This window comes from Salvelinus alpinus, chromosome 1 (genome assembly GCF_045679555.1).
Source record: "Salvelinus alpinus chromosome 1, SLU_Salpinus.1, whole genome shotgun sequence".
Classification (NCBI taxonomy): Eukaryota; Metazoa; Chordata; class Actinopteri; order Salmoniformes; family Salmonidae; genus Salvelinus; species Salvelinus alpinus.
In genome coordinates, this window is record NC_092086.1 from 34,203,464 (window position 1) to 34,275,552 (window position 72,089).

At 40.6% G+C, this 72,089-nt stretch overlaps 1 protein-coding gene and 1 pseudogene across 2 annotated transcripts; both read right to left on the minus strand.

Annotated features, from left to right (window-relative positions):
* Positions 1 to 3,183: 3,183 nt before the first annotated feature.
* On the minus strand, positions 3,184 to 39,294 carry LOC139574138 (adhesion G protein-coupled receptor E5-like). 2 transcript variants are annotated; one of them, XM_071398347.1, is made up of 20 exons: positions 38,831 to 39,294; positions 32,610 to 32,687; positions 30,687 to 30,869; positions 27,893 to 27,940; positions 22,767 to 22,919; positions 22,395 to 22,616; positions 21,949 to 22,077; positions 21,729 to 21,772; positions 21,485 to 21,589; positions 20,687 to 20,840; positions 20,268 to 20,387; positions 19,919 to 20,109; positions 19,535 to 19,699; positions 18,856 to 19,050; positions 18,275 to 18,492; positions 18,073 to 18,139; positions 17,883 to 17,974; positions 17,548 to 17,716; positions 16,962 to 17,063; positions 3,184 to 8,269 (listed from the first exon to the last, which is right to left on the minus strand). In XM_071398347.1, the coding sequence occupies exons 1-20, from the start codon at positions 38,859 to 38,861 to the stop codon at positions 8,228 to 8,230; spliced, it is 2,508 nt and encodes an 835-aa protein (XP_071254448.1). In that variant the 5' UTR covers positions 38,862 to 39,294; the 3' UTR covers positions 3,184 to 8,227. The 2 variants fall into 2 exon arrangements, with proteins under 2 accessions (XP_071254448.1, XP_071254457.1); XM_071398356.1 differs by lacking the exon at positions 27,893 to 27,940 and having other exon boundaries at positions 38,831 to 39,293.
* Positions 39,295 to 65,343: 26,049 nt separating this feature from the next.
* LOC139559733 (4-galactosyl-N-acetylglucosaminide 3-alpha-L-fucosyltransferase 9-like) lies at positions 65,344 to 66,214 on the minus strand (annotated as a pseudogene).
* Positions 66,215 to 72,089: the final 5,875 nt, after the last annotated feature.

Sequence of the window (72,089 nt, forward strand, 5' to 3'; positions counted from 1 at the left end):
AAACCGCCATAAAAAAGCCAGACTACCGTTTGCAACTGCACATGGGGACAAACATTGTACTTTTTGGAGAAATATCCTCTGGTCTGATGAAACAAAAATTGAACTGTTTGGCCATAATGACCATCGTTATGTTTGGAGGAAAAAGGAGGGGGCTTGCAAGCTGAAGATCACCATCTAAACCGTGAAGAACGGTGGTGGCAGCATCATGATGTGGGGGTGCTTTGCTGCAGGAGGGACTGGTGCACTTCACAAAATAGATGGCATCATGAGGTAGGAAAATTATGTGAATATATTGAAGCAACATCTCAAGACATCAGTCAGGAAGTTAAAGCTTGGTGGCAAATGGGTCTTCCAAATGGACAATGACCCCAAGCATACTTCGAATGTTTTGGCCAAATGGCTTAAGGACAACAAAGTCAAGGTATTGGAGTGGCCATCACAAAGCCCTGACCCCAATCCCATAGAAAATTTGTGGGCAGAACTGAAAAAGCGTGAGATACACCAGCTCTGTCAGGAGGAATGGGCCGAAATTAACCCAACTTATTGTGGGAAGCTTGTGGAAGGCTACCTGAAACATTTGACCCAAGTTAAACAATTTAATGGCAATCTACCAAATACTAACTGAGTGTATGTAAACTTCTGACCCACTGGGAATGTGATGTAAGAAATAAAAGCTGAAATAAATCAGTGATAACAGTGATAACACGTTGTTTTATAAATAGAAAATATCTGACATTGTATTCCAATTTGAACTTTGTTGTTATTTAAATGGTTGAAACCACATTTATAACAGATTTTGATGACAACTACACCAAAAATCAAACACTGTTTTTCAATTGTAATTTTGTTGTGCTTTTAGATGGTTTTTAGATGGTTAATAACACATTGGGAATTCCACACACTTCTGGCTGTCTTTTTGAGTGGGTGAATAAAGGTTGAAATCTCATAGATCAACATTTCAACCAAATATTACACACATTTCCACGTTGAAATTATGAAGGTATGCCCAGTGGGGTGATTGTGTTCCATCTGAGCAGATGAAGAAAATTAACAGCAGAGAGAGGGAAGTAAGTGCTTCTTTATTCCTATCCATCTTCTGCTCTGTATGGGACCCCTGGCCAGGTGAATAGCACTAACACAAAGGGCAGTTGGAGTTGGAGAGAGGGATAGAGGAGGATTGGAGAGAAGGGTAAATATAGGGAGAAGAGAAGAGAGAAAGTTGGGGTTGCAGGCTGTGATAGTGACCTTCATTCAATGATTTATATATACACTCTAGATGACTGGCAGGGGGCGCTGTTTTGAGCCTACAAGCCTCCATCTTGGCACTCCCCCACCATTGTTACAAATATTTTGTAAGCTAAAGAAATGTATTTATTTAAGTCTTGTTTTTGCCATGTTTATTATATTAATGCATAATTTTAAATTATATTTTGTGAGCTAAACATAAACATTTAAAATTGTAAAATATGTTAATGCATTTTCCTTAAAGTATCCTTTTTAGAAAGTACTGTACTTACTGTCCCCACTACAACAACACAAATACTTAAAATATTTTCCTGCAGTCAATGACCAAAAGCGCCCTCTAGTGTCCTTGTGGGTGGAAAGTTATTCATATTTTTCATGATTTAATAATGAATAAACATTATTTTTTTAAATCCCGCCTGAAAATCTGGTGTTTCTATGTCATTGTTTTAACATTTTGGCTACGAATAAATCAACTTCTAAATTAGCAAATATTCTGCGCAGAACATATGCACGCACATTCAGTTTCTACAGCCTTTGACCTTTACAACAATGTACAACATGTTCTATTCGGTTGAAGTATTACGACATAACAGACATAGCATGTATGCGTATCCCTCCCTATGCAGTGATTTAGCGTGTGTTGTATCTATCTTTTTGTATCTATCTGGTAAACAATTGGATAGGTCTTTGTCATTCAACAGCGTCATATTCTGTCTATCCTTATAGTATTTCAGTCACATATACATGGCCTGTATTGCCCATCCCCCACCAAAATGATTTGACCCTGACAGTTGCTGTTCAGCATGGAGGCTTGTTTTGGTGGAAGACGCATTCAAGCAAGGGATGGCCTCATTCTGCTGGGTAGACACTTGTAAGTAGCACCATTGGATATGTTTATTGATTATTGGTGTTATTGGTGTTATTGTTATAGCTACAATGTGTAGTTATTGCTATAAATGTTAGTTACATAGTGCATTCAGGATTCATAGAACGCCATTGTAGCCGGTAACATAAGACACATTATAATGCGAACACAAAGTTCAGATTGAAATATATTATATAACAAAATGCGTCTGACATGTAAATATGGAATTCTGTCAGCTCTGTTTATGACATTTATTTTGGTCACAGAAAATGTATAACTTTATCGCCGGAGAAAATTGAACTAGAGATGCTAGTCTGCCAAGAGACTCAACTAGCAATTCCATCACTTCCTGTAAATTGCGCTTGCGCAATGAAGATTCAGGCAGAAGTCACTGGAAGTAATCTTATTTTGAGTAAAAGTTGAGTATCATGTTTTTCTATTTAGTCTAGCTCGCACAAGTCGGAGAATCTTCTATCGACTACTTTCCATTCCCTGTCCACTGTCATAAAAAACAAAAAACATGTTTATTTCGGCCTGTTCAATGTGAATTGTTCAATAGCATAAGCAGTTTGAAGCATATTTGATTGGAAACAAGTTGCTGTGATAATGTTAGGCCTATCTGTCTTAGGGCTGGTTAAGGCTACCACACATTTTGGGGCTTTTTCTTCCGCTGGTCCTGGGGCCCTTGTTAAGGTCAACGGCATCATGAACTCTACAAGTACCAGGACATTTAAGTCAATAACCTAGTTGCCTCTGCCAGCAGGCTGAAACTTGGCAGCAAGTTGATCTTCCAGCAAGACGATGACCCCAAGCACACATCAACATCTACAAAGAAATGGTTAATTGGCCACAAAATCAACATTTTGCAATGGCCATCTCAGTCTCCGGACTTGAACCACAATGAACACCTGTGTTTTGAATTGAAGAGGGCAGTCCATAAGTGCAGACCGAAGGACATCAAGGATCTGGAAAGATTCTGTATGGAAGAATGGTCTAAGATCCCTCCCAATGTGTTCTCCAATCTCATAAAACATTATAGAAAAAGGCTAAGTGTCAATATCCTCGCAAGGGGATTTAAAAAAATGTATTTCACCTTTATTTAACCAGGTAGGCCAGTTGAGAACCAGTTCTCATTTACAACTGTGGCCTGGCCAAGATAAAGCAAAGCAGTGTGACACAAACAACAAAGAGTTACACATAGGATAAACAAACATACAGTCAATAACACAATAGAAAAATCAATATACAGTGTGTGCAAATGTAGTAAGATTAGGGAGGTAAGGCAATATATAGGCCGTAGTGGCGAAATAATTACAATTTAGCATTAACACTGGAGTGATAGATGTGCAGAAGATGAATGTGCAAGTAGAGATACTGGGGTGCAAAGGAGCAAAAATAAATAACAATATGGGGATGAGGTAGTTGGGTTGGCTATTTACAGATGGGCTGTGTGCAGGTGCAATGATCGGTAAGCTGCTCTGACAGCTGGTGCATAACGTTAGTGAGGGAGAAATAAGACTCCAGCTTCAGTGATTTTTGCAATTTGTTCCAGTCATTTGAAGCAGAGAACTGGAAGGAAAGGTGGCGAAAGGAGGAGTTGGCTTTGGGGATGACCAGTGAAATATACCTGCTGGAGCGCGTGCTACGGGCGGTGCTGCTATGGTGTCCAGTGAGCTGAGATAAGGCGGGGCTTTACCTAGCAAAGACTTATAGATGATCTGGAGCCAGTGGGTTTGGCGACGAATATGAAGTGAGGGCCAGCCAACGAGAGCATACAGGTCGCAGTTGTGGGTAGTATATGGGGCTTTGGTGACAAAACAGATGGCACTGTGATAGACTACATCCAATTTGCTGAGTAGAGTGTTGGAGGCTATTTTGTAAATGACATCGCCTATGTCAAGGATCGGTAGGATAGTCAATTTTACGAGGGTATGTTTGGCAGTATGAGTGAAAGATGCTTTGTTGCAAAATAGGAAGCCCATTCTAGATTTAATTAGTCTAGAGGTTTGTTAACACAGTGTCCAAAGAAGGGCCAGAAGTATACAGAATGGTGTTGTCTGCGTAGAGGTGGATCAGAGAATCACCAGCAGCAAGAGCGACATCATTGATATATACAGAGAAAAGAGTCGGCCCAAGAATTGAACCCTGTGGCACCCCCATAGAGACTGCCAGAGGTCCGGACAACAGACCCTCCGATTTGACACACTGAACTCTAGTAGTTGGTGAACCAGGCGAGGCAGTCATTTGAGAAACCAAGGCTGTTGAGTCTGCCGATAAGAATGCAGTGATTGACAGAGTCAAAATCCTTGGCCAGGTTGATGAAGACGGCTGCACAGTATTGTCTTTTATCGATGATATTGTTTAGGACCTTGAGTGTGGCTGAAGGGGAACCTATGACCCGCTCGGAAACCAGATTGCATAGCGGAGAAGGTACGGTGGGATTCGAAATGGTCGGTGATCTGTTTGTTAACTTGGCTTTCGAAGACTTTAGAAAGGCAGGGTAGAATAGATATAGGTCTGTAACAGTTTGGGTCTAGAGTGTCTCCCCCTTTGAAGAGGGGGATGACTGTGGCAGCTTTCCAATCTTTAGGGATCTCAGACGATGCGAAAGAGAGGTTGAACAGACTGGTAATAGGGGTTGCAGCAATTGCGGCAGATACTTTTAGAAAGAGAGGGTCCAGATTGTCTAGCCCAGCTGATTTGTAGGTGTACAGATTTTGCAGCTCTTTCAGAACATCAGCTATCTGGATTTGGGTGAAGGAGAAATGGGGGAGGCTTTTGCAAGTTGCTGTGGGGGGTGCAGAGCTGTTGACTGGGGTAGGGTTAGCCAGGTGGAAAGCAAGGCCAGCCTTGGAAAAATGCTTATTGAAATTCTCGATTATCGTGGATTTATTGGTGGTGAGAGTGTTACCTAGCCTCAGTGCAGTGGACAGCTGGGAGGAGGTGCTCTTATTCTCCATGGACTTTACAGTATCCCAGAACTTTTTGGAGTTTGTGCTACAGAATGCAAATTTGTGTTTAAAAAAGCTAGCCTTTGCTTTCCTAACTGCATGTTAACTTCTTGCAACTATAGGGGGTGCTGTTCCGCATTAGCATATTTGGGTCTCCAAATTAAACTGCCTCGTGCTAAATTCTTGATCGTACAATATGCATATTATTGTTATTATTGGATAGAAAACACCTTCTAGTTTCTATAGAAGTTGGAATTTTGTCTCTGAGTGGTACAGAACAATTTCTACAGCACTTTTCATGACAGGGTTCAGATTTCAGAAATTTTTACCTCTGATCTGGAGTCTGTTTTTAAGGCGACAGTGAATGCTATGAAGAAACCGACACTGCCTACGTCTTCCTCTGGGTGTCTGTACGTCATCACGTTTTGAATGAAATCGATGGGACATTCACAGCCATTATAAAAGACTAAAATGTATAGAGACCGCCCTTTCTCGTCGTGCGCCTGAAGCGTGAAGGCCATCGGACTTGCCTCGTTCCAAATCGTTTTTTAGAGAGTGATATTTCTCCGGTCATGTTTTCAGTCGTTATAGTTGTTAAAAACATCATAATGTAGTTAATTTGAACCGTTTTATAGCAATTTATATCCGTTTAGTGCGATTTTGAGGAATTTCTTTGTCGTGCCCTTTTTAGCTTTGGAAACGTTTCGGGGTGTCGGTCGTTGGTGGTGGACATTTCGAAGGACAGAGGACATCTATCGACCAAAAGACGTTTATAACATAGAAAGGATACATTGCCCAAGAATATGATGGAAGAACAGCTCAAAGTAAGCAATATTTAATATGATAAACCGTGTTTCTGTCGAAATATTTTAAACGCATATTTCGCCATTTTGTTTGGTATAGCTTCACCTGGCGAACCCTGTATTGAAAAGTAAGGATAATTTTAAAAATGTAAATCAGCGGTTGCATTAAGAACTAATTTGTCTTTCGATTCCTGTCTACCCTGTATTTTTTAGTCAAGTATATGATTAGCTTTCAATTAAACTAGATCACTCTGATAGATGACGTCAGACATATTGAGGCTTGATTTCCTAGTATTTTTATTGTGTAACCACGGTTTTGTATGGCTAAATATGCACCTTTTCGAACAAACTGTATATGTATGTTGTAAAATGATGTTACAGGAGTGTCATCGGAAGAATTCTGAGAAGGTTAGTGAAAACATTAATATCTTTTGGCGGTGATTACGTTATAGCGCTCTTTGGCTGGAATCGATGCTCTGGTAACGTTTGCACATGTAGTATGCTAACTTATCGATTTATTGTGTTTTCGCTGAAAAACGCTTAGAAAATCTGAAATATGGTCTGAAATCACAAGAACTGGGTCTTTCCATTGCTATGCTTTGTCTATTTTTATGAAATGTTTTATGATGAGTAAATTGGTCATACACGTTGCTCTATCTAGTAATTCTAGTGGATTTGTGATGGTCGGTGCAATTGTAAACTGTGATTTCTACCTGAAATATGCACTTTTTTCTAACAAAAACTATCCTATACCATGAATATGTTATCAGACTGTCATCTGATGGTTTTTTTTATAGGTTATTGGCTATCAATATCTTAGTTGAGCCGAATTGGTGATAGCACCTGAAGGAGTAAGAAACTGATGGAGTTAGAATAGTGGTGTATTTTGCTAACGTGTTTAGCTAATAGATTTACATATTTTGTCTTCCCTGTAAAACATTTTAAAAATCTGAAATGGTGGCTTTATTCACAAGATCTGTATCTTTCATCTGGTGTCTTGGACTTGTGATTTAATGATATTTAGATGCTACTATCTACTTGTGAAGCTATGCTAGCTATGCTAATCAGTGTGTGGGGGGTGGGGGGTGCTCCCGGATCCGGGGTTAGTAGCCGTGAAAGGTTAATATTGGTTCCTAACTTCCCTGAAAAGTTGCATATCACAGGGGCTATTTGATGCTAATGCAGTACACCACAGGATGTTTTTGTGCTGGTTAAGGGCAGTCAAGTCTGGAGTGAACCAAGGGCTATATCTGTTCTTAGTTACATTTTTTGAATGGGGCATGCTCATTTAAGATGGTGAGGAAAGCACTTTTAAAGAATAACCAGGCATCCTCTACTGACGGAATGAGGAAGGTGCACAAAGTATTTAACAATTATTTCTTTAACATATTTTTCTCTGAGCAATTTTATTTTTATAAAACAATATAATTTTATTTTTAGCATACATTATAGCTCATTATTTGTATTGTTTATTTTATGCAGTCTGCTTTATTCATCTTTATCAAGGGTTCCAATAATTTTGGAGGTGACTGTTTATAAGCAATTATAATAAATCAAGGTACTTCAAGGCGAACATTTCTAATTTCTTGTTTTCATACCGTGTGACTCTGACTCGCAAACCCATTGAGGCCCTAAATAACCGGCTGAAATTGCCTTTGTCAGTTTGCATCTTCTGAGATGAGAGACAATCTGATGGAGACTATCCCCACCCATTCAGAGTTTGACGTCTGTACTAAAACAAACAGTTCTGAACCAATCAGAAACCTTTTCAAAACAATTCCACCTCAGATTCAGGTAGACTACACATGCAGTTGCCTTAATCTAAAACGGAGACAGAAAAACATTTCTTAGATATAAAGTATCTTGAACCACATTTAGTTAAACCATGCAGGACTAGTTCACTCTTCTACAGTAGGAGGGGGGTTTCTCATCAGCATTATATAATCCAAAGAATATCAAGGTTGGAAAAAGACACATGAAACTGTGAATAGGAAAATCAGTGTAAAACAATAAATAACTTTGTTATCGTTACTCTTTGGAGTTTTAGCTTAGAATAATATCCAGGCCAGCCCAACGAAAAAGTACAGTAATATTTACAGAATCTTTAAAAAATGTGCACAATACTGCTTAAAGCGAAATATAATTGTCACAAAAAAACGTACATCAACCATCCCATCAATCTATCCTGGTCCTTTTGTGCTCTTTTGGCAAGACAGCACAAACAGATCTCGGACCAGGCAAGCATTAACTTATGCATGTCATTAAACCAGGGTGATTATGGTTTTATAAAACTCCCAGGTGTTGCTAGGAGGTCACAAGGTCAGGCATCATGGGGTCATGTCCAGCAACCAGCGTCCAGCCCCCTAGATCTGAGACTCTCCCGTCTTCTGGGTGCTCTTGGATGTCTGAGGGACACAGACAGAGAGAGGGCAAAGACAGACAACAACATCAATCAGTTGCTTTTTGATCCTGTCATCACAGTCCTTCATTATTAATGCACAAGTGGCTCTGCACTCTTTCACCCGCCAGACAAAATGCTTCACTTAAAACTTCTTCTTAATAGGGGGCGCTGTTTTCACTTTGCACAAATTAAACGGCCTCGTACTCTGTTCTAGATCATACAATATGCATATTATTATTACTATTGGATAGAAAACACTCTGAAGTTTCTAAAACTGTTTGAATTATATCTGTGAGTAAAACAGAACTCATTTGGCAGCAAACTTCCAAAAAGGAAGTGAAAATTCTGAGAATGGGGCTCTGTGTCAGGGCCTGCCTATTCAACTGGCTTATATTTATGGATCTGTATGCACTTCATACACCTTCCACTAGATGTCAACAGGCAGTAGAATGTTGAATGGGGTGTCTAGCTTGATGTGAGACCGAATGAGAGCTTTTGGAGTGACAGGTCCGCTCTTTTGTCAGTATTCAACTGCGCACCAGGGAACCTCACATTGTCTTCAGAAATGCGTTACGTATACACGACGAAATGCTCTGATTTTATTGGATACATATGAGAAAAACATCATAAAGTAGGATTTTCAACCGAGTTTGACCAGTTTATTCGGCGTTTATTGGGAATTTTGGAATTTTTCGTTCCATGCGCAAGATTTCTTGGGCATGTGCCCTCCACATGGCTAGCCAAAGTTGCTAATTCGACAGAAGAAATGGACATTCTTAAACAAAACAACGATTTATTCTGGAACTAGGACTCCTTGCACAACATTCTGATGGAAGATCATCAAAAGTAAGAGAATATTTATGATGTTATTTCGTATTTTTGTGGTTTGTTTTGGCTCCAACAAGGCGGAGAATTGGTGAGCGCTGTCTCACAATATTGCATGCTGTATGTTGTACTAAAGTATTTTTTTTTAAAAATCTAACACAGCGGTTGCATTAAGAACCAGTGTATCTTTCATTTGCTGCACAACATGTCATTTTTAGTAAAGTTTATGATGAGTTTTTTGGTTAGATTACGTGACTGTCCAAAATTTCTCCGGACAATTTGGTGCATCATGGCTACGTATTCACAATGTAAAACCAGGATTTGTAGCTCTAAATATGCACATTTTCGAACAAAACATAAATGTATTGTATAACATGATGTTATAAGACTGTCATCTGATGAAGTTGTTCAAAGGTTAGTGATTAATTTTATCTCTATTTGTGGGTTTTGTGAAAGCTATCTTTATGGTGAATAAATGGCGTTGTGTGTTTGGCTATTGTGGTGAGCTAATATAAATATATATTGTGTTTTCGCTGTAAAACACTTAAAAAATCGGAAATATTGGCTGGATTCACAAGATGTTTATCTTTCATTTGCTGTGCAACATGTATTTTTCATAAATGTTTTATGATGAGTATTTTTGTATTTCACGTTGCTCTCTGTAATTATTCTGGCTGTTTTGGTGCTATTTGTGATGGTGGCTGCAATGTAAAACTACGATTTGTAGCTCTAAATATGCACATTTTCGAACAAAACATAAATGTATTATGTAACATGATGTTATAAGACTCATCTGATGAAGTTGTTCAAGGTTAGTGATTAATTTTATCTCTATTTGTGGGTTTTGTGAAAGCTACCTTTGCGGTGGAAACATGGTGAAAACATGGTGTTGTGTGTTTGGCTATTGTGGTGAGCTAATATAAATATATATTGTGTTTTCGCTGTAAAACATTTTAAAAATCGGAAATGATGGCTGGATTCACAAAATGTTTATCTTTCATTTGCTGTATTGGACTTGTGATTTCATGAAATTATATTATATGATATCCCTGTCGCGTTAGGCTAGGCTATGCTAGTCAGCTTTTTTGATGAGGAGGATCCCGGATCCGGGATGGTGACTCGTTAGAGGTTAACCCACCTCATTATCTTTAGGGAACTTCAGCTCTGGCCCAGAATCACACATTTGCCTATTTTATGGAAATCATCAAAAATGACAGTTCTTTTCCTCCTTTGTTGTGCTTTGAAAGGTTTTTAAAATTGACTTTGAGCAATCTCACTTGAAGGAAATGACTAGACTGATCACACCTCTGCTCAGGCCTGAACATGATGTCCCAAACCACGGTCAGTAATGATTAACGATTAAATTAATGGACTGATTAATTAAAGATGTCTCTGGATGGGGAAAGAAGTGAGAATTTTACAATGCGCTGTAAAACAAATGTTCCAAATTGGCCGTTAACCTGATAAGAGTGTGCCCTCTGAGAAATTGAGATTGAAGTACCCTGCAGTTTGAATGAATGCACATTTGACTTGTATCTAAATATTCTATATGCTTATATCCTTTGTATAATACAGTAAATGTAATATTTTATGCAAAACTTTAACTTGCAGATCAGCCTTAATAATATTACAGATTCTGTGTTCTATCAAGCAATTTGTTTTCTAATTTCTAATCCCCCTATTATTATTATTATTATTATATATTTTTTTTCAGCACTATCAATCCTCCCCTGATTGGAGAAAACTAACAGCCAACAATACTTATTCTACTGCTACTCACATGTATCTTCCCTCACATATACAGTACACTCTAATCTTAATTCCAACCCTCCGATGTCTACAGACTAACCCATCTTTCCTAGTACACTACCATTTTACTATTTCCTTTTGCAATACATCCTTCTATTTTACTGTGATGTCTTACGAGGGTCTTGAACCTCTCTATTTGTACCATTTCTACCAAGATTACCCTAAAAATAAATACTTTACCGAAGAGTGTATTCATATTTCCCATTGATTGATCATCTGAACAGAGATATGACTTACAGTGGCTTGCGAAAGTATTCACCCCCTGGCATTATTCCTATTTTGTTGCCTTACAACCTGGAATTAAAATTGATTTGTTGGGGGTTTGTATCATTTGATTTACAAAACGTGCCTAGCACTTTGATGATGCAAAATATTTTTTATTGTGAAACAAACAAGAGATAAGACAAAAAAAACGGAAAACTTGAGAGTGCATAACTATTCACCCCCCCTTCCCCCCCCCAAGTCAATACTTTGTATCGCCCCCTTTTGCAGCAATTACAGCTGCAAGTCTCTTGGGGTATGTCTCTATAAGCTTGGCACATCTAGCAACTGGGATTTTTGCCCATTCTTCAAGGCAAAACTGCTCCAGATCATGTGACAGATCATGTGACACTTAGATTGCACACAGGTGGACTTTATTTAACTAATTATGTGACTTCTGAAAGTGGTTGCACCAGATCTTATTTAGGGGCTTCATAGCAAAGGGGGTGAATACATATACACGCACCACTTTTCCGTTTAAAAAAAAATACATTTTATTTCATTTCACCTTACCAATTTGGACTATTTTGTGTATGTCCATTACATGAAATCCAAAATAAAATCAATATAAATTACAGGTTGTAATGCAACAAAATAGGAAAAATGCCAAGGGGGATGAATACTTTTGCAAGGCACTGTAACAACCACTCCTGGACCTGACTCCAAAACCGAGCCACTGAAGGACAGTACCAAAAGAGATCATCTGTTTATTGTTTCCCCATGACAGAGTCTGCACAGGGCTGACTGTTCATTGTGCCATATATTGAGGATTTAGTTTGTGGCAAGAATTTTATATAGTAGTTTACATTGAAAAGATCGGATTGATGCGTCCATTTTTTGTTTTGTATATCAGTTCATCAACCTGGTTCAATGGTATTGGGACATCAAAAACCTGTTCCAACTATCTTTCATTTTATGCTGTATAGTTGTCAAACCTCTCAACCCTATACTGAAACTGGTACATTTTATGATTTATACCTGTCATTTTAAGCCATTCATGGTTTTTCATTGGAGGCAGACAAACCAATTAATTTGTTTCTGTTTTGAGTAATTGTCTCTTCCATTTTTGTGGCAGAGCTGCAATGAGTTGGTTATACTTCTGTATTTATCTCCATACACATTTGTTAATTTCTTGTGTGACATAATTTTACTGTCCTTATTTACATTGTCATTCACAAACATGATACCTTCCTTCTACATTTCTTCCCCCCAAAAATCAGTACATTGGAGTTTAGACATTATTTGCTGTAATATTTGTTCTGCCTCTTCTGGAGGATGACATTTGAATTTTGACCAGCTCTGTATGGCTTCATTTTAAAAGAAGAATACTTTAAACAGGGCTATGTTATCAATCCACCGGCAATGGTTTGTTTTAATCAGTATAAAAGCAAAAAGCTCACTTTTGAAATTGGATGTGCCTCTTAGTATCCATCTGGAAAACCAGTTTGGATTTAGATATCATTTTGGTATAATACAGGCTTTAAGAGAGAGGTTTAATGCCTTAATATCCAAACTCATGTTCGTTATATAAATATAACTTTATAATAATATAAATATTTTTTCCTCGCATGACTTGAAAAAGGATTCTCCTGAAGCCGGTAGAGCCATTAGTAAATATATAAACAGATATCAATAGAGAATGAATCAGGGTAACTTTCCCGTAGATGGACAGGTGTTTCCCTCTCTATGATTTAAGGATCCTATCTATTTTGTTTTCTATCGAAGTTAATAGTTCCAAGATCGTTCAACTTTTCTGGTATATGTACACCAAGTACAAACTTCACCGTCCACCCATTTAATCGGGAGGCCACACAGCAAAGTTAAAGTTTAGAGACCCAATCCATAATATAATACACTGATCATTGGTGGGTTTCGCCCAGAGAAACTATCCAGGTCCTCAATAAGGCCCTTGAAGGTTGAAGATCGAGGACTCAAGACAATCTTGAACCATCGGCGTACATTGATACTTTTCTCTCTAATTCATAAATGTTTTGCCCCTTAAAGCTGCAATATGTAACTTTTTGGGTGACCAAATTCACAAAAAGGTGAGTTATAGATCTGTCATTCTCATTGAAAGCAAGTCTAAGAAGCAGTAGATCTGTTCTGTGAGCTATTTCTATGCTTCCCATTCTTAAGTTGAGTTTTTACGTCTTTTAATTTCAGTTTTGTACACCAGCTGAAAATACAATATTTTTGGTTATGGAACATATATCACAGTGGTTTAGATGGTTCAAGGATGCCCTACACTATATGTGCTTGTTTTGTCACATACTAACATTTGAATTTTAGCAACCAGGAAATGGGGGAGCGATTTCTGCAGTGCAGCTTTAATGTTATCACTAGATCAGATGTTTACAGCAAACAGTTCAATGGCTATAACAAATAAGTCTCGTGACAGAGAGCACATTGTTTAACTCCTCTTGACTATTCAACATTCTCAGAGAAGGAACTGTTATTTATTCTTTTGCATGAAGAATCGTTGTACATTACTTTTACCCATCTTATGAGAGATTCTGCAACAAACAAAAAAATCCAGGCACTTACACAGATTCTAGACAGGATAAAGGGCTTTCTCAAAATCTGCTATAAAGATTAGACCTGGTTTCCCTGCATTCCCGTAGTTTTCAATTATTTCTAGTAGTTGTGTAATGTTGTCTCCAATATATATTCCTTTTAAGAATCCCGTCTGATCGTGATGAATAATGTCTGGTAGGACATTTTTAATTCAAAACATATTTTTTTATATATTTTTTAAAGATACTGGGTCTTTGTACTGCCTTCCTGGCTCCTGCTTCAGTAAGAGAGTGATCATTTACTCTTTGTGTGTCCGACAGGTGGAAATTAATATACGATTAATTAAAACATAATAGTAATGGATCTTTCAGTAGTTCATAAAAAGTTGAATATACAGTGGGGAGAACAAGTATTTGATACACTGACAATTTTGCAGGTTTTCCTACTTACAAAGCATGTAGAGGTCTGTAATTTTTATCATAGGTACACTTCAACTGTGAGAGAAGGAATCTAAAACAAAAATCCAGAAAATCACATTGTATGATTTTTAAGTAATTAATTTGCATTTTATTGCATGACATAAGTATTTGATACATCAGAAAAGCAGAACTGAATATTTGGTACAGAAACCTTAGTTTGCAATTACAGAGATCATACGTTTCCTGTAGTTCTTGACCAGGTTTGCACACACTGCAGCAGGGATTTTGGCCTACTCCTCCATACAGACCTTCTCCAGATCCTTCAGGTTTCGGGGCTGTCGCTGGGCAATACGGACTTTCGGCTCCCTCCAAAGATTTTCTATTGGGTTCAGGTCTGGAGACTGGCTAGGCCACTCCAGGACCTTGAGATGCTTCTTACGGAGCCACTCCTTAGTTGCCCTGGCTGTGTGTTTCGGGTCGTTGTCATGCTGGAAGACCCAGCCACGACCCATTTTCAATGCTCTTACTGAGGGAAGGAGGTTGTTGGTCAAGATCTCGCAATACAAGGCCCCATCCATCCTCCCCTCAATACGGTGCAGTCGTCCTGTCCCCTTTGCAGAAAAGCATCCCCAAAGAATGATGTTTCCACCTCCATGCTTCACGGTTGGGATGGTGTTCTTGGGGTTGTACTCATCCTTCTATTCCTCCAAACACGGCGAGTGGAGTTTAGAGCAAAAAGCTCTATTTTTGTCTCATCAGACCACATGACCTTCTCCCATTCCTCCTCTGGATCATCCAGATGGTCATTGGCAAACTTCAGACGGGCCTGGACATGCGCTGGCTTGAGCAGGGGGACCTTGCGTGCGCTGCAGGATTTTAATCCATGACGGCGTAGTGTGTTACTAATGGTTTTCTTTGAGACTGTGGTCCCAGCTCTCTTCAGGTCATTGACCAGCTCCTGCCGTGTAGTTCTGGGCTGATCCCTCACATTCCTCATGATCATTGATGCCCCACGAGGTGAGATCTTGCATGGAGCCCCAGACCGAGGGTGATTGACCGTCATCTTGAACTTCTTCCATTTTCTAATAATTGTGCCAACAGTTGTTGCCTTCTCACCAAGCTGCTTGGCTATTGTCCTGTAGCCCATCCCAGCCTTGTACAGGTCTACAATTTATCCCTGATGTCCTTACACAGCTCTCTGGTCTTGGCCATTGTGGAGAGGTTGGAGTCTGTTTGATTGAGTGTGTGGACAGGTGTCTTTTATACAGGTAACGAGTTCAAACAGGTGCAGTTAATACAGGTAATGAGTGGAGAACAGGAGGGCTTCTTAAAGAAAAACTAACAGGTCTGTGAGAGCCGGAATTCTTACTGGTTGGTAGGTGATCAAATACTTATGTCATGCAATAAAATGCAAATTAATTACTTAAAAATCATACAATGTGATTTTCTGGATTTTTGTTTTAGATTCCGTCTCTCACAGTTGAAGTGTACCTATGATAAAAATGACAGACCTCTACATGCTTTGTAAGTAGGAAAACCTGCAAAATCGGCAGTGTATCAAATACTTGTTCTCCCCACTGTATCTCTATTGGAATGCCATCAAGGTCAGAGGTTTTTCCCGTCTGAAAGGAGTCAAGTGCCAACCATAGATTGTCCTGTGTAATTAGGCCTTCACAATATTTTTTTGGTGTCTAAAATAGTTTAACATGATTTTTGGGGGAGAAATATATCACAAAACTCCTTGTCAAATGAGGTTTGAGGAACTTGACAAGAGCTTGTTTAAAATATGTTTATCCTTTGGTGAGATAAGAATTTATCCATCTTTGTAACTTTTTCCCTTAGGTTATTTTTGGTTGTGTTTCTATATTGAAGGTTTAGGAAAAACTTCTCCATCCAATTTGCTCTTTTTTTTTTAGATAAGTTAAACACGATTCATCAACACCATTGATGTCTAATGTTAGATTTTCTGTTGTAAGCCTTTTCTCTGTTGACCAATTTTTGAGGGATGAAGATTCAATTGATTGGCCTCCCATATGATAAGTGGATCAGTTGAACCTGTATTGTGTAAGAAAAGTATGTTATGTCCTTAGTTTTTGTTAAGAAAGTTCTGTCAGTCAATAAACCCAGGTAAAATTGTAAATATCCCTGTCCTCGTGGAAAGTCTGTCATAGTTATATGGAGGGATATAAGTTGATGATATGATCGCATTCGATCCTCAATCAATACATTTTTCACTTTTGGCACCATAGAAAAGGATACCAGAAAATAATCAATCCGACTAGCTTGATTAAGCCTCCTCCATGTATATCTTACGAGATCCGGGTTTCTGAGCCAATGTCAGTCAATTCCAACGTGTCCATAATATTCATAATCTCTATGAGCGCCAGAGGGTGATAGTTAGTAGTATGATTTCCTTTACGGTCTACTGACTTACTTAAAACTGTAATAGTGTTATTTGCATCTAATTAGCTTATTATAAATATTTTCAAAGAAGTTTGGATGGTCATTATTCGGTCCATATAAATGTATGAGCCATGTATCACCAAGTAGTATAATCAAAGCAATCCATCTTCCTTGAGGATCTACTTGAACGTATTGCACCTCAAGATCTAGAATTTCTTAGTACTTGACAGAAATAGATTTTACCATCCCATTCTTTTTCCAAGGGAAGTTCGTCAGAATATATTTAATGACTTTCCTGTAAACAATAAATATGGTATAACTTTTACTCGCAGAACTTTGCCTCGCAGAACTTTATCTCGTGTTCGGTGTCACTCAAACTCAACAGTGTTGGGGGCATAAGTACATCATATTGAAGGCCTTTCTGCTCTTTTAGATGTTGGCTACTCAATTAGTAAGAGTTAATACCTGTGATTTGCTGTTGCTTGACTGGTTGGAGGAAAACTCTGAGTACTTCTTCTTCTGTAGTGCACAGACGCTGTCCAGGATCTTGCCATACTCCTCTCTCACCTACAAGGTGCAAAAGAGAGCACTGCATTATGATGCATTTACATGACACTGTTAGCTCCTAAAAAATACTATATAGAATGAGCATAATGGTGCATTTACATGACACTACAACATTCTATGGCAGCCATGTTAGGGGCAGCTCCCCATTAACATTACATGGGGAATATTTAAACAATGCTGAATCCCTCCTCCTTGGCTTTTGTGAGGCCCAAAGGCCCTACTTGGTCCTTGACATTTGGTTTGGCCCGCCAGAAGCTTCCAGAATGAAGCTGTGTTATCAATCCACCGGCAATGGTTTGTTTTAATCAGTATAAAAGCAAAAAGCTATGTATTGATGAACAATGTTAAGGTTTTTTGGTCCGCGGCCCACTACTGAGATTACATTTCATCCCACCAAGCCCAACAGTTTGGACTCATCTGTACGATGGCCATATTAGAACTGCTTCAAGGCCCCTGGTTGACAGAGTCTTGAGTCGTGACGTACCTGTTTAGAGAGCAGGCAGTGCATGAGGAACACTAGGACCCCCTGCAGACTGTTGAGGATGGTGAACAGGTACGACATGACCAGTGTGCTTTCCTCAAACTGGAAACAGCCAAAGATCCACATGGTGCCCAGGACACACAGCTGAGCAACTGCAGTTATGGTGAATGCCCTGCAGGAGGCGACAAATACACATACAGTTATATCGTGAGCATGGGTCACAACATGTCATCTTACAGTAAGGCCTGTTTTTTCCCACATGTTCTGGCCAGGAAAAACAGTGGTCCTTTGTTATGGGCTATAACACAGCCTGTGTGAGAACGTCCGTTCCGGCTCACTTGATTTTGCGGAGTTTGTCAAGGTCAGGGTTCAGGCTGGAGAACTTCTGGGCCAACTTCCACATTGTGATGAGAAAGAAAAACACGTTCACCTAGGAGGGGAGAGGGAGATAAGTAGAACTCTAACATGACACAAAACATTGTAAGTAGGAGTGATGAAACTATTGCACCTTTCATCTGTGATACGCACCATGATGATGATACAGACAGGGCCAAAGAAGCTCCAGATGAATCCATCCTCAAGGTTGAGCCAGCAGCTAAAACACACAACGCACACTTGAGTACCTGATCTCTATAGTACACAACAGAGAAGGTCAGAGAGTCAGACAAATATATATAGGGAATCCAGTCAGGAGATGACACTGTCAGGGATCGATGCAGTGGTCACTCACTGGCGCTCTGTTCCGTATCCTTTGGCGTTGGCGAGGGCAGAGATGGCGACGATGACAGCAGGAACGCCGTAGCCCCCCGCCATCATGTAGAGGGGCCTGAAGGTGGTGTTGAAGACCAGGACCACCATCCTGAAGAGCTGCACTCCCTCCAGACACATCCAGCAGAACGCTGCCAGGAAGAAGAAGTGAAGCAGCCCAGCCACCACCGCACAACCAGCCTGAGAAAGAGAGGAGAGAGGGATGAAGAGAAAGGAAGTAAAAGGGTGAGAGTGATCGAGAAAACTAAATGTGAGCGAAATGACAAATAATGTAGATAGTGATCAGGTTCACAGTACAATAAGTTACCCACAACTGAAGACACAATCGCTGCATACATGAACATTTCTTCCTACTAAAACATTGTTCTCACCACCCACATAGACAGAGTACCTACGCCACATGTAAATATTACACACATTGTCACCTCCTCTGACCTCTCACGCCCAGAAAAGCTCAGTGGAGTTTTCCTTATTCAATCTTGTTCCCGAGGGCAATTCTGCCTCGAGGGCTGAGCATATGTGATTGGTTGGATGCAAGCTTACCTGGCTCTCGGTGCGTGAGATGCCAACGAGGAAGATCAGGTTGGCGATGAAGAGGCTGAGGCAGAGGTGGAGGTGGATGGTATTGCGGGTGCTCTGGATGGAGCGGATCAGGGTGAAGGTGAGGATGCAGATGAAGAGACACAGCAGGGACAGGGACAGGCCCACCCAGGTGATCAGCTGCAGCTGGAATGTGTCCTGGAGGGAGGAATGGAGGCGAAGACACGTCACCATATAGTCACAGCAGTGGAGGCTGCTGAGGGGAGGATGGCTCATAATAATGGCTGGAACGGAGTAAATGGAATGGTACCAAACACATGGAAACCATATGTTTGATACCATTCCACTTATTCCACTCCATTACTACGTGTCCCAGTTAATGTGTCACCAACCTCCTGTGAGTCACAGTAACTGACACAACTTTCATGGATGTGTCTTAATAATATAGACAACATGCCCCTGGAGAAATAATAATGGAGCCCTATCTAGCCAGGCAAGACACAGAACAAATGTAAAACAATAATGGATTCACTGTTCTCAAATGAATGCAAACTTTTAAAAGCCAAACAATCTCCTATTGCACAAGTACATAGAAAGTGAAATGAAACTATTAGAAAAGGCATTGTTCCTGCTCTATCTTACAGCAGAAGTACAGCTAGACTAAAAGAGAAATCCCCCTCACCTTGAACTCATAGAGAGCCATAAGAACAGCAAAGCTGCTGAGATGGTAGCAGGAGCACACAGTGTGGGTGGCATTGGACTGCACCAGGAAACAGCCTCGATCAGACCAGGTCCCTTCTCCCAACTCAGCATCCCAGTACACACAGGTGTAGCTCCCTTCATCTGACTGGGAAACAACATTCATAATTACCATAGAAGAGAAGTAGAAAAACCATGTTAGTCCAGGACACTTCACATAGTGACCATCCAAGAAAAAGCCAAGCAGGTTCATTCAGATGTCTGCATAGATCTTGAAATATAGTGCAGCATATGAAGAAGATTTGATACTGCCACATTCACATAGACCATCATAATGGGATAGAGGGGTAATGTTTTTGCTCCTCACCTCCTTCAAATGGGAGAAGGTGAATGTGACTGGCTCCTTGAGGAAGGATGTGTTCTTGTTACTAATGGTGGCCGTCACCACTTTGGAGTTGATCTGGAAGCTGTGGCCCTCCTGTGCCTTCAGCCCTGAGAAGGAATGGTTGGTGGATGTCTCCAGACCCTTGTAGCTGAGCAGGGACACCGTTGCAAATCCTGAGAAAGCAAATGTTTAAGTCTAGGAGATTGTACACTGTGTACATTCATTTCACATTATATCATTACATTATAAAGATTGGTTCTGATGATTGTGGTGGGATTATGATGGCAGTGTTGAAGCTGATCATGAAGATGAGGATGATGAAGATGGTAACCTGGGTAGGAGGTGTCTCCAGCAGCAGTCTCCCAGTGGCTGTCTAGCTGAGCGTGTGTAGAGGACAAGGTGAGGGGTCCCTGGGGTGAGGAGGCATTTCTCTGCACCAACAGCTCCACCTCTGGAAGCAAATACATTCACATCTTCACAAACAGGCCTACAGTAAGTGAGATGTTACAACTCTCAGAATGGTTATCTGCTAGAAAGGCAGACTTGTGCGCAGCAAATTATGCAATGAAATGTGACCCATATAACCTAATGAAAAACTTTGTAAGCTATTCAAAAATGGCCACAAATGAACATATTCTACGAAGGAAGTTATAACAACTTGTCTTCCGTTAGGTGGCTTCAAAAGCCAAAACAATCATGGCTGAGTTTATGTTGTCTGGACTCATGGCTGAGTTCAGGATGTTCTCCTACCGGTGTGAGTTTTGAACCTCCTGGTCTCGGGGTGTTTCAGCAGAGGTCCGATTATTCTCAGAGCAGTCTCTACCAGGTCCAGCAAGACACTCACTTCCTTGTTATTATTCAGAGGCCCGCGAGACAGGAGCCTGTCTATAGCAGACAACAGAGTCTACAGAGAGGAGAGAGGTGGGGGATGAGGGGTTACATAGACACAGTCAGACAGGCTGAGACTTTTATTTGTCACAAGTACAGTGAAATTCTTAACTTGCAAGCCCTATGCAACATTGCAGTATTCAATATCAAAATAGTATATCTGATTAAATAAATAAATGAAATAAAAACAAGAAATAAGAGAAGAAAAAAAAAAGAAGAAGAACGTTATATACAGCAGGGTCAGGGCCAATTCCGAAATGTACATGACTATATATTTGGCATACACTAACCACAATGCTATGTTTAGAAGTCATACATCGAAAGGAGGCTAGTTTCCATTACAAGCTAGATGTACCAACAGTGCTGGTCATCAGTCATTGTTTCACTGCATGTATCCTTTCCTTAATGTGTGTGGGCTGAGTCTGAACCTGCATATGTCAACATCTCTATGATGGATGCCTGGTTTATAATGAGCCTCAAATAGAAATAAGGGCCTCAAATATAAGTACGGGCCTCAAATATAAATAAGGGCCTCAAATATAAGTAAGGGCCTCAAATATAAATAAGGGCCTCAAATATAAGTAAGGGCCTCAAATATAAATAAGGGCCTCAAATATAAGTAAGGGCCTCAAATATAAATATATAAATAAGCAGTAGTACCTCTAGCAGGGCCTCTCCATTGACTTGTTCTGCCGTATTACTCTCACTCAACTCCAGACAACTGGTCCTCATCAGGGCCACAGCATCCTGCAGACCTGGGATGACCTGAGAACGAGGGATGAGGAGAGAAAGTGAGGAGAGAGAGAGCAGGCGGGGGGGTAGAGAGAGGAGGAAGTTAGTCTGTATTTTGTTCTGCAGATACCTGTAGGTGTGAATCATTACACTGTATACTCATGTGGCTTACCATCTTAAGATGCTTCTCACTCGCAAACGTGTCACAGTTCAACTCTATGGAAAGAGAAGAGATGAGTGAATAAGGTATCTTAAATTAAAATACTGTATATTTTTATATGAAATTATTGATGAAGTGATGACAACTTGATCATGCAGCGGAAGTATTGAAATTTGAATGTTGAAACAGCTCCATCTCAATGAGAATGATGATCTATAAATGTGATTCTCACCAGTACATCTCCCCTGTGGGTCTCCGTAGTTGGTGAATCCTGCATGGCACGCACACCGATGGCCACTGTTGGTGGCATTATGGCACGTTCCATTCCCTCCACAGATAAACATATTTCTTTTACACAAGTCTACAAAGGAATGACAGAAAGCACAGGTGACATTTTCATAAGATGTTCAGATCTACCTAAAACCAATCAATTCACATAATATTAATTACACATTCTGGTCATAAAGAAATTAGTATCTGGTGCTTCATGAGGAAGAAGATCAATTGAGCAAAATACATCAAGGGGTATAGATAAAAAAAATATTTAACTTTCTCAAAATGTCCAGGTTTTCCCCAAATCCCGGTTGGAAGATTCCTGGAATTAGCAGGAAATCTGGAGGCCTCCAACCAGGATTTCTAGAAAACCCATCCAGGGTGATAATACAATTCCTCCCATACCTTTAGCACCTTGAGCATCCTCACTGTCTGTGGTTGCTGTGTGGTCTGTGGTGGCTTTCTGATCTGTTATTTCCTCACATGATTTTCCATTCCCTGTGAATTGAGCTTTTCCAGACTTCAGGCCAAACCCTGGATTGCAGACACAGGAGTAGCTGCCTGGTGTGTTGACGCACTGTGTATGCTTCCCGCAAATTGTGATGTCGTCCACACACTCGTTTCTATCTACATGTGGGTAAAAAACACCATTCGGAAAAGGAAACTCTCACCATTTCATACATGATGACATCCTGTATATGCCTGATATGCTCTCTGGATGTACTGTACCCATCTTTTGATATTTAGTGTTATCACCAGGTTTCTTTGGCATCTTACCTTCACACGTGACTCCTTGGCCAGATATAAGTCTTTCCACTCCAGTACTGGAGACAAACCCCTCATTGCAGATGCAGGAGTAGGACCCTAACACATTGTGACACTCGGCATTGGGACCACAGGTGTACTTATTCTCCAAACACTCGTTGATGTCTTGAGGCACAGAGAAAGGAATAGTCAGTCACACCTCAAATGCAAACGTAGAATATACACTGGACAAAAATTTAAACGCAACATGTAAACTGTTGGTCTCATGTTTCATGAGCTGAAATGTTGTGTACAAATTTGTTGACATCATTGTTAGTGAGCATTTCTCCTTTGCCAAGATAATCCGGCATATCAAGAAGCTGATTATACAGCATGATCATTACACAGGTGCACCTTGTACTGCGGACAATAAAAGGCCAAAAAAATTTGCAGTTTTGTCACACATCACAATGCCAAAGATTTCTCAAGTTTTGAGGGAGCGTGCAATTGACTTCAGGAATGTCCACCAGAGCTGTTGTTAATTTCTCTACCAAAATCCGCCTCCAATGTTGTTTTAGAGAATTTGGCAGTACTTCAAACCGGCCTAGCGATCGCAGACAACATGTATGGCATTGTGTGGGCGAGAGGTTTGCTAATGTCAACGTTGTGAACAGAGTGACCCGATGGTGGCGGTGGGGTTATTGTATGGGCAGGCATAAGCTATGGACAACGAACACAATTGCATTTAATCTATGACAATTTGAATGCATAGAGATACCGTGACGAGATCCAGAGACCCATTGACGTGCCCTTCATCAGCCGCCATCACCTCATGTTTCAGCATAATAATGCACAGCCCCATGTTGCAAGAATCTGTACACAAATCATGGAAGCTGAAAATGTCCCAGTTCTTTCATGGCCTGCATACTCACCAGACATGTTGAGCATGTTTGGAATGCTCTGGATCGACATGTGCGACAGCGTGTTCCAGTTCCGATCAATATTCAGAAACTTCACACAGCCATTGAAGAGGAGTGGGACAACATTCCACAGGCCACAATCAACAGCCTGATCAACTCTATGTGAAGGAGATGTGTTGCGCTGCATGAGGCAAATGGTACTGACTGGTTTTCTGATCCACGCCCCTACCTTTTTTTAAGGTATCTGTGACCAACAGATTCATATCTGTATTCCCAGTCATGTGAAATCCATAGATAATGGCCTAATTTATTTATTTCAATTGATTGATTTCCTTATATGAACTGTAACTCAGTAAATTATTTTAAATTGTTGCATGTTGCGTTTATATTTTGTTCAGTACAGTATAGTCACTATAGTGAATAAGTGTATGGATTACAAAATTGCTGCAGTGCTGTGTTCTCTGGCCAGGACTGCAATGTATAGAAATGCTATAAGGTAACTAAAAAAGAGAGTTGTTTACTGTTAGTGGAATTAAATTATTCCTCTAATGTACTCATTAATTACATTCAATCTGTCTATTTATAAGAATTTTTAAGATACTTATTAACATAAAATAGACAGGATACAGTCTTATTAAAATTAGATAATAGAATTTATTCTCGGAGCACGCTCCCATTTGATCATAAACAACAGGTTTATATACAAGATATGACGTCATAGGTTACAGAATAAGTCTCATTGTCCTGACAAATAGAAAACAGGTTCAAAAGTTCATTCCAACTTCACAGCGCACACACATGACACACAATATAATCTATTATCCTGAAGGCTCACTATAATTTATTACCACTTTAGCAGACAACTCAAGATAATGGAAGACCTAAAAAGTTACCCACAGCCTTATCTAAACACCTCAGGGCTAAGTTGGGTCAGTTCAACCATATTTTAACGACCCTTTCTGCTTATTTTATAACCCACAACACAAATCTCTTTTCACCAGGCGTGCAGAGTTCAATTAGTTATAGTTTTATCTAAAGCTAGAATTTGTTTTAATTATTTATTAACAAAATTCCTAACATTTATCTATACATTTTTCAGGTGAGGCAGCTGTGAAGTTCATCCGCTGTGATGATGATCTGAACCCAAGAGCACATTGACAGTAGAAGCTTCCTTCAGTGTTGATGCATGCTGCATTCTCACCACAGATTTGTGGTGTTACAGGGTCATCGTCATAGTAATCACTAGGAGGATTACACTCATCCTCATCTGGGGTCAAAAACAGAGGCATTGAGAAAGTGTGAAGAGAGGTAGAATGGTTGGGGAATGGGAATGGTCATTCAAAATATAATAGAGATATACAATTGAAGTCGGACGTTTAGATACACCTTAGCGAAATACATTTAAACTCAGTTTTCACAATTCCTGACATTTAATCCAATTAAAAATTCCCTGTCTTAAGTCAGTTAGGATCACCACTTTATTTTAAGAATGTCAAATGTCAGAATAATAGTAGAGAGAATGATTTATTTCAGCTTTTATTTCTTACATCACATTCTCAGTGGGTCAGAAGTTTACATACACTCAATTAGTATTTGGTAGCGTTGCCTTTAAAATTGTTTAACTGTAAACCTCCTGAGTCTGTATGATAGTGAATGGGTAGTCAGTCCATTGTGGTGATGAGTGGAGAGAAGAGGCAGCAGTAGTGTGGAATGTTGTGGTCACAGAGAGAGTCTTCTAAAACGATGTGTAGGCACTGTTTAAGTTCCACATTGATGGTGCTCTCTGTTTCACTCTAACTAGTAAAAAATATGAAAACAAAACGTTTTTAAATAGTGTAACATTTCATTGAGGAATCATCTGTCAAACAATGTTCTCTGATACAGTAGCTTTGTTCTCTCTTAATAATGGAACACTGGTCACTTTACATACTGTTTTATATACATATACTCCGTACTCCAACATTGCTCGTCCTAATATTTCTATATTTCTTAATTCCATTATTTTACTTTTTAGATTTGTGTGAATTGTTGTGTATTGTTAGATATTACTGCAAGCATTTCGCTACACCCCCAATAACATCTGCAAAAAATATGTACGCGACCAATAACATTTTATTTTATTTGATACTTCTAAATTCTAAAGAATTTGACAGAAAAGGTTTCAGCCATTGAGACACTAACTAACCAAATGCACCTAAAGAGGGATAGTCGCCTCACCTCAATTAGCCACCCCTTGCAACGTGTCATCAAAGACTTCCTGTCTTCTTCACGGCAGCGAGACATCACACTGAATGTTATCACCTTGCTGTGATGTCATGGCAACAAGGATATACAGTGTATGTGTGTGCATACGTGTGCATGTTTTTGTGTTTGTGTGTGTGTGTGAGCGTGTGTGTGCATGCACATGTGTGCGTTTCAAAGACAATATGGGTGAGGCGGAGTGGGTGTGACTGTTATCAGACTGTGGGGTGCTTCAGGGGAGATCACAGAGTATAAATACCACTGTTAAAGGCCGAGGAACAGAGGGTCTCTTTAGGGAGAGGGACCCAGAGTCTAGGATGAAGATAGGGAGAGTGTCTCTCTCTGGCTGTCTCTCTGTCTACTGCTAATTCCTCTGAATGTGCTCCTTCAGGCTTTTAGTCCTCAGATTCCCAGAAGTCATTCAGTGTTATGACAACGGTCTGTCCTTTAGGTTCCATTCAGTTCTGATGAGTGTCATTGTTTCCATATTAAGAGCTGTGTCCCTATTGCTCTGTCTTACTCAATGAACCAGTAAAAAGTACTTGCTGATTTTCCATTTACTGGAAATAAGTTATAAACGCTAATGCCGTAAAAGGGATTCCACAAGGAAGCAAGACAGATCTATTAGCCACATGTAAAATAGTTGCAATAAACTGAACAACTGAACAATTTCAACAGGCTATTAACAGGATTTTAAATGGATTCCAACCTTGGCACACACAATGGCACGTTGTCATCTCAAATATCTCAAAGGGACTTGCTGTGCTCTCCCCCCACCGTATGTCTTAGAGATGTTCTCAATTGTTGTGATTAAACCACTATATCATTAAACCTGCAATTACTGAGAAGAACGAGATACATTTCTGCTGTCATCTGACTCATTTCAATACAAAGGATTCAAATAACTCACACTGGTGTAAAGTACTTAAGTAAAAATACTTTAAAGTACTACTTAAGTAGATTTTTGGTGTATCTGTACTTCACTACATTCCTAAAGAAATTTTTGACAACTTTTACTTTTACTTCACTACATTCCTAAAGAAAATAATGTACTTTTTACTCCATACATTTTCCTTCACACCCTAAAGTACTCTTTGCATTTTGAATGCTTAGCAGGACAGGAAAATGGTCCAATTTACACCCTTATCAAGAGAACATCCCTGGTCATCCCTACTGCCTGGCGGACTCACTAAGCACAAATGCTTTGTTTGTACATGATGTCTGAGTGTTGGAGTGTGCCCCTGGCTAACCATACATTCTTAAAACAAGAAAATTGTGCCGTCTGGTTTGCATAATATAAGGAATGTGAAAGGATGTATACATTTACTTTTGATACTTAAGTACATTTAAAACCAAATACTTTTAGACTTTTACTCAAGTAGTATTTTACTGGGTGACTTTCACTTTTACTTGAGTAATATTCTATAAAGGTACCTTTAATTTTCCTTAAGTATGACAATTGGGTACTTTATATGACAACTCCACCATTCCGCTTTACTTAATAACATTTTTCAGTTGTTCCTAAATGTAGTTTCAGCTTATGTCAGAAATTATGTCTAATGCAATCTGAGAGTAGCCTGATCCCAGATCTGTTTGTGTTTGGCATGTGATCATGACCATAGGGGTTGTCAAGACAGTAAGAACAGATCTTGGAGCAGGCTAAGCTGAGAGGTGTTCAACCCTGTAGTGACCTCCTGTGGGACCCTGATCATGATGACCTGCCAATGAATTTGCACGTTAGCATTTCAGGCAAATCCTAATTTAAGTCAAATTATCACTTAGTTATGCTTTGATATCAATGGGAGACTAAGTGAAAATTCAATTAAAGTTAGGATTTGCCTCTTCAAGTTCAACAGCCACATGTCTTTTACTTTACTCTTCATCTAACCATCCCGACCAAACATAAACACTGTCTGATTTAGTGCTTTCTCTCCCAAACACACAACCTTCTCCATGGCAACATGACTTCTGTGTAAACAGTTTACAAAAAGGACTCACCCAGAATCAGGAGATGCAGTCTGCCTGTCATGGTGAAGAATAATCTCACTATGAGAATCACAACGCACAAGATTAGACCAGGGCTGAAACTCTGCCCCTATCTGAACGGTCTATTCAAAAGTGTGATAAAGATCCGTCTTCTCTTTTTTCTCAGGAGTTTCTCCAAACTTCTCAGGGTTGTTTTACTGAAGAAAAATGGCACCCGTATCCATCAACTCAGTCAAGCTTCTGTCTAGTAGATTGAGCTCTGCTGACATCACCAAATGAGAGATAAAATGACAAGTAGTCACTGTGCTCTCATCACTTGCCTAGAACTCTGTGTCTCTCACTCACTCTCCTTCTCTTCCACCCTGTGTGTTTGGCTGTGGTGGTCTGGGCTGTGTCTGGCTCACTGGCATACTAAGAGGTTTCTGGGCAGAGTTTCAGTTGAGCCGCTGGTGTTGAGTCACGCCCCTGAGAGTGAGGGAGGGAAATGAGGTTGGAGGACGAGGAGGGGGATTTAGCAACTGCTGCTGTTTCATTTTATTTTTTGATCTCTGCTCTTTAGGGTTCCATGACAACAACACGACCTAAACTGGCCTCTCTCTCTCTCTCTCTCTCTCTCTCTCTCTCTCTTTTTTTTTTTTTTTGCCTGTCCACGACCATTCTCTTGCCTGCCCCTTGAAAACGAATAAATATCAGAGAATCAAACCATCTGCCTCCCGTGTCTGCATCTGGGTCTCGCCCTGTGCCCTTATAGGTTGGTCAAAATGAGGCTACATGAAAAGTGGAAAACTGTTAATATAACCGTGTGTTAGTGTGGGTTTTCAATGAATTTATGCCAATTACAAAGCTCATCTGTATTTCCTCATCTGCATTTCCTGTGATCAAATGAAGTGCCTACAGTGCTGAGGTCTGCCACTAAGAAGGTGTTGACAACAGCATAACCAAAAAGAACACTGTGTCTCTATAACGTTGTCAGAAACGCCACGTTGCACTGGGCTTCTTTGCTCTCAGCACTCCTTCTTCCTCTTCTAAGACAAGTCATAACTGTACTAGCAAGAGGAGCAGAAGTACTTCTTCCTCTTCTAAGACAAGTCATAACTGTACTAGCAAGAGGAGCAGAAGTACTTCTTCCTCTTCTAAGACAAGTCATAACTGTACTAGCAAGAGGAGCAGAAGTACTTCTTCCTCTTCTAAGACAAGTCATAACTGTACTAGCAAGAGGAGCAGAAGTACTTCTTCCTCTTCTAAGACAAGTCATAACTGTACTAGCAAGAGGAGCAGAAGTACTTCTTCCTCTTCTAAGACAAGTCATAACTGTACTAGCAAGAGGAGCAGAAGTACTTCTTCCTCTTCTAAGACAAGTCATAACTGTACTAGCAAGAGGAGCAGAAGTACTTCTTCCTCTTCTAAGACAAGTCATAACTGTACTAGCAAGAGGAGCAGAAGTACTTCTTCCTCTTCTAAGACAAGTCATAACTGTACTAGCAAGAGGAGCAGAAGTACAATTGATATACTGTTGAAGATGTGTTACAGTATGACAACGAATGTTTAAGAAATAGAATAGTGGCATTAATAGTTAAAATCCTAAAGAAATTGATTATGATTGTGACACAACAGCAATGATGATGATATTGTTCCTTTGAGTAAAATGTTGAATGTGCATTTTCTGTGTAGACCAAATAAACCACACGTTCTAAACTTGTGGTAATCCTGTGGCTTGTGTGGATGACTATTCTGTTTTCTGTCATTCAAAAGCTATATTCTGCTGTCCTATACTTTTTTTTAAACTTTAAAATAAAATGTTCACTTTAAATTATAACATTTGATTTACGCACAGAAAGAAAATGACTTGTTTTTAATGTCCATTGTTAGTGGATTCCACTGGGAGTTTTGTATATTACACTACATTGTTACATTGTTATCAGTATGAAGAGACGCCATCTGCTCAAAGACGAAAAGGAGAGAACCATATATTTGTCATCACCACCATTAATAGACAACCGCAGCCTATGGGAGTGTGTCCAAGCAGTGTTCTGTATAACAATGAACAGTCTCACAACCCAGACTCCTTCATGTCTGATTCCATTTAGGCCACACAGTTTGATAGAGTGGAGGAAGTGGAAAACAAGGTTGTAGATAGAGATACAGTGACGAGATCCAGAGACCCATTGACGTGCCCTTCATCAGCCGCCATCACCTTATGTTTCAGCATGATAATGCACAGCCCCATGTCGCAAGGATCTGTACACAATTCCTTGAAGCTGAAAATGTCCCAGTTCTTTCATGGCCTGCATACTCACCAGACATGTTGAGCATGTTTGGAATGCTCTGGATCGACATGTGCGACAGCGTGTTCCAGTTCCGATCAATATTCAGCAACTTCACACAGCCATTGAAGAGGAGTGGGACAACATTCCACAGGCCACAATCAACAGCCTGATCAACTCTATGTGAAGGAGATGTGTTGCGCTGCATGAGGCAAATGGTACTGACTGGTTTTCTGATCCACGCCCCTACCTTTTTTTAAGGTATCTGTGACCAACAGATTCATATCTGTATTCCCAGTCATGTGAAATCCATAGATAATGGCCTAATTTATTTATTTCAATTGATTGATTTCCTTATATGAACTGTAACTCAGTAAATTATTTTAAATTGTTGCATGTTGCGTTTATATTTTGTTCAGTACAGTATAGTCACTATAGTGAATAAGTGTATGGATTCCAAAATTGCAGCAGTGCTGTGTTCTCTGGCCAGGACTGCAATGTATAGAAATGCTATAAGGTAACTAAAAAAGAGAGTTGTTTACCTTTACATTTTTCAGGTGAGGCAGCTGTGAATTTCATCCGCTGTGATGATGATCTGAACCCAAGAGCACATTGACAGTAGAAGCTTCCTTCAGTGTTGATGCATGCTGCATTCTCACCACAGATTTGTGGTGTTACAGGGTCATCGTCATAGTAATCACTAGGAGGATTACACTCATCCTCATCTGGGGTCAAAAACAGAGGCATTGAGGAAGTGTGAAGAGAGGTAGAATGGTTGGGGAATGGGAATGGTCATTCAAAATATAATAGAGATATACAATTGAAGTCAGAAGTTTAGATACACCTTAGCGAAATACATTTAAACTCAGTTTTCACAATTCCTGACATTTAATCCAATTAAAAATCCCTGTCTTAGGTCAGTTAGGATCACCACTTTATTTTAAGAATGTGAAATGTCAGAATAATAGTAGAGAGAATGATTTATTTCAGCTTTTATTTCTTACATCACATTCTCAGTGGGTCAGAAGTTTACATACACTCAATTAGTATTTGGTAGCGTTGCCTTTAAAATTGTTTAACTTGAGTCAAATGTTTCAGGTAGCCTTCCACAAGCTTCCCACAATAAGTTGGGTGAATTTTCGCCCATTCCTCCTGACAGAGCTGGTGTAACTGAGTCAGGTTTGTAGGCCTTGCTCGCACACACTTTTTCAATTCTGCCCACAAATTTTCTATGGCATTGAGGTCAGGGCTTTGTGATGGCCATTCCAATACCTTGACTTTGTAAGCCATTTTGCCACAACTTTGGAAGTATGCTTGGGGTCATTGTCCATTTGGAAGACCCATTTGCAACCAGGCTTTAACTTCCTGACTGATGTCTTGAGATGTTGCTTCAATATATCCACATAATTTTCCTACCGCATGATGCCATCTATTTTGTGAAGTGCACCAGTCCCTCCTGCAGCAAAGCACCAACACAACATGATGCTGCCACCCCCGTGCTTCAAGGTTGGGATGGTGATCTTCGGCTTGCAAACATCCCCCTTTTTCCTCCAAACGTAACGATGGTCATTATGGCCAACAGTTCTATTTTTGTTTCATCAGACCATAGGACATTTCTCCAAAAAGTACAATGTTTGTCCCCATGTGCAGTTGCAAACGGTAGTCTGGCTTTTTTATGACGGTTTTGGAGCAGTGGCTTCTTCCTTGCTGAACGGCCTTTGAGGTTATGCCGATATAGAACTTGTTTTTACTGTGCATATAGATACTTTTGTACCTGTTTCCTCCAGCATCTTCACAAGGTCCTTTGCTGTTGTTCTGAAATTGATTTGCACTTTTCGCACCAAAGTACGTTCATCTCGTCTCCTTCCTGAGCGGTATGACGGCTGTGTTGTCCCATGATGTTTATACTTGCGTACTATTGTTTGTACAGATGAACGTGGTACCTTCAGGCGTTTGGAAATTGCTCCCAAGGATGAACCAGACTTGTGGAGGTCTACAAGTTTTTTTTCTGAGGTCTTGGCTGATTTCTTTTGATTTTCCCATGATGTCAAGCAAAGAGGCACTGAGTTTGAAGGTAGGCCTTGAAATACATCCACAGGTACACCTCCAATTGACTCAAAATATGTCAATTAGTCTATCAGAAGCTTCTAAAGCCATGACAACATTTTCTGGAATTTTCCAAGCTGTTTAAAGGCACAGTCAACTTAGTGTATGTAAACTTCTCACCCACTGGAATTGTGATACAGTGAATTATAAGTGAAATAATCTGTAAACTGTTGTTGGAAAAATTACTTGTGTCATGCATAAAGTAGATGTCCTAACCAACCTGCCAAAACAATAGTTTGTTAACAAGAAATTTATGGAGTGGTTGAAAAACGAGTTTTAATGACTCCAACCTAAGTGTATGTAAACATTCGACTTCAACTGTATATAGAAGATATAATACAAGACAGACATGTACATACCGATGCAAGCTTTCCCATTTTTAGAGAATCCTGGGGGACAGCCTGATACATGTTCCATCAGCGGGGCAAGGTGAAGAGCTGCAGAGTAAGCAACAGGCAGATTCTCCAAGAAGTTGTCCCATTATCATATGGTCAGTGCTATCCTGGATACTTGGAACATCCCTACCCTAAAGCCTAACCCTAACCGTAACCCTCACCTTACCCTAACCTTCCCCCTTACCTTTTTACATTTCAAATTCAATATGGTAGGGACGTCCCAAGGATCCTGGATAGCACAGAATATTAATGGTATTGGGGGAATGCCCGGGAACATGTGTAATATTGACAAGTACATGACAAAACTACTTTTGTAGAACCAACCTTTGACTATGATTGTAAGGTTGTAACATTAATCAGTTGGAGAGGTTTCAGGAACAGAAACTTACAGCAATAGTTTGTAAAGGTTTAAAGGTTTATCTCTCTCTGTTCAAAAAGGTATACCCCCTATCTGGATTTCAGCAGATTGTTCTTATGGCAACTGTGCTCACAGGATATGCCCATAATAACCTCTGAATTGCACACGGCTGTCCGGAGGTGACCATTTCCTCTTTACCAGGAAGCCATCACCTGGCATGGGACTGCGTGATAATGACTGTAAACCTCCTGAGTCTGTATGATAGTGAATGGGTAGTCAGTCCATTGTGGTGATGAGTAGAGAGAAGAGGCAGCAGTAGTGTGGAATGTTGTGGTCACAGAGAGAGTCTTCTAAAACGATGTGTAGGCACTGTTTAAGTTCCACATTGATGGTGCTCTCTGTTTCACTCTAACTAGTAAAAAATATGAAGACAAAACGTTTTTAAATAGTGTAACATTTCATTGAGGAATCATCTGTCAAACAATGTTCTCTGATACAGTAGCTTTGTTCTCTCCCTTCACAACCCTCCATTTATCCTCCTCCACTCCATCTGCCAACCAGACTGACACTAACTTTCCAGCTGCTACCATTGAACTGAGTAGCAGAATGGATTTACCGTGTTTTCCCTCCACAGATAACTGTTTTGCCAGAGTGTGACAGTTGACATCATGGCTTGTCATTATTCTACCCTTAGGTGCCTCTCAAGGCTTATAATCTATTTCCCCTTGCATAGCTTTCAAGATGGCGCTGATAGACATGGTCGCCCTGTTCATGGCTCCTTTTTATGTTATTTCTCACCTTATTAGCGCAGAACATCCTTTGCATTATTACATACAGCCAGAAATAACTTTTGAACATTAAAGCGACGGTAACTCACAAGCATTTTTGCCAGAAAACAACTTTCCTGAATTTGATCCTTTGTTCTTACCCCCCAAGGCAATTCCACTTATCCCAGTGACTGCTCCAAGATGCTGGCCGGTGGAGGCGTTAATACCACCCACTGCTTCCGAGTATATTACTCGCTAATGTTCAGTGCCTGGACAATAAAGTAGACAAGGTCAGGGCGAGGATCTCCTTCCATACTCTCCCTGTCCATACAGCCAGCTGTACATCGCGCAGACAGGAATAAAGAACTCTCCGGGAAAAAGAAAGGCAGAGGTGTATGATTAACTACTCATGGTATGATTGTGGTAATGTACAGGAACTCAAGTCCTTTTGTTCACCCAACCTAGAATTCCTCACAATCAAATGCAGTCTGCATTACCTCCAGAGAGAATTCTCCACGGTCATCATCACAGCCATGTATATTCCCCCTCAAGCTGATACCATGACGGCTCTCAAGGAACTACACTGGACTTTGTGCAGACTGGAAACCGCATATCCTGAGGCCGCATTTATTGTAGCTGGGGACTTTAATAAAGCAAATCTGACGAAAGCACTACTGAAGTTTTATCAACACATCATCTGCATCACGCGAGCTTCAAAAACCCTCGACCATTGCTACTCTCCCTTCTGGGATGGCTACAAGGCCCTTCCCGGCCTAAATCAGATCACGCCTCCATCCTGCTCCTCCCTTCCTATAGGTAGAAACTAAAACAGGAAGTAGCCATGGTAAGGACTATTCAATGCTGGTGTGACCAATCGGAATCCATGCTTCAAGATTGTTTTGATCACGCGGACAGAGAAATGTTCCGGGTTGCTTCTGTGAATAACATTGACGTATACACTGACACGGTGACTGAGTTCATCAGGAAGTGCATAGGGGATGTTGTTCCCACTGTGACTATTAAAACTGTGGATAGATGGCAGCATTCTTGCAAAACCACCGCATTTGACCATGGCAAGGTGACTGGGAATATAGTTGAGTACAAACAGTCCAGTTATGCCCTCCGTATGGCATTCAAACAGGCAAAACGTCAGTACAGAGACAAAGTGAAGTCGCAATTGAACAGCTCAGACACGAGACCTATGTGGCAGGGACTCCAGACAATCACGGATTATAAAGGGAAAACCAGCCACCGGACACCGACATCTTGCTACCTGACAAGCTAAACACCTTTGCCCGCTTCAAGGGAAACACAGTGCCGTGGACTGTAAGCTCTTGTTCTCTGTGGCCTATGTGAGTAAAACATTTAAGCATGCTAACCCTCGCAAGGCTGCCGGCCCAGACGTCATCCCTAGCCGCATCCTCAGAGCATGCACAGACCAGCTGGCTGGAGTGTTTACGGACATATTCAACCTCTCCCTATCTCAGTTCTGTCATCATGAAGTGCTTTGAGAGGCTAGTTAAGGATCATACCTTACCTGACACCCTAGACACACTGCATTTCGCATACCGCCTCAATAGATCCACAGATGATGCAATCACCATCTCACTGCACACTGCCCTATCCCATCTGGACAATGACTTATGTAAGAATGCTGTTCATTGACTACAGCTCAACCTTCAACACCATAGTACCCTCCAAACTCATCATTAAGCTTGAGGACCTGGGTCTGAACCCCGCCCTGCGCAACTGTGTCCTGGACTTCCTGATGGGCTGCCCCCAGGTGGTGAAAGTAGGCAACAACACCTCCAGTACGCTGATCCTCAACACAGGGGCACGACAAGGGTGCGCGATCAGCCCCCTTGTGTACTCCCTGTTCACCCATGACTGCGTGGTCATGTTCGTCACGTTCATTTGCAGACGACAAAACAGTAGTAGGCCTGATTACCAACAATGACGAGACAACCTACAGGGAAAGGGCTGAGGGCCCTGGGGGAGTGGTGCCAGGAAAATAATCTGTCCATCAACTTCAACAAAACAAAGGAGCTGATTGTGGACAGCAGAGGGAGCATTCCCCCATCCACATCGACGGGACCGCAGTGGAGAAGGTGAAAAGCTTCAAAGTCATTGGCGCACACATCACTGACAATCTGAAATGGTCCACCCACACAGAAAGTGTGGTGACAAAGGCGCAACAGCGCCTCTTCAACCTCAGGAGGCTGAAGAAATTCGGCTTGGCCCATAAGACCCTCACAAACTTTTACAGATGCACCATTGAGAGCATCCTGTCGGGCTGTATCACCGCTTGTTACGGCAACTGCACCGTCCGCAAAGACAGGGCTCTCCAGAGGGTAGTGTGGTCTGCCCAATGTATTACCCGGGGCATACTGCCTGGCCTCCAGGACATCTACAGTACCCGGTGTCACAGGAAGGCCAGGAAGACCATCATGGACCTCAGCCACCCGAGCCACGGCCTGTTCACCCCGCAACCATCCAGAAGGCGAGGTAAGTACAGGTGCATCAAAGCTGGAACTGAGAGGCTGAAAAACAGCTTCTATCGCAAGGCCATCAGACTGTTAAATAGTCACCACTAGCTGGCCCCCGCCCAATACCCTGCCCTGAACTTTAATCACTGTCACTAGACGGCTACCACCTGGTTACTCTACCATGCACCTTAGAGGCTGCTGCCCTGTGTACATAGTCATGGAACACTGGTCACTTTAATAATGGAACACTGGTCACTTTACATACTGTTTTATATACATATACTCCGTACTCCAACATTGCTCGTCCTAATATTTCTATATTTCTTAATTCCATTATTTTACTTTTTAGATTTGTGTGAATTGTTGTGTATTGTTAGATATTACTGCAAGCATTTCGCTACACCCCCAATAACATCTGCAAAAAATATGTACGCGACCAATAACATTTTATTTTATTTGATACTTCTAAATTCTAAAGAATTTGACAGAAAAGGTTTCAGCCATTGAGACACTAACTAACCAAATGCACCTAAAGAGGGATAGTCGCCTCACCTCAATTAGCCACCCCTTGCAACGTGTCATCAAAGACTTCCTGTCTTCTTCACGGCAGCGAGACATCACACTGAATGTTATCACCTTGCTGTGATGTCATGGCAACAAGGATATACAGTGTATGTGTGTGCATACGTGTGCATGTTTTTGTGTTTGTGTGTGTGTGTGAGCGTGTGTGTGCATGCACATGTGTGCGTTTCAAAGACAATATGGGTGAGGCGGAGTGGGTGTGACTGTTATCAGACTGTGGGGTGCTTCAGGGGAGATCACAGAGTATAAATACCACTGTTAAAGGCCGAGGAACAGAGGGTCTCTTTAGGGAGAGGGACCCAGAGTCTAGGATGAAGATAGGGAGAGTGTCTCTCTCTGGCTGTCTCTCTGTCTACTGCTAATTCCTCTGAATGTGCTCCTTCAGGCTTTTAGTCCTCAGATTCCCAGAAGTCATTCAGTGTTATGACAACGGTCTGTCCTTTAGGTTCCATTCAGTTCTGATGAGTGTCATTGTTTCCATATTAAGAGCTGTGTCCCTATTGCTCTGTCTTACTCAATGAACCAGTAAAAAGTACTTGCTGATTTTCCATTTACTGGAAATAAGTTATAAACGCTAATGCCGTAAAAGGGATTCCACAAGGAAGCAAGACAGATCTATTAGCCACATGTAAAATAGTTGCAATAAACTGAACAACTGAACAATTTCAACAGGCTATTAACAGGATTTTAAATGGATTCCAACCTTGGCACACACAATGGCACGTTGTCATCTCAAATATCTCAAAGGGACTTGCTGTGCTCTCCCCCCACCGTATGTCTTAGAGATGTTCTCAATTGTTGTGATTAAACCACTATATCATTAAACCTGCAATTACTGAGAAGAACGAGATACATTTCTGCTGTCATCTGACTCATTTCAATACAAAGGATTCAAATAACTCACACTGGTGTAAAGTACTTAAGTAAAAATACTTTAAAGTACTACTTAAGTAGATTTTTGGTGTATCTGTACTTCACTACATTCCTAAAGAAATTTTTGACAACTTTTACTTTTACTTCACTACATTCCTAAAGAAAATAATGTACTTTTTACTCCATACATTTTCCTTCACACCCTAAAGTACTCTTTGCATTTTGAATGCTTAGCAGGACAGGAAAATGGTCAAATTTACACCCTTATCAAGAGAACATCCCTGGTCATCCCTACTGCCTGGCGGACTCACTAAGCACAAATGCTTTGTTTGTACATGATGTCTGAGTGTTGGAGTGTGCCCCTGGCTAACCATACATTCTTAAAACAAGAAAATTGTGCCGTCTGGTTTGCATAATATAAGGATTGTGAAAGGATGTATACATTTACTTTTGATACTTAAGTACATTTAAAACCAAATACTTTTAGACTTTTACTCAAGTAGTATTTTACTGTGTGACTTTCACTTTTACTTGAGTAATATTCTATAAAGGTACCTTTAATTTTCCTTAAGTATGACAATTGGGTACTTTATATGACAACTCCACCATTCCGCTTTACTTAATAACATTTTTCAGTTGTTCCTAAATGTAGTTTCAGCTTATGTCAGAAATTATGTCTAATGCAATCTGAGAGTAGCCTGATCCCAGATCTGTTTGTGTTTGGCATGTGATCATGACCATAGGGGTTGTCAAGACAGTAAGAACAGATCTTGGAGCAGGCTAAGCTGAGAGGTGTTCAACCCTGTAGTGACCTCCTGTGGGACCCTGATCATGATGACCTGCCAATGAATTTGCACGTTAGCATTTCAGGCAAATCCTAATTTAAGTCAAACTATCACTTAGTTATGCTTTGATATCAATGGGAGACTAGGTGAAAATTCAATTAAAGTTAGGATTTGCCTCTTCAAGTTCAACAGCCACATGTCTTTTACTTTACTCTTCATCTAACCATCCCGACCAAACATAAACACTGTCTGATTTAGTGCTTTCTCTCCCAAACACACAACCTTCTCCATGGCAACATGACTTCTGTGTAAACAGTTTACAAAAAGGACTCACCCAGAATCAGGAGATGCAGTCTGCCTGTCATGGTGAAGAATAATCTCACTATGAGAATCACAACGCACAAGATTAGACCAGGGCTGAAACTCTGCCCCTATCTGAACGGTCTATTCAAAAGTGTGATAAAGATCCGTCTTCTCTTTTTTCTCAGGAGTTTCTCCAAACTTCTCAGGGTTGTTTTACTGAAGAAAAATGGCACCCGTATCCATCAACTCAGTCAAGCTTCTGTCTAGTAGATTGAGCTCTGCTGACATCACCAAATGAGAGATAAAATGACAAGTAGTCACTGTGCTCTCATCACTTGCCTAGAACTCTGTGTCTCTCACTCACTCTCCTTCTCTTCCACCCTGTGTGTTTGGCTGTGGTGGTCTGGGCTGTGTCTGGCTCACTGGCATACTAAGAGGTTTCTGGGCAGAGTTTCAGTTGAGCCGCTGGTGTTGAGTCACGCCCCTGAGAGTGAGGGAGGAAATTGAGGTTGGAGGACGAGGAGGGGGATTTAGCAACTGCTGCTGTTTCATTTTATTTTTTGATCTCTGCTCTTTAGGGTTCCGTGACAACAACATGACCTAAACTGGCCTCTCTCTCTCTCTCTCTCTCTCTCTCTCTCTCTCTCTAAAGGAATAAAGACATTTCAAATGTCATATTATGGATATATACTGTGTTGTAATGATGTGCAAATAGTTTCCTCCCCCTCTCTATGTCTTTCTTTCTATCTACAACCTTGTTTTCCACTTCCTCCACTCTATCAAACTGTGTGGCCTAAATGGAATCAGACATGAAGGAGTCTGGGTTGTGAGACTGTTCATTGTTATACAGAACACTGCTTGGACACACTCCCATAGGCTGTGGTTGTCTATTAATGGTGGTGATGACAAATATATGGTTCTCTCCTTTTCGTCTTTGAGCAGATGGCGTCTGTTCATACTGATAACAATGTAACAATGTAGTGTAATATACAAAACTCCCAGTGGAATCCACTAACAATGGACATTAAAAACAAGTCATTTTCTTTCTGTGCGTAAATCAAATGTTATGATTTAAAGTGAACATTTTATTTTAAAGTTAAAAAAAAAGTATAGGACAGCAGAATATAGCTTTTGAATGACAGAAAACAGAATAGTCATCCACACAAGCCACAGGATTACCACAAGTTTAGAACGTGTGGTTTATTTGGTCTACACAGAAAATGCACATTCAACATTTTACTCAAAGGAACAATATCATCATCATTGCTGTTGTGTCACAATCATAATCAATTTCTTTAGGATTTTAACTATTAATGCCACTATTCTATTTCTTAAACATTCGTTGTCATACTGTAACACATCTTCAACAGTATATCAATTGTACTTCTGCTCCTCTTGCTAGTACAGTTATGACTTGTCTTAGAAGAGGAAGAAGTACTTCTGCTCCTCTTGCTAGTACAGTTATGACTTGTCTTAGAAGAGGAAGAAGGAGTGCTGAGAGCAAAGAAGCCCAGTGCAACGTGGCGTTTCTGACAACGTTATAGAGACACAGTGTTCTTTTTGGTTATGCTGTTGTCAACACCTTCTTAGTGGCAGACCTCAGCACTGTAGGCACTTCATTTGATCACAGGAAATGCAGATGAGGAAATACAGATGAGCTTTGTAATTGACATAAATTCATTGAAAACCCACACTAACACACGGTTATATTAACAGTATTCCACTTTTCATGTAGCCTCATTTTGATCAACCTATAAGGGCACAGGGCGAGACCCAGATGCAGACACGGGAGGCAGATGGTTTGAGTCTCTGATATTTATTAGTTTTCAAGGGGCAGGCAAGAGAATGGTCGTGGACAGGCAAAAAGAGAGAGAGAGAGAGAGAGAGAGAAGTTTAGGTCATGTAGTTGTCATGGAACCCTAAAGAGCAGTGATCAACAAAATGACTAGGAAATACATTTATTTCCATGACAGCATTAAAAGCAATTTTGGATTGACCAATGTAGATATTTTCAAAAAGATGCAACTTAAAATGTATATTTTATGGAATCTTTTGGACGTCAGAGTAATGTTTAGGGAATCCTATTTTGTGATATACAAAACCTTGCAGAGAGCCTATCCAATCTCTTTAAAAAAAAATAACTATTGGAACCAAGACTTAAAAAGAACTGATATTGGCACAAGTTGGAGGAAATGTTGGAACATAACTAACTACATTACAGTTAACAAAAATGTATGCTTAATCCAGTATAAACTAAACTAATGTATAGAATGTATTAAGAGACAACATTCACAAATTCTACAGCTCAATGGCAGAGTCTTGTAAATCTAACAATGACTCAATAATGCATGCCTTCTGGGAATGCTCTAAAGTCCAAAAGTTTTCAGTCTGCATATTTCAAGACATGGCATATGAGGGTGCAATGAGGTACTCAATGGGTTGGACTATACTTTTTTGGTCAATCATCTTGAAAAAACATATATTTAAAAACTGGAAATCAACCAATCCTCCATTGTTAACACATTATGGAAAGGTGAAATGCTTTATTATTTAAATGTTGAAAGTGCGTGGGCGACGGAGAGAAACAAAATGGTGCAGTTTGAGGTGAGAGTGATGCGAGAGAGTGATGCGCGCTGGAGATGGGGCTGTGAGCATGTGTGTCTGGGCAGGTGTGATGTAATGGATGCTTTGTAATGTTGTTGTTTGTATGTGTATGTTTTGTATTGTAAAAAAAAACAAAAAAAACATACTAAATAATTATTTTACACACCTTCCTAATCTTGATTTGCACCCCGTTTTGCTCTCAGAACAGCCTGAATTCGTCGGGACATGGACTCTACAATGTGTTGAAAGCATTCCACAGGGATGCTGGCCCATGTTGACTTCAATGCTTCCCAAAGTTGGGTCAAGTTGGCTGGATGTCCTTTGGGTGGTGGACCATTCTTGATACACACAGGAAACTAATCAGCGTGAAAAACCCAGCAGCATTGCAGTTCTTGACACACTCAAACTGGTGCGCACCTGGCACCTACTACCATACCCCATTCAAAGGCCCTTAAATCTTTTGTTTTTTCCATTCACCTTCTGAATGACAGACATACACAATCCATGTCTCAATTGTCTCAAGGTTTAAAATCATTCATGAACCTGTCTCCTCCCCTTCATCTACACTGATTGAAGTGGATTTAACAGGTGGCATCAATAAGGGAGCTTAGCTTTCACCTGGATTCACCTGGTCAGTCTGTCATAGAAAGAGCAGGTGTTCCTAATGTTTTGTACATTCAGTGTATATACTAACTAATGCTAATGGGTCCTTACCTCCCATCTTATAACTCTTAGCTCCCAATAGGGTCTGTTCATACAAGTATAGCTCTGTCTAATTTGGGTCTTGGGGTGAGGACATTTGGGTGATGGGTGGGGACGGCCATCTGGAATACGTCAGTGTTCCTCGCTCCTAAACAATAGCACAGGCATGGAGCTCTGGTGACCTGTGGACCTAGTGGTGACAGACAACTGGCATGACATGGCCTTGACTGGTTTCATTCTGGTGTCTAGGGAGGAGCAGCAGTTTTACTGTACTGTGACCCTAGTGTGACTAGAATCTGACCTGGGCAAGACTTCAGTGGTGCCAACAATGGATCAAAGAATTCATCAAGATTCCTAGTGTGGGTCTGTAGTACGTACTGCCCTTAGGCGCCAATGATTCTTATGGTAGTGATGAGTGAACTCTGGCTAAGTTACACCGTCAAATGATACTGTGAACTAATGCAGAGAAAAGGAGATGCACTTTTGAGATATTTGAGCAGGTGTGGCCTGAAAAACATTTTGATAACCTACCATTTATCCCTTACAAAATAATCACTGCCAATAATTCATCTAGTGTAGCTCATTTCCCAACATAACTTTCTTACAATACATAAAAACACAAAGAATAGCTTAGTGGGCAGATGTACTTCCTCACACTCACAATAAGTATGTACAGACATAATGCATTTGCTTTAGATAATGTAGTTCTTATACATGGGATTACAATAGTATTTAGCCTGCTGTACATGTTCTGGATCCTACTAGAGAAGAAGTGGAGCACAGATGTATAAATAGTCCACCACAGACTTTATTCAGAGCTGACGTTAAAGCCAGTCAGTGAGACTGGGCTACAGTACCAAGGAAAATAAACATTTTCACTAAATACACGAAAACCCTAATTCATGTCAAATGTCATGTCAGATGTCATGTCAGATTAAAGTTCGCCCTTCTGTTTTACCCTTTGAGTTTACCCTTCTTGCTTCATCATATTACCCCAGACTTAGAAAAATGGGCTTGTTCACCATAATAGCCTGACTGATTGTAATGCATAACCACTAGGCACAGACATCAGTTCAACGTCTAGTTTGGATTTACATTTGGTTGAGCTGTCAACTAACTTGAATTGAATGTGAATTCAACCTGAAATCAACCACAAATTTCACCCTGTCATTGGATTTAGGTTAAAAGTTAGGTGATAAAAATACCAAATTCCCTTACGTTGATTAATTTTTGCAAACCTAATAATTTTTTGGGGTTGAAATGACATGGAAACAGTGTTGATTCAACCAGTTTTTGCCCAGTGTGTAAGTGGTTGTCACTGATCTTGGAGTGGTTTTTATGGGTCAATGTACATTCACTTCACAGACCAGTTCATTCTGTCCCAAAGGTCCTCCACTAGCCATCCAACACACACAATTCCACACAGTCCCTTTATATGCTAGCGAGCCAATCACAGGCCAATAGATATGATCTTGGCACGGTTCCAGCTCATCCTGTTGTCTCCTCACCCTTTTTCCTGTTCATGCAGAGGATGAATATATTAGACAAATGTTTGGGCTTTATTTCGGATCTATTTGTTTTTTATTGTGTTTCTTCTAAAGGCTCAAACAATCGAGACAACCCTCAAACATGGGCTGCCTGTCTCAACTACTACCTGACCTGGACCAGACCAGAGGCCTGACTGGAGCCGGCGCAGCATCGGGAGAGGAAATGGTTGTGTTCATTAGGGCACACCCCATGAAAATGTTTTGCAAACGGAAAATGAAAACAAGTGTTTTTGACCCACATAGTCACATAAAATATAAAGAATATGACATACTGTTCCTATAACATAACATACGCAAACTGTTTAAGTTGGAGCAGAATCAATCAAAAGTCATTACAAGATATCAAAATGATCTAATATCTAGTGTAGATCATCTCGTCACAGCTCGCTCTGTGACTTCCTTGCTCTCTTACTCTACGCCAGCCTTTTATAAAGCAGAATATATTTAACTCAACCCTGAAAACCACCCTCTCATAACCACATCCCCTTATAAAACACAAGCTGTTGCTCTGCAACCAATGAAGTGTTGCGTTGCAAAAATAAACAGAACTGTTGCATCATGTCAAGCATTACAGCAGCACCATCATATAGCTGATAAACTGCACTGCATAGATTACGTTTTGATGACTTTCTTGATGGAAAAAATATCTTACAATGAGAGCTCCTTGCCTGTCCACAATGGAAAGTGACACTCTAACACCAGTCTGAGGTGGTTGATCACAGCTTCAGAACTTTCACTAGTGTGTGAACAACGTGGTACTGTTGGCTATACAGTATGTAGGCAAAAGGGTACCGACCCTGGTCCCACTGTTAACCAGCCCCTGAATAGATAGCCTGGTCCCAGATCTGTTTGTGCCAATGGCTTGACAATGACCATAGGGGTTGGCAAGACAGTGCAAACAGATCTGGGACCTGGCTATTGAATAGATACCCTGATGGTGACATCATAGGTTCCATTTCCTGGCAGCTGTTTTAGGAACGCTGTAAAATCTACTGCTTCCTGTGTCAGGGTATGGACAGTGAGGTAGAGAGACGTTGGTGAGGTATTTAAAAACAAACTTTTCAACCAAATCTTCTCATTGTATGAGACGGCAAGAGAAGGCAGCCTGTCCTATTTGTGGCTGAGCAAACTTTTCTTTTCGGAAATCATGATTTACATTTTTTTATTTATAGAATTTTAACAATTACATTGAGTCTCTTTCACCCACTCTCCCCATCTAATCACTCACCCCTCCCTCCTCCTCCTCGTCTCTCTTTTCCATTCAGCTTTCAACGTCATTGCAACGGTTGGAAGGATAGGCCTCCATTAGAGTCCTGTCATTTGTTTTTATCTGCCAACACCGCTTCCCTCAGACACCATTTATAGGAGCCATAATGTATTCACTTGTCCAGGCATCTTGGTTAGACATTTACAAACCTCGCCATGTAACTATGTGTTGTTGTTTTTGTCGCACTGCTTTGCTTTATCTTGGCCAGGTCGCAGTTGTAAATGAGAACTTGTTCTCAACTGGCCTACCTGGTTAAATAAAGGTTAAATAAAGAAATAAAATAAAATAAAAATGAGATGGGAAACCTGGGATATTCTGAAAGGATAGTATGAGGCAGTATGGCTATAGGTTACATATAGTAGGACAGGCAGTATGGCTATAGGTTACATATAGTATGACAGGCAGTATGGCTATAGGTTACGTATAGTAGGACAGGCAGTATGGCTATAGGTTACATATAGTAGGACAGGCAGTATGGCTATAGGTTACATATAGTATTACAGGCAGTATGGCTATAGGTTACGTATAGTAGGACAGGCAGTATGGCTATAGGTTACATATAGTATTACAGGCAGTATGGCTATAGGTTACATATAGTATGACAGGCAGTATGGCTATAGGTTACAAATAGTATGACAGGCAGTATGGCTATAGGTTACGTAGAGTAGGACAGGCAGTATGGCTATAGGTTACATATAGTATGACAGGCAGTATGGCTATAGGTTACATATAGTAGGACAGGCAGTATGGCTATAGGTTACGTATAGTAGGACAGGCAGTATGGCTATAGGTTACGTATAGTAGGACAGGGAGTATGGCTATAGGTTACATATAGTAGGACAGGCAGTATGGCTATAGGTTACATATAGTATGACAGGCAGTATGGCTATAGGTTACGTATAGTAGGACAGGCAGTATGGCTATAGGTTACGTATAGTAGGACAGGCAGTATGGCTATAGGTTACATATAGTATGACAGGCAGTATGGCTATAGGTTACGTATGGTATGAAAGGCAGTATGGCTATAGGTTACCTATAGTAGCACAGGCAGTATGGCTATAGGTTATGTTATGTATAGTATGACAGGCAGTATGACTATAGGTTACATATAGTATGACAGGCAGTATGGCTATAGGTTACGTATAGTAGGACAGGCAGTATGGCTATAGGTTACATATAGTAGGACAGGCAGTATGGCTATAGGTTACATATAGTATGACAGGCAGTATGGCTATAGGTTACGTATAGTAGGACAGGCAGTATGGCTATAGGTTACATATAGTAGGACAGGCAGTATGGCTATAGGTTACATATAGTATTACAGGCAGTATGGCTATAGGTTACGTATAGTAGGACAGGCAGTATGGCTATAGGTTACATATAGTATTACAGGCAGTATGGCTATAGGTTACATATAGTATGACAGGCAGTATGGCTATAGGTTACAAATAGTATGACAGGCAGTATGGCTATAGGTTACGTAGAGTAGGACAGGCAGTATGGCTATAGGTTACATATAGTATTACAGGCAGTATGGCTATAGGTTACATATAGTAGGACAGGCAGTATGGCTATAGGTTACATATAGTAGGACAGGCAGTATGGCTATAGGTTACGTATAGTAGGACAGGGAGTATGGCTATAGGTTACATATAGTAGGACAGGCAGTATGGCTATAGGTTACATATAGTATGACAGGCAGTATGGCTATAGGTTACGTATAGTAGGACAGGCAGTATGGCTATAGGTTACGTATAGTAGGACAGGCAGTATGGCTATAGGTTACATATAGTATGACAGGCAGTATGGCTATAGGTTACGTATGGTATGACAGGCAGTATGGCTATAGGTTACCTATAGTAGCACAGGCAGTATGGCTATAGGTTATGTTATGTATAGTATGACAGGCAGTATGACTATAGGTTACATATAGTATGACAGGCAGTATGGCTATAGGTTACGTATAGTAGGACAGGCAGTATGGCTATAGGTTACGTATGGTATGACAGGCAGTATGGCTATAAGTTACCTATAGTAGGACAGGCAGTATATGGCTATAGGTTACGTATAGTATGACAGGCAGTATGGCTATAGGTTATGTTATGTATAGTATGACAGGCAGTATGGCTATAGGTTATGTATAGAATGACAGGCAGTATGGCTATAGGTTACTTATTGTGTGACAGGCAGTATGGCTATAGGTTATGTTATGTATAGTATGACAGGCAGTATGGCTATAGGTTATGTATAGTATGACAGGCAGTATGGCTATAGGTTACCTATAGTAGGACAGGCAGTATGGCTATAGGTTACGTATAGTATGACAGGCAGTATGTCTATAGGTTATGTTATGTATAGTATGACAGGCAGTATGGCTATAGGTTATATACTGTATAGTATGACAGGCAGTATGGCTATAGGTTACTTATTGTGTGACAGGCAGTATGGCTGTAGGTTACTTTTAGTATTACAGGCAGTATGGCTATAGGTTACATATAGTATGACAGGCAGTATGGCTATAGGTTATGTATAGTATGACAGGCAGTATGGCTATAGGTTACCTATAGTAGGACAGGCAGTAATGCTATAGGTTACGTATAGTATGACAGGCAGTATGGCTATAGGTTATGTTATGTATAGTATGCCAGGCAGTATGGCTATAGGTTATGTTATGTATAGTATACCAGGCAGTATGGCTATAGGTTATGTATAGTATTACAGGCAGTATGGCTATAGGTTATGTTATGTATAGTATGCCAGGCAGTATGGCTATAGGTTATGTTATGTATAGTATGCCAGGCAGTATGGCTATAGGTTATGTATAGTATTACAGGCAGTATGGCTATAGGTTACATATAGTATTACAGGCAGTATGGCTATAGATTACATATAGTATGACAGGCAGTATGGCTATAGGTTACATATAGTAGGACAGGCAGTATGGCTATAGGTTACGTATAGTAGGACAGGCAGTATGGCTATAGGTTACGTATAGTAGGACAGGCAGTATGGCTATAGGTTACGTATAGTATGACAGGCAGTATGGCAATAGGTTACATATAGTATTACAGGCAGTATGGCTATAGGTTACATATAGTAGGACAGGCAGTATGGCTATAGGTTACATATAGTATGACGGGCAGTATGGCTATAGGTTATGTTATGTATAGTATGACATTCAGTATGGCTATAGGTTATGTATAGTATGACATTCAGTATGGCTATAGGTTACATATAGTATTACAGGCAATATGGCTATAGGTTACATATAGTAGGACAGGCAGTAATGCTATAGGTTACATATAGTAGGCCAGGCAGTATGGCTATAGGTTACGTATAGTAGGACAGGCAGTAATGCTATAGGTTACATATAGTATTACAGGCAGTATGGCTATAGGTTACATATAGTATTACAGGCAGTATGGCTATAGGTTACATATAGTATTACAGGCAGTATGGCTATAGGTTACAAATAGTAGGACAGGCAGTAATGCTATAGGTTACATATAGTATTACAGGCAGTATGGCTATAGGTTACATATAGTATTACAGGCAGTATGGCTATAGGTTACATATAGTAGGACAGGCAGTATGGCTATAGGTTACATATAGTAGGACAGGCAGTATGGCTATAGGTTACGTATAGTAGGACAGGCAGTATGGCTGTAGGTTACTTTTAGTATGACAGGCAGTATGGCTATAGGACCTATAGTAGGACAGGCAGTAATGTTATAGGTTACGTATAGTATGACAGGCAGTATGGCTATAGGTTATGTTATGTATAGTATGACAGGCAGTATGGCTATAGGTTACGTAGAGTAGGACAGGCAGTATGGCTATAGGTTACATATAGTATGACAGGCAGTATGGCTATAGGTTACATATAGTAGGACAGGCAGTATGGCTATAGGTTACGTATAGTAGGACAGGCAGTATGGCTATAGGTTACGTATAGTAGGACAGGGAGTATGGCTATAGGTTACATATAGTAGGACAGGCAGTATGGCTATAGGTTACATATAGTATGACAGGCAGTATGGCTATAGGTTACGTATAGTAGGACAGGCAGTATGGCTATAGGTTACGTATAGTAGGACAGGCAGTATGGCTATAGGTTACATATAGTAGGACAGGCAGTATGGCTATAGGTTACATATAGTATTACAGGCAGTATGGCTATAGGTTACGTATAGTAGGACAGGCAGTATGGCTATAGGTTACATATAGTATTACAGGCAGTATGGCTATAGGTTACATATAGTATGACAGGCAGTATGGCTATAGGTTACAAATAGTATGACAGGCAGTATGGCTATAGGTTACGTAGAGTAGGACAGGCAGTATGGCTATAGGTTACATATAGTATGACAGGCAGTATGGCTATAGGTTACATATAGTAGGACAGGCAGTATGGCTATAGGTTACGTATAGTAGGACAGGCAGTATGGCTATAGGTTACGTATAGTAGGACAGGGAGTATGGCTATAGGTTACATATAGTAGGACAGGCAGTATGGCTATAGGTTACATATAGTATGACAGGCAGTATGGCTATAGGTTACGTATAGTAGGACAGGCAGTATGGCTATAGGTTACGTATAGTAGGACAGGCAGTATGGCTATAGGTTACATATAGTATGACAGGCAGTATGGCTATAGGTTACGTATGGTATGACAGGCAGTATGGCTATAGGTTACCTATAGTAGCACAGGCAGTATGGCTATAGGTTATGTTATGTATAGTATGACAGGCAGTATGACTATAGGTTACATATAGTATGACAGGCAGTATGGCTATAGGTTACGTATAGTAGGACAGGCAGTATGGCTATAGGTTACGTATGGTATGACAGGCAGTATGGCTATAAGTTACCTATAGTAGGAAAGGCAGTATATGGCTATAGGTTACGTATAGTATGACAGGCAGTATGGCTATAGGTTATGTTATGTATAGTATGACAGGCAGTATGGCTATAGGTTATGTATAGAATGACAGGCAGTATGGCTATAGGTTACTTATTGTGTGACAGGCAGTATGGCTATAGGTTATGTTATGTATAGTATGACAGGCAGTATGGCTATAGGTTATGTATAGTATGACAGGCAGTATGGCTATAGGTTACCTATAGTAGGACAGGCAGTATGGCTATAGGTTACGTATAGTATGACAGGCAGTATGTCTATAGGTTATGTTATGTATAGTATGACAGGCAGTATGGCTATAGGTTATGTACTGTATAGTATGACAGGCAGTATGGCTATAGGTTACTTATTGTGTGACAGGCAGTATGGCTGTAGGTTACTTTTAGTATTACAGGCAGTATGGCTATAGGTTACATATAGTATGACAGGCAGTATGGCTATAGGTTATGTATAGTATGACAGGCAGTATGGCTATAGGTTACCTATAGTAGGACAGGCAGTAATGCTATAGGTTACGTAAAGTATGACAGGCAGTATGGCTATAGGTTATGTTATGTATAGTATGCCAGGCAGTATGGCTATAGGTTATGTTATGTATAGTATTACAGGCAGTATGGCTATAGGTTACATATAGTATCACAGGCAGTATGGCTATAGGTTACATATAGTATACCAGGCAGTATGGCTATAGGTTATGTATAGTATTACAGGCAGTATGGCTATAGGTTATGTTATGTATAGTATGCCAGGCAGTATGGCTATAGGTTATGTTATGTATAGTATGCCAGGCAGTATGGCTATAGGTTATGTATAGATTTACAGGCAGTATGGCTATAGGTTACATATAGTATTACAGGCAGTATGGCTATAGATTACATATAGTATGACAGGCAGTATGGCTATAGGTTACGTATAGTAGGACAGGCAGTATGGCTATAGGTTACGTATAGTAGGACAGGCAGTATGGCTATAGGTTACGTATAGTAGGACAGGCAGTATGGCTATAGGTTACGTATAGTATGACAGGCAGTATGGCTATAGGTTACATATAGTATTACAGGCAGTATGGCTATAGGTTACATATAGTATGACGGGCAGTATGGCTATAGGTTATGTTATGTATAGTATGACATTCAGTATGGCTATAGGTTATGTATAGTATGACATTCAGTATGGCTATAGGTTACATATAGTATTACAGGCAGTATGGCTATAGGTTACATATAGTAGGACAGGCAGTAATGCTATAGGTTACATATAGTAGGCCAGGCAGTATGGCTATAGGTTACGTATAGTAGGACAGGCAGTAATGCTATAGGTTACATATAGTATTACAGGCAGTATGGCTATAGGTTACATATAGTATTACAGGCAGTATGGCTATAGGTTACATATAGTATTACAGGCAGTATGGCTATAGGTTACAAATAGTAGGACAGGCAGTAATGCTATAGGTTACATATAGTATTACAGGCAGTATGGCTATAGGTTACATATAGTATTACAGGCAGTATGGCTATAGGTTACATATAGTAGGACAGGCAGTATGGCTATAGGTTACATATAGTAGGACAGGCAGTATGGCTATAGGTTACGTATAGTAGGACAGGCAGTATGGCTGTAGGTTACTTTTAGTATGACAGGCAGTATGGCTATAGGTTACCTATAGTAGGACAGGCAGTAATGTTATAGGTTACGTATAGTATGACAGGCAGTATGGCTATAGGTTATGTTATGTATAGTATGACAGGCAGTATGGCTGTAGGTTACTTTTAGTATGACAGGCAGTATGGCTATAGGTTACCTATAGTAGGACAGGCAGTAATGTTATAGGTTACGTATAGTAGGACAGGCAGTATGGCTATAGGTTACGTAGAGTAGGACAGGCAGTATGGCTATAGGTTACATATAGTATGACAGGCAGTATGGCTATAGGTTACATATAGTAGGACAGGCAGTATGGCTATAGGTTACGTATAGTAGGACAGGCAGTATGGCTATAGGTTACGTATAGTAGGACAGGGAGTATGGCTATAGGTTACATATAGTAGGACAGGCAGTATGGCTATAGGTTACATATAGTATGACAGGCAGTATGGCTATAGGTTACGTATAGTAGGACAGGCAGTATGGCTATAGGTTACGTATAGTAGGACAGGCAGTATGGCTATAGGTTACGTATAGTATGACAGGCAGTATGGCTATAGGTTACATATAGTATTACAGGCAGTATGGCTATAGGTTACATATAGTATTACAGGCAGTATGGCTATAGGTTACCTATAGTAGGACAGGCAGTAATGCTATAGGTTACGTATAGTATGACAGGCAGTATGGCTATAGGTTATGTATAGTATGACAGGCAGTATGGCTATAGGTTATGTATAGTATGACAGGCAGTATGGCTATAGGTTACTTATTGTGTGACAGGCAGTATGGCTATAGGTTACATATAGTAGGACAGGCAGTATGGCTATAGGTTACGTATAGTAGGACAGGCAGTATGGCTATAGGTTACGTATAGTAGGACAGGCAGTATGGCTATAGGTTACATATAGTATGACAGGCAGTATGGCTATAGGTTACGTATGGTATGACAGGCAGTATGGCTATAGGTTACCTATAGTAGCACAGGCAGTATGGCTATAGGTTATGTTATGTATAGTATGACAGGCAGTATGACTATAGGTTACATATAGTATGACAGGCAGTATGGCTATAGGTTACGTATAGTATGACAGGCAGTATGGCTATAGGTTACGTATGGTATGACAGGCAGTATGGCTATAAGTTACCTATAGTAGGACAGGCAGTATGGCTATAGGTTACGTATAGTATGACAGGCAGTATGGCTATAGGTTATGTTATGTATAGTATGACAGGCAGTATGGCTATAGGTTATGTATAGAATGACAGGCAGTATGGCTATAGGTTACTTATTGTGTGACAGGCAGTATGGCTATAGGTTATGTTATGTATAGTATGACATTCAGTATGGCTATAGGTTATGTATAGTATGACATTCAGTATGGCTATAGGTTACATATAGTATTACAGGCAGTATGGCTATAGGTTACATATAGTAGGACAGGCAGTAATGCTATAGGTTACATATAGTAGGCCAGGCAGTATGGCTATAGGTTACGTATAGTAGGACAGGCAGTAATGCTATAGGTTACATATAGTATTACAGGCAGTATGGCTATAGGTTACATATAGTATTACAGGCAGTATGGCTATAGGTTACATATAGTATTACAGGCAGTATGGCTATAGGTTACAAATAGTAGGACAGGCAGTAATGCTATAGGTTACGTATAGTATTACAGGCAGTATGGCTATAGGTTACATATAGTATTACAGGCAGTATGGCTATAGGTTACATATAGTAGGACAGGCAGTATGGCTATAGGTTACATATAGTAGGACAGGCAGTATGGCTATAGGTTACGTATAGTAGGACAGGCAGTATGGCTGTAGGTTACTTTTAGTATTACAGGCAGTATGGCTATAGGTTACATATAGTATTACAGGCAGTATGGCTATAGGTTACATATAGTATGACAGGCAGTATGGCTATAGGTTACCTATAGTAGGACAGGCAGTAATGTTATAGGTTACGTATAGTATGACAGGCAGTATGGCTATAGGTTATGTTATGTATAGTATGACAGGCAGTATGGCTATAGGTTACGTAGAGTAGGACAGGCAGTATGGCTATAGGTTACATATAGTATGACAGGCAGTATGGCTATAGGTTACATATAGTAGGACAGGCAGTATGGCTATAGGTTACGTATAGTAGGACAGGCTGTATGGCTATAGGTTACGTATAGTAGGACAGGGAGTATGGCTATAGGTTACATATAGTAGGACAGGCAGTATGGCTATAGGTTACATATAGTATGACAGGCAGTATGGCTATAGGTTACGTATAGTAGGACAGGCAGTATGGCTATAGGTTACGTATAGTAGGACAGGCAGTATGGCTATAGGTTACGTATAGTAGGACAGGCAGTATGGCTATAGGTTACATATAGTATGACAGGCAGTATGGCTATAGGTTACGTATGGTATGACAGGCAGTATGGCTATAGGTTACCTATAGTAGCACAGGCAGTATGGCTATAGGTTATGTTATGTATAGTATGACAGGCAGTATGACTATAGGTTACATATAGTATGACAGGCAGTATGGCTATAGGTTACGTATAGTATGACAGGCAGTATGGCTATAGGTTACGTATGGTATGACAGGCAGTATGGCTATAAGTTACCTATAGTAGGACAGGCAGTATGGCTATAGGTTACGTATAGTATGACAGGCAGTATGGCTATAGGTTATGTTATGTATAGTATGACAGGCAGTATGGCTATAGGTTATGTATAGAATGACAGGCAGTATGGCTATAGGTTACTTATTGTGTGACAGGCAGTATGGCTATAGGTTATGTTATGTATAGTATGACAGGCAGTATGGCTATAGGTTATGTATAGTATGACAGGCAGTATGGCTATAGGTTACCTATAGTAGGACAGGCAGTATGGCTATAGGTTACGTATAGTATGACAGGCAGTATGGCTGTAGGTTATGTTATGTATAGTATGACAGGCAGTATGGCTATAGGTTATGTACTGTATAGTATGACAGGCAGTATGGCTATAGGTTACTTATTGTGTGACAGGCAGTATGGCTGTAGGTTACTTTTAGTATTACAGGCAGTATGGCTATAGGTTACATATAGTATGACAGGCAGTATGGCTATAGGTTATGTATAGTATTACAGGCAGTATGGCTCTAGGTTACCTATAGTAGGACAGGCAGTAATGCTTTAGGTTACGTATAGTATGACAGGCAGTATGGCTATAGGTTATGTTATGTATAGTATGACAGGCAGTATGGCTATAGGTTATGTATAGTATGACAGGCAGTATGGCTATAGGTTACTTATTGTGTGACAGGCAGTATGGCTATAGGTTACTTTTAGTATTACAGGCAGTATGGCTATAGGTTACATATAGTATGACAGGCAGTATGGCTATAGGTTATGTTATGTATAGTATGCCAGGCAGTATGGCTATAGGTTATGCTATGTATAGTATTACAGGCAGTATGGCTATAGGTTACATATAGTATGACAGGCAGTATGGCTATAGGTTACATATAGTATGACAGGCAGTATGGCTATAGGTTATGTATAGTATTACAGGCAGTATGGCTATAGGTTATGTTATGTATAGTATGCCAGGCAGTATGGCTATAGGTTATGTTATGTATAGTATGCCAGGCAGTATGGCTATAGGTTATGTATAGTATTACAGGCAGTATGGCTATAGGTTACATATAGTATGACAGGCAGTATGGCTATAGGTTACGTATAGTAGGACAGGCAGTATGGCTATAGGTTATGTATAGTATTACAGGCAGTATGGCTATAGGTTACATATAGTATTACAGGCAGTATGGCTATAGGTTACATATAGTATTACAGGCAGTATGGCTATAGGTTACATATAGTAGGACAGGCAGTATGGCTATAGGTTACATATAGTAGGACAGGCAGTATGGCTATAGGTTACGTATAGTAGGACAGGCAGTATGGCTGTAGGTTACTTTTAGTATTACAGGTAGTATGGCTATAGGTTACATATAGTATGACAGGCAGTATGGCTATAGGTTACCTATAGTAGGACAGGCAGTAATGTTATAGGTTACGTATAGTATGACAGGCAGTATGGCTATAGGTTATGTTATGTATAGTATGACAGGCAGTATGGCTATAGGTTATGTATAGTATGACAGGCAGTATGGCTATAGGTTACGTATAGTAGGACAGGCAGTATGGCTATAGGTTACGTATAGTAGGACAGGCAGTATGGCTATAGGTTACGTATAGTAGGACAGGCAGTATGGCTATATGTTACGTATAGTATGACAGGCAGTATGGCTATAGGTTACGTATAGTAGGACAGGCAGTATGGCTATAGGTTACATATAGTATGACAGGCAGTATGGCTATAGGTTACATATAGTATGACAGGCAGTATGGCTATAGGTTATGCATAGTATGACAGGCAGTATGGCTATAGGTTACTTTTAGTATGACAGGCAGTATGGCTATAGGTTACATATAGTATGACAGGCAGTATGGCTATAGGTTACATATAGTATTACAGGCAGTATGGCTATAGGTTACATATAGTATTACAGGCAGTATGGCTATAGGTTACATATAGTAGGACAGGCAGTATGGCTATAGGTTACGTATAGTAGGACAGGCAGTATGGCTATAGGTTACGTATAGTAGGACAGGCAGTATGGCTATAGGTTACGTATAGTAAGACAGGCAGTATGGCTATAGGTTACATATAGTAGGACAGGCAGTATGGCTATAGGTTACATATAGTATTACAGGCAGTATGGCTATAGGTTACATATAGTATTACAGGCAGTATGGCTATAGGTTACATATAGTATTACAGGCAGTATGGCTATAGGTTACATATAGTAGGACAGGCAGTATGGCTATAGGTTACGTATAGTAGGACAGGCAGTATGGCTATAGGTTACGTATAGTATGACAGGCAGTATGGCTATAGGTTACATATAGTATTACAGGCAGTATGGCTATAGGTTACATATAGTATTTCAGGCAGTATGGCTATAGGTTACCTATAGTAGGACAGGCAGTAATGCTATAGGTTACGTATAGTATGACAGGCAGTATGGCTATAGGTTATGTATAGTATGACAGGCAGTATGGCTATAGGTTATGTATAGTATGACAGGCAGTATGGCTATAGGTTACGTATTGTATGACAGGCAGTATGGCTATAGGTTATGTTATGTATAGTATGACAGGCAGTATGGCTATAGGTTATGTATAGTATGACAGGCAGTATGGCTATAGGTTACTTATTGTGTGACATGCAGTATGGCTATAGGTTATGTATAGTATGACATGCAGTATGGCTATAGGTTACTTATTGTGTGACAGGCAGTATGGCTATAGGTTACTTATTGTGTGACAGGCAGTATGGCTATAGGTTACTTATTGTGTGACAGGCAGTATGGCTATAGGTTACTTATTGTGTGACAGGCAGTATGGCTATAGGTTACTTATTGTGTGACTGGCAGTATGGCTGTAGGTTACTTTTAGTATTACAGGCAGTATGACTATAGGTTACATATAGTATGACAGGCAGTATGGCTATAGGTTACGTATTGTATGACAGGCAATATGGCTATAGGTTATGTTATGTATAGTATGACAGGCAGTATGGCTATAGGTTATGTATAGTATGACAGGCAGTATGGCTATAGGTTACTTATTGTGTGACAGGCAGTATGGCTATAGGTTATGGTATGTATAGTATGACAGGCAGTATGGCTATAGGTTACTTATTGTGTGACAGGCAGTATGGCTATAGGTTACTTATTGTGTGACAGGCAGTATGGCTATAGGTTACTTATTGTGTGACAGGCAGTATGGCTATAGGTTACTTATTGTGTGACAGGCAGTATGGCTATAGGTTACTTATTGTGTGACAGGCAGTATGGCTATAGGTTACTTATTGTATGACAGGCAGTACATAGAACGACACCAGTGGCTGTTCACATTGAGATGTGAGCTTAGAAGTACTGTATTTGACACAGACAGCTGTGTTTAAACCATAGGCACACAGCAATCAGCTGTACATTTGCGCACACACACACACACAAACATGGTTTCCTCTTGGACTTTATCCACCCTCCCACACAGGAAAGTGTGCTGAGAGATTGAATGGGTCAGCTATTGTATCTCTCTGTCTGTTTCTGGACTCTGTCTCTGGATTGCAGAATTGCTTTTTTTACAAAGTGAGACAGAAGATGAACTCAGAACATAACATGTGTCAGAACACAGAAAATGAGTCAGAACATCAAGTGTGGCAAAGATTCATGAAGAACAATGACTGATGGTTAAAGTAGCGAATTAGCTCAAATTCAAAAGTTGTCCTTGATGAGATTCGAACACGCAACCTTTGATTTGCTAGATGTTCGTGTTATACGCCTACCAATCCACTCTGAACAACCAATCTCCTTTCGATTTTGCCTCAAGTTACCTGTCTTATATAACCATACCAAACATAACATATTATACTAATTTGAGTTTCCCAGATTTACTTTTACCATGTTATACGTCTAGTCTATGAGACCAGGCTGGAATTCATGGTTACTAGTTGGCACAGCCCAGTCCGAGCTCAGACTGCAATGTTGACTGGTTTTATGGATGAGCATGCTCTGTAAAACAAACAATATTGTAGCAAGTTTGCTTGAGGATTGTGGGTAATTGAGAATTCCTGTACATTATTTCACTAAGCTTTGTATCTGTAATGTTGGTCCTTTTTTATTCTGACTATTATTCTGACTGTATTACTCCATATATGAAATATAGTATTAATCTCCCTTATGAATTCATTTTTCTCTGCTCAATAAGTGTAGGAGGACATTTCCTAGTGTGGGGACTTTCTATGTGGACTTCAACGGAACAGAGGCCAGTAATTTACAGGAAGTTGACCTTCTGAAGGTGTTGATGGGAGGATGTGAATTCTCTAAGTGTGAGATTCTGTTAATTTAAACCAATAACCAACGACCGGGTTAATGGAAACATGAAATGCTGGAACAATTTTATAAATGCCGACAGACAATTTGACAATTTGTTCGTCTGACAAGGTGGAATGTTTTTGTATCTGTAAAACTAATTATGCGAGAAATGGCAGAGTAAATGGCTTTTTGCGCAAATATTGATATAATAACCATCTCGAAGTAAATTTGTAGTGTGGTTCTCCCACTACAACTCGGAAAAGCATGAAGTTTATTAGGCTACAGATAAAATAAGTTATGAACTTCACAGGGTGGTGAAAGTAGAAGGTGCTGAGCTTGATGCTCCTTTCCAATAGATATCGAGGGTATTATTCTAAAGACATGATCGATGCTTAGCTGCCGTTTGACAGATAAAATATTGGTTTTATCACTAATAATCTCTTAGTGTAGGTACTTTATCCACACTGTATCTGCGAGCTGTTCGCTAGAGCGCATGTGTTTTTCATTTGTCGCATGGGAATTTATTTTTATGTGCACTACGTCATCACGCACAGCCTTTTATCCACAAAAAGTCAGTTTGTTGGAAACTCATCTCTGGTGGGAAAATGGCATGTTGATTTATGCAGATTTTAGAATAGTTGCATGAAAATCTGTTGCAAATTGTATGGAAACCTAGCTACTGTCACACTCTTTTGGCAACTTACTCATCTTCATCCAGCCTTTTTTAAACCACTAACACCTCACCATCATCATCAGCTCTGCCATACCAACACTCCCAACGCTCTGCGTGATTGAGTAATGACTGATTGTGTAATGTTTCTTTGCTCATAACTCAATCTGTCTGCCTCTGGAAGTTGTGCGACACCAACAATATGAACAACATGGTAACACTTCAATTTAAAGGGTCCTCGTTACAGTGTAATTACATGTGTAATTACACTAACAGTGTTGCTAATTGTAACAACTCATAGTTACAGTGTAATAACAGCATGTAACTGGTAGTAATTGAGGTATGTAATTACCAAGGTGTAACAATGAATGCTTGTTACCATGCATGTTACAAATGGGCAGGTTTCCACTAAATTCACCAACTTAGTGTTTCACTTCTTCTCAGCTGCATACAGTTACAACTGTCACAAAGGTTGTGATCCCTCGTGGAAGCGCTGGGTGTCTGAGAGATTATAGCTTGTGCTCAATAGGCTCTAATTACTTATCCTTGAATGCGCACTGTTCAAACGATATTTCCACACAGTGTTGTTGCTAGCACTTGCCCCCAAAATAAAGTGTACCAACTGGGTTAACTTGGTTGAGCATACAAGAACAGATCAGTAGGTCAACCTCACTGACTGGGATCTAATATGGGTGGCATCCCAGATGTGGAAAAATACACTATTTCAAAGCATAGTACATGTCATATTTTCCTAAGTACAATGTAATTACTAGTTGTTACACAGGATATAGCTAGTTAAAATGAAATGTATCTTGAGGGTTACTTACTTGTAATTAATGTGTACTTATACAGTACATTACCCATCTTGACAACCTGGCCCTCATTTTAAAGCTTCTAGTAGTTTCACTTTATTTCGCAATAAGGTACAGAAATGAAGTGAAACTTCCAGAAGCTCTAAAATGAGGGCCAAGTTGTCAGAATGCAGTGACATTTGAAATGTGTTTTTCCTCATCCGGGATGACCATGTTAGTTTACCCAGTTGGTACACTTTATTTTGGTGGCAAGTGCTAGCAATAACATTGCGTGGAGATATTTTTTCAACATTGCACATTAATGGGTAAGTCATTGGAGCCTATTTAGCATAATCTCCCGGACACCCAGCGCATCCAGGAGGGGTCACAACCTTTGTGACAGTTGTTAAGAATCGGATGCAGCTGAGAAGAAACAAAACACTAAGTTGGTGAATTTAGTGGAAACCTGTCCATTTGTAACAAGCATGGTAACAAGCATTCATTGTTACACCTCTATAATTACAGACCGCAATTACTGCCAGTCACATGTTGTTATTACAGTGTAACTTTGTTGTTTCAGTTAACTACAAAACTTGTTACAGTGTAATGTCACATGTAATTACACTCTAATAAGGACCCCATAAAAGGAAATGTTACCCAACATGACCATCTAATGAAACAGGCGCACATCTGTCAAACTCAATTTACAGCCACCTCCACAGTGGTGGAAAAAGTACTCAGTTGTCATACTTGAGTAAAAGTAAAGACACCTTAATAAAAAAAGACTCAAGTAAAACTGAAAGTCACCCAGTAAAATACTACTTTAAGTATCTTGTTTTAAACGACACCCAACCCATGTGACAACCAGCTCCATCTCCCATACAGCACAGTTAATTCTGTCGCCTGCACAGTTATAGCAGTGACAGGCCTGTAAACTGGGAATGCCAGATTGTTTATTTCAATCAACGCAGTAACCGAGAGAGGAGAGCAGGTTCCAGATAGGGTATGAAACTCTTATCTGTGGTGTTCACACAGGATGCTACTGCCCGTGTACAAGTAGAGAGGGGAGAGTTGGGCCAAACGTTGTACTACTACTATTGAATCTGATGCCATAAATACGTGCCGTATACAATAGTCAATGTTCCCACTTCTCGTTTGTAAATTCCTCCTGTTGTCCTGTAGTGTAAATTAGTCAATGCGATGACTGAAGGCTGTGAGAAAGTTGTCCAGGTCATATGTGGTTCAGGGGTGATACAGTGGAGAGGACAGGACACACAACACAATCAACCCTATTAGCATTCACTTTATTAAAGAATTTTAAGACCATCAAGCAGTCATTTAGCAAACCGTGTTATTTAAATAGGTAGAATATCAGCATACCAGTAGCTGTGATCTGAAGTGTTGAGTGATTTACACAGGGATGTAGCGACATCTTGTGGACACATAGACGTCTTGCAACGCTTTTATAAAATAAAGTATTGTACATTTTTCACCTTTACGTTTGTTCACCGAAAATCTTTCCATTTCCCAACGGAATACAAAAAACGGTAACTGTAATCTCTTACCAGCAGATAAGTAAGTAATAATAAGTAAGTAAGTAAAGTAATAATAAGATAAGTACCAGTCAAAAATTTGGACACACCTACTCATTGCAGGGTTTTTCATGATTTTACTATTTTCTACATTGGAGAATAATAGTGAAGACATCACAACTATGAAATAACACATATTGAATCATGAAGTGACCAAAAAAGTGTTAAACAAATCAAAATATATTTGAGATTTGAGATTCTTCAAAGTAGCCACCCTTTGCCTTGATGACAGCTGTGCACACTCTTGGTATTCTCTCAACCAGCTTCACCTGGAATGCTTTTCCAACAGTCTTGAAGGAGTTCCCACATATGTTGAACACTTGTTGGCTGCTTTTCCTTCACTCTGCGGTCCAATACATCCCAAACCATCTCAATTGGGTTGAGGCCGGGTGATTGTGGAGGCCAGGTCATCTGATGCAGCACTCCATCACTCTCCTTCTTGGTCAAATAGCCCTTACACAGCCTGAAGGTGTGTTGGGTCATTGTCCTGTTGAAAAACAAATGATTGTCCCACTAAGCGCTAACCAGATGGGATGGCGTATCGCTGCAGAATGCTGTGGTAGCCATGCTGGTTAAGTGTACCTTGAATTCTAAATAAATCCCAGACAGTGTCACCAGCAAAGCACCCCCACACAATTACACCTCCTCTTCCATGCTTCACGGTGGGAACCACACATGCGGAGATAATCCGTTCACCTACTCTGCGTCTCACAAAGACACGGCGTTTGGAACCAAAAATCTCAAATTTAAACTCAGACCAATGGAGAGATTTCCACCGGTCTAATGTCCAATGCTTGTGTTTTTTGGCCCAACAAATCTCTTCTTATTATTGGTGTCCTTTAGTAGTGGTTTCTTTGCAGCAATTCGACCATGAAGGCCTGATTCACGCAATATCCTCTGAACAGCTGATGTTGAGATGTGTCTGTTACTTGAACTCTGTGAAGCATTTATTTGGGCTGAAATCTGAGAAAATATAGAAAATAATAAAAATAAAGAAAATCCCTGCAATGAGTAGATGTGTCCAAAGTTTTGACTGGTACTGTATGTGTATTTTAACCCAATAATGGTTGAATTGAAGAAGTTTAAACTGCCTATCAATCATTGTTTAAGCGATCAGTGGACAGCCAGGGAAAAATGGCTCTTGCAATGGCTGCACCGTGCGGATCCAGAGCCTGATTAATGCACGGGCTTACAGGGTCTGAATCCCTGGGGCCCAAGCCCGTAGGGGGCCCTTGATGCAGAGTGTAGATAGCCTGCTTCCGCTCTTCTAATCATCAGATGGGGGGAGGAGAGGAGGTAGGGGGCCCATGTGGGTAACAAGGGGGAGGTTGCCCTCCTTTCCCACACCGCCCTTCGCCAGAGCGAGAGGCCACAGTTCATGGAGCAAAAAGATTTGCGGTTGAAACGACAGCGTCTGGGCACAGACCCAAGCGCTGGATCTGGGAGACTGAGGCGGGAAGACCCGGTTCACCGACAACCCCTGATCCCCCTCGGACACGGCCGACGCACCTGCAACATCCATCAATGGCCATCTATGTAAACTCTAACATTGATTTATCCTGCAATAGATGTTGTTCAATTGGTAATATAAATTGTGGTCTTCTTCTAATGCTGCTTAAAGGGAAAGTAATCCAAAAGTAACTGAAAGTAATCAGATTACGTTACTGAGTTTGGGTAATCCAAACGTTATGTCACTGATTACAATTTTGGACAGGTAACTAGCAACTGTAACGGATTGCATTTAGAAAGTAACCTACCCAAACACATTCTCAACTTATTTCCACAACAGAATGCCTCCAAACACATTTTAAAGAAAGAAAGTTACATACATAAAATAAAAAAGTATACACAATAATATTATTTCAATACAAAGCAAACCCACAATACTGCCCTACAAAGGCAAAGCAGTAGCTATGTAAAAAAGTAATTGCAAAATCTGACTTCATGTCACGGCCTGGCCATAGAGAGGCTTTTACTCTCTATTTTGGTTAGGCCAGGGTGTGACTAGGGTGGGCATTCTAGTTTCTTTATTTCTATGTTTGCTATGTCTTTGTTTTTGGCCGAGTGTGGTTCCCAATCAGAGGCAGCTGTCTATCATTGTCTCTGATTGGGAATCATACTTAGGCAGCCTTTTTCCCACCTGTGTTTTGTGGGTAGTTGTTTTCTGTTTAGATTATGCACCTTACAGAACTGTTTTGGTTTTCACTCTTGTTTATTTTGTTTGAGTGTTTTGTGATCAAATAAAATCATGAACACCTCCCACGCTGCGCTTTGGTCCGATCCTCAATACAACGAGAGCCGTGACAGAACTACCCACCACCAAAGGACCAAGCAGCGTGGAAAAAGGGACGAATGGACATAGGAGGAGATTCTGGACGGTAAAGGACCCTGGAGGCAGGCTGGTGAATATCGCCGTCCAAAGGAGGAGATTAAAGCAGCAAAGGCGGAACGGCGAAGATATGAGGAGGCAAGTCATCGACGGAAGCCCGAGAAGCCACTCCCAAAACTTTTTTTGGGGGGGCACACGGCAAGGAGCGTGGTACTGGTCAGGCACCGTGTTATGCGGTAAAGCGCACTGTGTCTCCAGTGCGCGTGCACAGCCCGGTTCATCCTGTGCCTGCTCCACAGACCAGGCCTCCAGTAGGTCTCCCCAGCCTGGTGAGTCCTGTGCCTGCTCCACGGGTCAGTCCGGAGCCTCTGTTGACGGTCTCCAGTCCGGGGCCTCCGGCGACGGTCCCCAGTCCGGGGTCTCCGGCGACGGTCCCCAGTCCGGGGCCTGCGGCGAGGGTCCCCAGTCCGGGGCCTGCGGCTAGGGTCCCCAGTCTGGGGTCGGCGACGAGGGTCTCCGCACCAGAGGCGCCACCAAAGTGGGGGGAGCCAGAGGTGGAGCGGGGTCTACGTCCCGCACCGGAGCCGCCGCCGTGAAGAGATGCCCACCCGGACCCTCCCCTTTAGAGTCAGGTTTTGCGGCCGGAGTCTGCACCTTGGGGAGGGGGGGGGGGGGGGGGGGGTACTGTCACGGCCTGGCCATAGAGAGGCTTTTATTCTCTATTTTGGTTAGGCCAGGGTGTGACTAGGGTGGGCATTCTAGTTTCTTTATTTCTAGTTTTCTATGTCTTTGTTTTTGGCCGAGTGTGGTTCCCAATCAGAGGCAGCTGTCTATCGTTGTCACTGATTGGGAATCATACTTAGGCAGCCTTTTTTTGTGGGTAGTTGTTTTCTGTTTAGTTTATGCACCTTACAGAACTGTTTCGGTTTTCCCTCTTGTTTATTTTGTTTGAGTGTTTTGTGATCAATTACGACGAGAGCCGTGACACTTCAAAGTCTTTTTCTGTCTAGACAGAGAGCAATTTCGGGTACTTCATGATGTATTCTGATCGACTTGCTTGTTCTTGTGTCAAGAAACTAAATATCACATTAATCAGATAATATACCTGGCCATTACAACAGATTAAATATATTTGACGAATTTGTAGTTACTGCACTTTGCCTTTGTAGGGCAGAATAGCCTAACATTTCTAGGCAATCACCTTTGACCTAATATTGAGTTTCTTGGCTCTAGATATGTTTAACATAGACATGATGTCATATTACAATGTCCAAGCAAAATAAGCTCTTGTTTACTGCAGAATCAAATGTTTCCACCACTATTTACATACGTCTGTTAGAAATTATTCATTCCAATTTAGCGCAGGCTTCACAGGCCGTAGCCTAAAGTGGATCAGGCAGATATCTGCTCATTTGCGGAAACAATTCATGCACCTAACCCCAGTACCATTTGGATCAGATTGGTTGTGACCTGGTATTGCTGTTTCTGATGTACAAATTGGCACGCTCTACAGGCATGGTTAATAGGAAAGACACATCAATTAACTTTGAAGAACTTCCTCCACCTGAACAACTTAGAGTATTCATCCTCATTCATGCTCTGTAGATACTGAGCCAACTTCTCCGGTTTGGAGAAATCATCCACATGGACTAAGGCATCACCTGGGATGAACTTCTCATAAACCTGTCTGGGCGGTCCTAGGGCAACTGGCACAGAGCCCAACTTCATGGCATTGAACAGTTTCTCAGTCATATAGTCAGGGTGTTCTCTCCTATTGTCAAATGACAAGTAGAACTTACAGCTGGCCACTGTGCTTGTGTATTCCTCATGACTCATTTGCTTGTTATTTAAGTGGGCTCCATATGTGTGATAGTGATGAACTTGCTCAGTAGTTGGTCAAATTTGACCCTATAGTGGTTCTCGTTCCAGTTGCTTACAATCCAGCAGTTTGTAACCTTCTTCTGAATGGGTAGGTCTTCCTCAATCTCACTGTTCTTGAAGACTAATCTCTTGCGCACTTTAATGTCAGCATTCCAACAGTAGTTCAACGTCACGTTGAAGAGTTTCCCCAGTCCAGATGTCTTACGTGTGTTCATTGGCGACTCAAAATTCATCCACACCCATTTGTGGAAGGTGGGCAGGTTGGATAAATCCTCTTCGATCTCTCTGTGGTTGGATGAGAACGGGGTCCCCTTGACTGTACAGCTCCCTGTCCACTGTCAGATGACAGCCTTCGATGTTGAACGTTTGACCTGCAGGATGTGAGGTCGAAGTGATATTTGAAGTGCCAGAACCAGACCAGTAGTATGGTGTCTTTGTCTTGTGACCTGGGTTGAATTGGAGAGAGATCTTTCGATGCCTCTGACTGTACCTTTGTATGGCATGGTGACAGCCCATGGTAGAACATAGTTAGGGCACAACCGAGCACAATGCCGATGAAGACATAATGATGTGCGTTGAGAGTTGGCTTCATCAGACATTGGAAAATAAAATAAGACATTGATGACTTTATAGATAATGTAAATATACAAACTAAGCCTTTCAGGGTTTCCTTCTGAGGAAATAAGGTCACTTCCATCTACAGTCTAATCAATTCACAAATTGGACTTGACTCTTATGGAGGAATTCCATGTCCAATTCAACAGTCGGGAATTTAAAGGGATTTGACCACAAACTCAAATTGCATTAAATCAAACCTTGCATTTAAAATCGCAGCACACTTCACAGTAAAAAAATGAAAGCGATAAAAAAACGAAAGGCAATAAAAAGAGATTAATAACCGAACATAAAGGAAGTGCATATTCAACCAGCAGAATGAAAACTTAAGGATAGGCATAGCGGTCTAAATTATTTAAGGTTAGGCATAGTATCAGGTATGAGGTAAGACCCAGATGCAGACAACGTCGAATTAACAATGGTTGAATAATCCAACAGGGGCAGGCAATAGACAGGTCAAGGCTGGCAGGGGTCAGTAAACCAGAGGGGGGGGAAAGGTACAGGACGGCAGGCAGGCTCAGGTAGAGTGGTCAGGTAGGCGGGCTCAGAGAGAGAGACTGGGAAAAGCAGGAGCTGAGACACAAAACGCTGGTTGACTTGACAAACAAGAAGAACTGGCAACCGACAAACAGAGAACACGGGTATAAATACACAGGGGATAATGGGGAAGATGGGCGACACCTGGAGGGGGGTGGAGACAATCACAAAGGATTTAAATTATTTTATGGTTAGGTTTAGGGGTTTCAATTATTTTATGGTTAGGTTTAGGGGTTTCAATTATTTTATGGTTAGGTTTAGGAATGAGGGTTATTGTTCAGTTAGGTTAGGAAAAGGCATAAACATTTATATTGGCTTAGCGTACCGCTGTCCGCCATTTATTTTCTACCAGTTCAGTATACACTACCAAAACAAAAAGGATGACTTAAATACTGTAACAATAGGCCCAGTCCTCAATTGTGTCTCTTAACTGACAATGTATGTCATTTCCTAGCAATGGTGGTCAGAATTACAATGCTCCGCTCATGTACTGTATCACCACAATGAGATGTGCTTGTTTTTAAGCTGATACAGCTGGTTCCACAATAAGGGCAGTTTGGTAACCAGCTGAGCGGTGGGGCTGAGAAATGTAACCACTCTCAGGACCAGCCATGAAATTAAAATTATAGTTTTAACTATGTTTTGAAGCTATGCAGTGTAATGATCAAATTATGTAATTATTAATTTTTATTATATAATATAATTGCATTGTTTACAAACAATTGAGTAAAAAAAGCACATGTTTTCGGTTATGATGGTCTCAGCTCACAAGACATTTTACAAGTAATATTCTTCAAGAATGAATGCCTAAATCGCAATGCAACTTTATTAGCAACTGTAAAATAGGGGTTAAAGGCACAAGGCCAGCATTCAACATGATAGAGTAGACGTAGGTAATCCTACTTTACCTAATGTGTCCATAATCAGTCATTTCACTGATCCTATACGGCACAAGAGTCAAAGTCATTCCACAGAGGGCCACGTGTCTGCAGGTGTTCGCTCCTCCCTTGTACTTGATTGATGAATTAAGGTCACTAATTAGTAAGGAACTTCTACACCTGGTTGTCCAGGGCTTAACTGAAAGGAAGAAAACTAAAACCTGTAGACAGTAGGCCCTCAATGGAATGAGTTTGACACCCCTGCTATACGGCATTAAAACACCCTACATCTCATCATATTGTAACGGAATTCTTCGTCCTCCTCTGACGAGGAGTAAGAAATGTCGGACCAAGATGCAGCGTGGTCAGTATCCATTTTAATATGAATACTTGAAACAAACAAAATAAACGAACGAAGACGAAACAGTCCCGTAAAGTGACAACACAAACACAGGAACACAGTAACAGGAACAATCACCCACAACCCACAATGACAAAACAGGCTACCTAAATATGGTTCCCAATCAGAGACAATGACTAACACCTGCCTCTGATTGAGAACCATATCAGGCTAAACACATAGAAACAGACAAACTAGACATACAACATAGAATGCCCACTCATATCACACCCTGACCAAACAAAACATAGAAACAAACAACGCAAACTAAGGTCAGGGCGTGACACATATTAATACACACAATCCATCAATATGGCAGTTAGAGCCATTCAAGTTCAGCAACGCATGGACATGTCCATACAAAGCCTCCCTATTATGTTAGTGTTGCAACCCTACAGCAAACAGAAGTTGTCCAACAAGAAATGGTTATTTTCCATTTTGCCATAATGAATACAACCCAGGCAAATACTAAGGTCCTGTTCACCAGGTCATGTCCATATCCTTAGGTGTTAAGGGCGAGGGAAACATACCTGGTTCTGAATGGGGAGTAGAAAAACAACAAGGTGGGACGTCTCTTGCTCAACACTAGCCACGTCTCACTGAGATAAAGAGGAGAACAGGGAGAATGCAGTTATAGGAATAATATGTAGATAACTGCTCACTAATACACTGAGCTTTTCTATAGTTGTTAGGAGACAAAATAATGACAGTTGATTTCATTTCATGTGAGGTGTTTTTTTAATAAAGGAAGAGGATAGCCATGGCCTAATGATTTACTTCAGGTTGGAGATTATGTTACGCGGAGCGGAGCAGGTGAACCCAAGAGCAGACTCAGACGAGGAGACTGGGATAAGGTAACCAAGGTATTTATTGAAAAACAGGGGGACGATGGGGTGCAGGCCAGGGAGAGCTCGGGCGGGCTGCAGGGAGCCAGGTGCTGAGGCTGGAGTGAGGGGAGTTCTCAGAATGGTATGTGCTAGCTGGGATGGTTTAAAAAACTATCCTGGAAAAACACCTGGACATGGGGAGGATGAAGACCCTGTCAAACCGCAGGAACTTGTTCATATGAATTATATTTGAATGAAGGACTAGTGGGGTTTCCTATGCACAGACACAGAGAAAACAACATGATTGGACAATAAAACTCACAGGGCTGAGCTTGCTTTATGCAGGTTTGCATCGTGTAGTCCTGCCCTATGCAACTGTAGGCCTAATAAAATTCCAGTTAATATTTTTGGATTGAAAAAGTCTAGGCAACCTAGTCATCCAAATTTGGTCCCACCCACTGGGCACAGATGTCAGTTCAAAGTCTAGTTTAATTTACATTTGGTTGAGATTTCAACTAATGTGAATTCAACTTGAAATCAACAGAAAAGTTGGGTGAAAAGAGGCCCAAGACATGTTAACCTCTCACCATTACAATTACATGGGAGGTTCAGAAACTGGGGGGTATGACATTATAAACAAACAGCAAATGCATCCAACAAGGTTGTGGAGTCACAACCTTGATGTAATCATTGTGTGCTAATAATATGGCACCAAATGTTTTGACATATTGTTTGGAACAATAATAATCTTCAAACATGTAACATTTCCAGAGTTTGGTCTCTGGTACTTTTGAAGATATTATTAAAGGTCATTAACCAATCACAGCTCCCCTTTAGGGTTGCACATTCAACAAATCACAAGCAGAGGGAGTTCCCTTTTAATACCTTTTCCCATTCACTGTGTTGGTGGTGCTTATAAAATGTATCATAGCTTAGCAGAGCCCACTCTGGAAATGTTACATTTGAAGTCGGAAGTTCACATACACTTACGTTGGAGTCATTAAAACTCGTTTTCCCACCACTCCACAAATTTCTTGTAAACAAACTATAGTTTTGCCAAGTCGGTTAGGACATCTACTTTGTGCATTTTTTCAACAATTGTCTACAAACAGAATATTTCACTTATAATTCACTGTATCACAATTCCAGTGAGTCAAAAGTTTACATACACTAAGTTGACTGGCCTTTAAACAGCTTGGAAAATCCCAGAAAATGATGTCATGGCTTTAGAAGCTTCTGATAGGCTAATTGACATAATTTGAGTCAATTTGAGGTGTACCTGTGGATGTATTTCATGTCCTACCTTCAAACTCAGTGCCTCTTTGCTTGACATCATCAGAAAATCAAAAGAAATCAGCCAAGACCTCAGAAAAAAAATTGTAGACCTCCACAAGTCTGGATCATCCTTGGGAGTAATTTCCAAATGCCTGAAGGTACCACGTTCATCTGTAAAAACAATAGTACGCAAGTATAAACACCATGGGACCACGCAGCCGTCATACCGCTCAGGAAGGAGACGCATTCTGTCTCCTAAAGAGGAACTATCTTTGGTGCGAAAAGTGCAAATCAATCCCAGAACAACAGCAAAGGACCTTGTGAAGATGCTGGAGGAAACAGGTACAAAAGTATCTATATCCACAGTAAAACGAGTCCTATATCGACATAACCTGAAAGGCCGCTCAGCAAGGAAGAAGCCACTGCTTCACAAAATAGATGGCATCATGAAGAGTAAAATTATGTGGATATATTGAAGCAACATCTCAAGACATCAGTCAGGAAGTTAAAGCTTGGTCGCAAATGGGTCTTCCGAATGGACAATGACCCCAAGCATACTTCCGAAGTTGTGGCAAAATGGCTTATGGACAACAAAGTCAAGGTATTGGAGTGGCCATCACAAAGCCTTGACCTCAATCCTATAGAAAATGTGTGGGCAGAACTGAAAAAGTGTGTGCGAGCAAGGAGGCCTACAAACCTGACTCAGTTACACCAGCTCTGTCAGGAGGAATGGGCCAAAATTCACCCAACTTATGGTGGGAGGCTTGTGGAAGGCTACCTGAAATGTTTGACCCAAGTTAAACAATTTAAAGGCAATGCTACCAAATACTAATTGAGTGTATGTAAACTTCTGACCCACTAGGAATATGATGAAAGAAATAAGCTGGAATAAATCATTCTCTCTACTATTATTCTGACATTTCACATTCTTCAAATAAAGTGGTGATCCTAACTGACCTGAGACAGGGAATTTTTACATGGATTAAATGTCAGGAATTGTGAAAAACTGAGTTTAATTGTATTTGGCAAGGGGGGTTTGTAGAACTTCTGACTTCAACTGTATGTACTTGTAGAGTATATTATTCCAAACAATATGTCTTAAAATTAACAAAATCAAAAAGGGTACATTTGAGATATAAATATTTTTAATGTTGAATAAATTAATGGAAAATGTTGAATCTTAACACACTCCATACGTTAGATCACGCTATAATGAGTATAATGTGTTTTCTGTATCATGACTTACAGGAGGCATGTATAAGCTCTAAAAAGGGCCTAAAATGGCCACTTTCATTATTTATTGTAAATGTAAAACGCATGCCAAACATCCTTCCTGCCAATATACACTATATATACAAAAGTATATGGATACACCTTCAAATTAGTGGATTTGTCTATTTCAGCCAATCCCGTTGCTGACAGGTGTATATAATCGAGCACACAGCCATGCAATCTCCATAGACAAATATTGACAGTAGAATGGCCTTATTGAAGAGTTCATTGACCTTCAACGTGGCACCGTCATAGGAGCCACCTTACCAACAAGTCGATATGTCAAATTTCGTCCCTGCTAGAGCTGCCCCGGTCAACTGTAAGTGCTGTTATTGTGAAGTGGAAATGTCTAGGAGACACAACGGCTCAGCCGCAAAGTGGTAGGCCACACAATCTCACAGAACAGAACCGCTGAGCGCTGAAGCGCGTAACGCATAAAAATCGTCTGTCCTCGGTTGCAACACTCACTACCCATTTCCAAACTGCCTCTGGAAGCAAAATCAGCACAATAGCTGTTCGTCTGGAGCTTCATGAAATTGGTTTCCATGGCCGAGCAACCGCACACAAGTCTAAGATCACCATATGCAATGCCAAGCG

Coding starts and splice junctions, on each gene's coding strand:
- LOC139574138 (XM_071398347.1), bottom strand. CDS start 38,861: ATGACAGGCAGACTGCATCTCCTGATTCTGG. Junction 27,941..30,686: donor CTCACCTGAAAAATGTAAAG/GTAAACAACTCT, acceptor TGATTCTCATAG/TGAGATTATTCTTCACCATG. Junction 18,493..18,855: donor TCTCACGCACCGAGAGCCAG/GTAAGCTTGCAT, acceptor TCTCTTTCTCAG/GCTGGTTGTGCGGTGGTGGC.